The 69,735-nt window shown below is 43.8% G+C and overlaps 1 protein-coding gene across 2 annotated transcripts; it reads right to left on the bottom strand.

The window, feature by feature from the left end:
* Positions 1–18,182: 18,182 nt before the first annotated feature.
* EIF2AK3 (eukaryotic translation initiation factor 2 alpha kinase 3) lies at positions 18,183–69,161 on the bottom strand. Of its 2 annotated transcripts, none has more exons than XM_056857293.1 (16): positions 69,036–69,161; positions 66,243–66,437; positions 60,938–61,068; positions 59,657–59,891; positions 55,610–55,772; positions 51,925–52,062; positions 48,155–48,277; positions 47,380–47,600; positions 45,964–46,076; positions 42,591–42,713; positions 40,625–40,774; positions 35,518–36,298; positions 31,402–31,569; positions 27,387–27,488; positions 24,717–24,779; positions 18,183–18,347 (listed from the first exon to the last, which is right to left on the bottom strand). In XM_056857293.1, the coding sequence occupies exons 2-16, from the start codon at positions 66,420–66,422 to the stop codon at positions 18,183–18,185; spliced, it is 2,856 nt and encodes a 951-aa protein (XP_056713271.1). In that variant the 5' UTR covers positions 66,423–66,437; positions 69,036–69,161. The 2 variants fall into 2 exon arrangements, with proteins under 2 accessions (XP_056713271.1, XP_056713272.1); XM_056857294.1 differs by having other exon boundaries at positions 45,964–46,073.
* Between the last annotated feature and the right edge of the window lie 574 nt (positions 69,162–69,735).

Raw genomic sequence — 69,735 nt, 5'->3', positions numbered from 1 at the left:
AGAGCATCCTGCACAATGCCGGTGCTTCCTGGGTAAAACTGGAAGTGATGTCATCGCACAACACATGCTGCGCGCATGCAGAACGCCCCTCCCACCCAGCCTCTACAAAACCCCCCCCCACCGGTGGTGATGGGGGACCTGGCAACCCTGTTCTTCAAAGAAACAATATCCCCTTACAGTGGACTAGCTCCAGCCCATTGCATTGGCTCCCGCAGTTCTTTCAGGGGGATCCAGACTACATTTTCCACTAACAGAAGGGGAGGTGTAATTTCTGCCAATTCCACCTGCTTTCTCCTGTCCCCCAAGAGCAGCATTTGGGGGGATCAATGAGCTACAGTGGGGGTGGGGAGCAGGATTCTATTCCGCTGATGAAAGCAACTTTTACTGGTAGAAAATTTAGTCTGGATACAACCCATCGGATCCCAGCTAGGGATGCCAGCCTCCAGGTGGGACCTGGGGACCCCTCGGAATTACAGCTCACTTCCAGACTACAGAGATCAGTTCCCCTGCAGAAAATGGATGCTTTGGAGGGTGGACTCTGTGGTATTGTACCCCACTGAGGTCCCTGTCCTCCCCAGGCTCCACCCCCAAATCTCCAGGAGTTCCCCAACCTGTATCTGGCGACCCCACCCACCCTTCCCCTACCAATGGCTGTGGGGGGACGACGACCTGGCAACCCTAGTCCTAGCCTATGATTCCTTCTGCCCTTTGTTTCCGCCAGATACTTAAGATTTTATACAAATACAAAAATGCAGTTGAGGTGCGGTTTTAATAATTCTGACAAAAAGGACCTCCAAGGAATATATATTGATTTCTACTCAGAAATACTGTTTTGTACATATGTTAATAACTGCACAGAGATATATGTTACGCAAAATATTTTGATAGCAACATATACAAACATCATTTTTGTAGAACTGAAAATTGTACTGAGCTACTGCTGTTTGTTAAAGATTCGTTTTTAAGTGGGGAAAAATTATTATTACATCTTACCCCAGGACTGTTAGTCTCCATAGAAAAATTAAATGCTGTCTTTTTTTTTAATTGCTAACTTCTGTTAACACACAAGGAAGAAATGCACAAACTCATCTACAGCCTTGGAGCAAAGAAACCCTCATCTTTGTTTTATAATTATATTTTTAAAAATATATATTCATTTACTCTGATTTGCTAGCTATTGGTTCCTACTTTATCACTCCAATAAAGCCAAAAATTGGATCTATTTTAAGAGTAATCCTCCAAAGATATTCATGCACATTTACTTTTAATATGTAAGTAATCTTATTGGAAAACTAAACCTGAAATTTCATATGGTTAAAAGTTAAGCATCTGCGTAAGCTGGAGTGGATTTGGAGACCGTAATAAGCTTAAATGTGAAGTTTTTGGACAAGTTTTGTCCTCCAAATTCTGTGTGATGCCTAACAGTACTTTCATTTTGAAGCAAACCAAACTGGAAATTTGCTTATGGTCTCTCCTCAGAGCAGACATAAAAGCTCAGTGCCTAGAGCTGCCAGCCCCCACATGGGGACTGGCGCTCTCCTGGAATTATAACTGATCTCCAGGTGACAGAGATCAGTTCCACTGGAGAAAATGACTGTATTGGACAGTGAACTGTATGGCATTATACTACGGTTGCCAGCTCCATGTTGGGAAATATCTGGAGATTTTGGAGGTGGAGCCTGCAGAGGGTGGGGTTTGGGGAGGGGACTTCAATGGAATATAATCCACCTTCCAAAGCGGCCGTTTTCTCCAAGTTAACTGATCTCTGTTGCCTGGAGATCAGTTGTAATAGTGAGAGATCGCCAGCCACCACCTGGAGATTGGCAACACTACATTATACCCTGAGCCCCTCCTCCCAAACACTACCCTCCTCAGGATTCACCCTCAAATCTCTAGGAATTACCCAACAAGGAGTTGGCAACCCTATCAATGCCCTCTAGGGTTGCCAGCTCTGGATTGGGAAATAGCTGGAGATTTTGGAGGTGGAGCCGGAGGAGGGTGGAGTTTGGGGAGAGGAGGGACCTCAGCAGAGTATAATGCCATAGAGTCCATCTTCCAAAGCAGCCATTTTCTCCAGGTGAACTGAAGTCTATTGCTAGGGTTGCCAACCTCCAGGTACTACCTGGAGATCTCCCACTATTACAACTGATCTCCAGCTGATAGAGATCAGTTCACTTGGAGAAAATGGCTGCTTTGGCCATTGGATTCTATGGCATTGAAGTCCCTCCCCTCCCCAAACCCCACCCTCCTCAGGCTCTGCCCCAAAAACGTCCCACCGGTGGCAAAGATGGACCTGGCAACTCTATTGCCTGGAGATCAGTTGTAATAGTGGGAGATCTCCAGCCATCACCTGGAGGTTGGCAAACCTAATGCCCTCCTTTGAGTCCAGGGCTAATTTTAGGCCTAACATTTTCAGGAGTTGGCTGTGAGCCAGCCGCAAGTCCCATACGTCAGATTGCGCAGAGACCACAAAGAAAAACTGTATTTTTGTCTTGCCTGGACCCAGTACTTTGTCTCAGCAGTCTTAAAATTAAAAATTGCTCTAAGTGGCAGAAGCATTCTGAGGGTCTCACTCTGTGACTGACAGAAAGCGCAGAAAGCTCCCCCCCCTCCCATGTTTAGATGATTAAACTAACATTAACCAGTCTTTACCGCTTCCTTAAAAGACAATTATCACCTTGTGATTGCAACCAATTGAATTAGGAGTGAATATTGTAGGCCCAGTCGAGTGAAAATTAAGCAGTTTATGCCCCACTGATTTCCATGGAAATCTATGCTCTAGCTGGCTGGATTGTGCTTTTGGTGTGTTCCACGGTTTTCAAGCCAAGAGGGTTTTTAAATATATGGTCACACAGGCCTTCCTTTGAAGAAATAAAAAAAGAAATCAAAAGAGAAAGAAGCTGTAAGTAAATTATAATCTTGTTCTATTAATTCCCTCCCTTACATTTTCAGCCACACAAAGATTAATTTTAAATAAAGAGGGGTTACATTTCCCCCCTCAGGTGTACAGCACAATTTTTCATCATTTATCCCTGGCCCCCCAAAGAGAAGCTGCTCAAGATGAGTCAAGGGTCACTAAAGCATTCTTACTAAGAAGTAATCAGTAGGACTTCCTTCAAGTAATCATGTTTAGCACCATGCTGTTCTCAACAATATTTGCAGCTGGTTTCATAGAGAAGGATTTGTTCCTCTATACTGTTGTGGCAGCAACTGTTAAATTATTCTGTTTTAATTGTCAAATCATTCCTAGGTGCAAACCATCGTTTGCAAATAGAAAGCCAAAGCCAATTAGGATAAGATCCTAAGCACATCTACTTACCACCTAAACAGAAACATTCAGGAAGCATGAGCTGAAGAACTAAAAGGCACCCTACGGGAAGTCTTATGTCAAGATGCCAGATCAGGATAACCACTTTCACAAATGCAGGCAAATAAAAATAAAACCATGAAGTACATCTTTCTAAATGGTTGTTCGGTGGCCCCAGAGTTGTGAGCATCCCAGGATGGAGATCCAACTCGCAAGGGTCTGCCTCAACTCTGCAATGTCTGGAACGTTCTTCTAACCATTTCAGAGAGATGCTTCAGTAATCCCAAGTGCAGGATCCCATCATTTATTTCTGGTCAGCTTTTTTATTAAAATAGCCATTTTATTAAAATTTATTAAAATGGCTTCCAGGCCCGCTTGTTAGAAGTGCCTCAACAGAACAGTTTCCCTCTCCTTTGCTCCGTTGGACCAAATGAGTCCAAAGTTCTTGTACTTCCTGCCTGATATTTAAACCCTTTGAACATCTAGAGATGACTGCTTTTTGGCTGAGACTGAATATTAGGGACAGCTTTTCCAGCAAATGCTAAGTATTGAACTTTCAACCGAAGCACTGTGACCTTGTATATAACAACTTTTCGGTCTGAAATTGCAAGAACTCAAGTTTTGATAATACATGTGCTCTGAAAAGTGACCGAACAATTTTGAACTCCTGTCTTCTAACAATCCCTTTGGTCTAAGTCTCTTTGTCAAAACAGGCTTCCTGTTGCATGTTGTCTTAGTTATCTTGACAGACGGAAGTTCAGGAGGGACCACGCTGACCGAATGCCCAATCCAATGCCTCCCAGCTGTCCATGTACTGCTCAGGGTATTCTTTCCTAAGGAAGTTGCCAGCAAGGGGCCCCTCTAGAATCAGTGAAAGAGTAATTGGCCAAATGGGATTTGTCCACGGGGAAGGGCAGACTGCTGGTCAAGTCAGTTTCCCCGGGACAGAATGGGCTGCCTCTTAAAAACCACCTGTGCCCGTGTGGACCTTTCCCACGTCCCCCTCCCCTCCGAACAGTATCGCTGAAAGGCTGGTGCTCAGAGACATGGGAGTTCCATGGACAAAATACCTTGGGACACACAAGGGATGGGCTGCTCTGGTGAGGAGGAATTGGCCAACATCACTCTTCCTTGCTCTTCTGCCACTAGAGTTTCTGTGGGGTGCAGCCTGGCTCAGTGGTAGAGCCTCTGCTTGTAGGGTTGCCAGTTCCAGGCTGGGAAATACTTGGAGATTTTGAGGGTAGATCCTGAAGAAGGTGGGGTTTGAGGGAGGGGAGGGACTTCAATGCCATGGAGCCCAATTGCCAAAGCGGCCATTTTCTCCAGGTGAGATGATCTCTATTGGCTGATGATCAGTTGTAATAGCAGGGGATCTCCAGCTAGTACCTGGAGGTTGGCAACCCTATCTGCTTGGCATGCAGAAGGTCCCGGGTTCAATCCCTGGCCTCTCCATTTAAAAGTTCCAGGAGGTAGGTGATGGGAAAGACCTCAGCCTGAGACCCTGGAGAGCTGCTGCCAGCCTGAGTAGACAATACCAAGGTTGCTGGACCAAAGGTCTGATTTGGTATAAGGCAGCTTCGTATGTTTATGTGCTGATGCAAGAGGTTCCATCAGTGCAAGGGGGGAAGCAGGGGGCATATTGCCTGATTACCCTCTCCCCTTTACTCAGCAGCTTCTTTAGCCCCATCATTGAAGGGCTGTCATATGGAGGATGGTGCTGAGTTGTTTTCAGTCGCCCCAGAAGGTCAGACCAGAACCAACGGGTTGAAATTAAATCAAAAGAGTTTCCATCTAGACATTAAGAAGAATTTTCTAACAGTACCTCAGTGGAACAGGCTTCCTCGGGAGGTGGTAAGTGCTCCTTCCCTGGAGGTTTTTAAGCAAAGGCTAGATGGCCATCTGTCAGCAATGCTGGTTCTGTGACCGTAGGCAGATCATGAGAGGGAAGGTATCTTGGCCACCTTCTGGGCATGGAGTAGGGGTCACTGGGGGTGTGTGGGGGAGGTGGTTGTGAATTTCCTGCATTGTGCAGGGGGTTGGGCTAGATGACCCTGGTGGTCCCTTCCAACTCTATGATTCTATGATTCATTGCAACGGGGCTGCCATGATTCAGAATATCAGCTTTTCAGCAGTTGCAGGAGGTTGTTGAGAGAGAGGCGGGAAAGACCCGTACGGGGGGGGGGGGGTGTTCACTATTTGTAGGATCTGGCCCAGTGAAGCTTGAATGAAAATGTGCTCAGGAAGCTGATGAGTCCACGCGTGGGCTTCTTTTTGTGAGAACAATGCTTCCACCATCTTCTTTGAGTTGGGGGGTCTCACAGTATTTTTGTTAGTCATACTAAATTTCCCCTTTTCACAACTGGACGTGTCATAGCTTGGTTTGGAGCAGGTTTGGCAGCATCCACAGGTATGTTATGCGGGACTCATAACACCTGTCCTTCTGTTTGTTTTTACTAGGAAGCATATCATAACTTGATTTCTTTCCTCCGATGTTTCTTATTTTCCACCATTGATAACTGTTTGCTGTATCGCTCCATGACTCAAAGCAACGGCTGCACTGTTGTGTACATCACAGGATTATATTTCCACGGTGAACCCTTGAACTTGGGTCAGGGTTTGCAGGGGTCAAGAATCCAAGGATGATCATGGAACCAAGAAGGGCTTTTACATAACAGCTTTCCCCAGGCAATGAAATCAACATTGCTGCAATACAGGGTCAGGATGGGTGGGCGATTTTTTTGTAAATATACCCAGGATTATAAATCTATTAGGAATTAAGTGCAACGGTGCTGGATCCCTTATAGATTTCTCACTGGGTAACCTTCTTTTGTTTAAAAGGTTTCAATAGAGGTAACGTTGTAAAAAGTTTAATAAGGTTTGTCAAATACAATTTTTACTGGAAGCTAAAAGAGTGGATTTTTAAAAAAATGTGTGATCTGGCATTAGATCTGCTGGAAGGAACAAACGCTGTGCAAAGTTCTGAATTGGCATCAGGACGTGGACTTGAATCCAGTGGAGAGTGCCTTTGCAGACAGAAGGATTTCCATCCCTGGAGCATGACCTTCTTGTCTTCATGCTCTAGGCCCAAATGCCTCCCCCCGCCCAAAAAAAATACTGTGTTTGTGGATGCAATGATATAAGAGGCAAGAATGTCCTGCTCTGGATAGACATCTTTCTGTCCACAGATATGCTCTGTGGGATTCAACCTATGATCTCTCCAATCTGGAATCATTAGTCTGACATTAAGTTTCTCCCTAAAATTTTGTTACAGGAATTGCTCCCCCTGCCGCATTTGACCAATAAAGCCTATTGAAACACTTTGGTAAATGCTTCAGCCAAACATATTTTAATTTCATTGCTTTTGGAGAGCTTGTTTTCATACATGTCTGGCTATCCTCTTGGTTTAACAGAAAACTAAGGTTTGTAATTATACAGTGGAGTATTGCTGTTTCAGTTATTTTTTAATGTCCTGATGCTCAAGGAGTTTGCAATAAATATACTGAGACTGATCTGTTGTTTTGCATGCGAGATCAGCCCCAAAACGTGGCGTTTTTGTAAAGTGAGTGATGTAACGGAGTCCTTGGATGATGGGATGACACCTTTGGGGGATGCTGCTGAACAGCAAGGTGGTACCACCTGAGCGCAGCAGCAGGGGACAGAAGACAGCATGCTATGGCCTTTGTTGGTGAACCGTGCCTTGAGAGGCTTTTGTGGCTGAACTGTTTACCTGTTCCTGTATTCATGCCTGCAATAAAAGAAATGAAAAGTGGAAAATACCTGCCTCCCTGCGATGTCTTTACATATGAAGGACTTCTTCACATGTAAGAAAGCTTATCACTTCTTCAGGGGTGCCCTGTGTGTCCCCGGAGTAGGTGTTAATTAATTTACATACCTCCACAATTAAAACTGGTTACTTTTCAGCACTGAGTGCCAGCTTAAAAAACTAATGTGTACTACTAAAGACCAACAAGATTTCCAGGGTTTAAATCTGTGAGAGTCAAGGCTCCAGATTTCCAGGGTATGAGCTTTCAAGAGTCAGAGTTCCCTTTGTCAGATATTGAAGAGAGCTTGGATTCTCAAAAGATGGTGGAGTAGTAGGTAGACAAGGGAAACATCTGAACAGCAGGATGAGTGCCTGCTTCAGCTAAGGATGCCAGCCTCCAGGTGAGACCTGGGGATCCCCTGGAATTTCAGCTCATCTCCAGACTACAGAGGTCGGTTGCCCTGGAGAAAATGGATGTTTTGGAGGGTGGACTCTATGGCATTGTACCCCACTGAGGTCCCTGTCCTCCCCAGCCTTCACCCCCAAATCTCCAGGACTTTCCCAACCTGAATCTGGCAACTCTAACTCCCCACCCCACCCCCTGTTGGTGGCCAGAGAAGACCTAGAAACCCTAGCTTTGGCATTTATACCTTAAAAATCTCTTTCACTGAAAAGTGAACTCATCAGATAAAACTCCTTAAAATGTCAAAGAAATGCTATTGCACATTGTACAAAAGGAAATGCAGTTGTGTGCCTATGAAGACAGACATCCTCCTCTCCCTGTTAGGAATGTAAGAAATACTGAATATGGTTAAGGGACCAGCAATATTGCGGGTGCTTTAAGCTTGGGGAAAACGGGATTGAAGAATAAAAAATAAATAAATATTTTGCCTTACAAAGATATGGAGAGAAGCAGAAGATCCAGTTAATGGGTCTTTGGAAACAGTCACTCACCAGGCAAATTTTAGCATTTCTCAGTATGCTACCTTACATCGCTGGGTCAGCAAAAGGATTTGCACCTGTACAAATATGGAACACAGGTGCATCTGTTTATGCCATCCGTTTAGCTAATCCAGCCACAGCTATAGATTTCCTAATGTGACTCTTCAGTCAATTTAAAGTGAAAGGCAGACTCAGTAACCATTAATGAATAGCTGGCTGTTTCTTCCTTTGAGATGAAAACCAGGGGATAAATAATTCAGTCTGGAAACGGATCAGCCATCAATGACGACTTAGAAAAATGAGGATTTGTGCTTTGGTCTCTGAGGCATTTACTTGGATGGGAATCTGAGATTGCTCTACAATGCTCCTGTCAGAACTACAACCATTTCCAGGCATACAGAGAGCTTTTTTACTGGTGTTCTGAAGGAAAAAGAAAAACCCTTTAAATGTCCAATAAACATTTTCTCATGGCAATTTTCTTTTGCTCATCTTGGACTCATCAAATGAGAACCTTAACCATCATGTACAATAACATATTTCAGAAGGCCATGTGAGAAACTGATTAATTTGCTGGTGGTCCCCAGCCCAAAGAGCAGGGTTGCCAGCTCCAGGTTGGCAAATACCTGGAGATCTTTGGGGTGGAGCCTGAGGAGGGCTGGGTTTGGGGAGGGACGTAAATGCCATAGAGTCCAATTGCCAAAGCAGCCATTTTCTCCAAGGGAACTGATTTCTATCAGCTGGAGATCAGTTGTAATAGCAGGAGATCTCCAGCTACTACCTGGAGGTTGGCAACTCTACCAAATAATGTCCGGCTGGTCTCAACCTGTCTGGTGGGATAGTAGGGTTGCCAATCTCCAGGTACTTGGAGAATGAGCGGCACGAAGGCTCAACAATATGTTACAGTGTCTTCAACAATAAACACTGTATCAAATCAATTTCAATTATTTAATGGGCATTAATGCATGCCCCAGTAATAGTACATATAACCAACAAAAAAATGTTAACATTCACATTCAAAAGAAATCAATACCAGCTTAATACCAGCTTAAACAAAATAATTACACCAAGAAAAATGCATGTACTGCCCTCATACAGGAGGAACTATAGAACTAATAACTATAACTATATACAAGAGCGAATTGCAATTCAATCACTATGCAATAAATAGTCTGAGGGCGAACCTCAAAAGTCCATTGCATAAAGCGCCCAAACCTGACCCCAAGGGGATTGTAGATTGAAACGTTCCGGAGGAGCCGTGCAGGTAAGTGCAGGAAGACCCCAAGAAGGATCGAGGTCACGAGAAAATCATAGAAGAGGACGTGTAACCAGTCAAAACATGTTTCGGTGGCTTCCTCAGCTAGTTATGGTTTGATTATCCGGAGGCGCTCAAATCAGACTGAGCTGCGTGCGTCCACTGTGTTATTTTCAAGCTGCAATAAAGTATATTTGTACATGCAGAATTTATACAATATAACATCTGCAGAACCATTTTATCCTGAATATTCAATAAAGATTTGATTTCAACGTCTAGTAAACAAAATACAAGCACCCGCTTACCCAGGATCATGTGTTGAAATTCCCGTGGGGATGTACGTCACGCAATATTCCTCTCTCTAGTGATAATGAATAGCTCTCCTGACGTTTGGCTAAAAAACACTCCCAGCTTATTTAGTGGTTACACCTGAAAGAGTAGTCTCCTGGGATTGTGTTTGGCTGTCAGAATAATTTAAAGAGACAGTGAGTTGTTAAAGAGATTTGTGAGTTGTGCAAAAAAACATCTATACAAAGCAGGAAAGTTCAAATTCATTGTTTAATCCTTTTGGCATTAAGGTTTGGCCAGGGCTGAAGATCAGTTGTAATAGCAGGAGATCTCCAGCTAGTACCTGGAGGTTGGCAACCCTAGTATGGACGTATATTACTGTTTGCTACTGATTTTACGGGGCTGGTTTTAACCTTTGTTTTAACTGTTTTATTGTTTTGTGATGTAATTTTGGTTTATGTGAGTTATCCTGAGCCTGGCTTTTGCTGGGGAGGGCTGGTTATAAATTTAATTAAATAAATAAATAAATAATTGTGCTCTGATAAGGGTCCAGAAGTCCTATTATGAAGGGTTGAACCACACATGGAAGGAAGAACATATGCTTGGAAAGTAGATCAATTCAGTTCTACCATTTCAAAGGGAACAAAAAGGTAAATAGAAGCCCTTGTTGTTGTTTAATAGGCAGTTTCACCGGCACAGTGAACACGCAGAGTTCAGCAACACGACATACGTGTGCACAGCTGTGTCTGATCCCCACTCACAAAATTAAAATTATGTGTCAAAAAAAGCCTGAATTCTGCAACATGTGTAAATTATGTTAACAGAAAAAATGTGTGGAGGATGTTGCCCTGATGTGTCATGAAGGTGGACTTTGGGGCAGAAGTCCAGAGCCCCAGTTCATGTAAATGCAGGCTCTTTCACATTTGAAGAATACAGTTGTGATGAAATACTTCATCCTAAGTACATGTTTACTATTCTGCAAGGTGAATGTCAAATTTGCACTCTGTGTATTTATTTATTGCATTTCTACCCCACCCCTTCCCCAGTCAAAGGCCGGGCTCAGAGGCTACACTAAAGCTACCTTTCCAGGTAATCAAAAGGTCAACCAAACTTTTTTTCATGCATAAGTTCCTTCTGAATTCCACTCTGCAAAGGTAAGCAGGCTGGTGGAAACACGAGACTTGCTCCTTGCCTGGGGGAGCTACCAAAATGTTCCCATCATGATGAAGGTTACCAAACTCTTTGGGAGTTTTGCTGGTGGAAATTTCCCACAAGGTAGCAGGGGAGGGGTCTCATAGACTATATTAAAAAAAAAACCCTGCTCTTTGGGTGGGGGAGGCAGACACTTGGGATCAGAGGAGAGGAAAGTTTTGGAATGCTGGAGAACCAATAGGGGGGCATTAAGCTGGCAGAGAAAGGTAAAGATATGAACAGAGCCTGAGCAGAATATGTTAAAACCTTCAGAGTATGCTGGCCACCTTTTCCCCATGGTACCGGTAAATTATGGACAGAGGAAGAAAGGATAGCATTATTGCCTGTTTTAATTTCCTGTGCTCTGATGTTTTAAGTCCATTGTTTCTCAATTATATGCTTTTTCTTTTTGTAACCTATGACTGCTTATACCACTAAAGATTGGTCTCTGCACTCACATATAAAGTTGGTTCTTGCTTATGAAGATTCCAAGTCAAGGTGGGGAGACACCTACTTGGGCGCAATTAATCCTAACAATTGGGATCCCCTACCTCCATGGAGGTTTGGTATAGGAAAGCGATTCTCCATTTGTAGTGGAGTCCCTTGAGAGACAGAAGTAGAAGGTTGGTGGTCCCAGTTACCAGGCAAATGCACCAACTCATGACCTGGTGGTGGCAGTGAAAAAGAATGCTAGATATGTTGGGGGTGGCAAAATAAAACTCAAGCGGTGAATTTAGCAACTTGAGCCCTGGATCAATTGAATAAATTCCACATCCCCTGTGGTATAATAAGATATCTGTGTGGACCGTTTACCACATTTGGATGTAGCAATAGGACAGAACAAGCAGAGACCACAGAGTGAATGTCCAAAGATCTGGAAACTGAGGGAGGGGAAGTGACTTGAACCCACAGCTCGAAGCCAAGAGTTGTGTTTTATTTTTGAGTCTACCAATACCAAGAAAGGGAAAGAGAAAATGGCAGGCCAGTATCTGAAGATGAATAAAACAGAATTGGTTGAACAACACAAGCAGAGAGTATCAGTGTGGAGGAACAGATAATTTCCTTATTCAGCAATACATCCAGTCAAGATCAGAGCCTACAGGGCTGGAGTTGAGTGAGCGGAAGATTAGGGAAGAAGTACTGGAAGCGCAAAGAGAATGGGGAGCCCAGGAAGGAGAGAGGTTTTAAGTGCAGGAAAAAGTCCAAGGAGAGAAGACAGGGAATAGAAAATAATACGGGAGGAACAGAGAAAACACAGCTTAGAGTTGTGCTTGAAGAGAGAGATGAACATAAAAGTCACCTCAAGAGACTTTGCCCCCTTTCCCTCCCAGAGCAGACCCCTTTATCTGCTTTTGAGAGGGCTGCACTGAAGAGTGAGTGTATTGCGGGGGGTGGGGAGTTGCCCAAGGATGAAGATATGAAGTATCTACCTAGTCCGATAAAGGGGGAATTAACAGTGATGTAGCAAAGCATATGGGGGGGGGGATTTACATATGGATTTAAAGAGGGACCTGGCAACCCTAGCTCCCACCCTCCTTGCACTGGGCCTGGGATCAGGGTGGCCCTGGTGAGGGGGGCATCCCCAGGCCATCGGCCCACTGGGACTTTACCTGGTGCCCTTAATAGCCAGGAGAAACAGGGAAAATATAGTGTCAGAAAGGGCACAGTGTCATAGCAATGTCCCCAGCAAGAAAAAGGTAATCAAACCTTCTGCTTAATGGCTTGGTACAATAGCCCGAAGTGGAGAAATGATTTCATCTCTTAACGGCTTTATAATAATTACAAAACAATGGCATATAGGCTCCAGTCTTTGCACCACAAGGACAAAAAGGATCCAGAAATTTGCTTGTAACAACCCTCCGAGATTGTGGATGGCAAAACTTTACGGTGTGCTAATGTAAACGCTCCCCTATACCTTGGTGGAGTTAAAACATTTGCATGTGTGTAAAGTGCTGTCCTGTCACAGCTTACAGCCACCCAGTAGGGTTTTCAAGGCAAGAGACTTACAGAAGTGGTTTGCCATTGCCTTCCTCTCCATAGTGACCCTGGACTTCCTTGGTGTTCTCCCATGCAAGTGCTGGCCAGGACCGACCCTGCTTAGATTCTGAGATCAGGCTAAATTTGGCCATCTAGGTCAGGGCAACATTTACATAATGCACACATTCCTTAGATCTAAAGTTAAAAGTTAACAAGCTCTACATGCCATCTCATGCCTAGTCTGGAAATCTGAATCACACATCTTTTGTTTGACTAAAGCCCATAACTTCTCCAACAATGCAAAGACAGAAAATTCGGCACAGCTAATTCAATGGGTATAACTTCCAGTTGCTCATTTACGCATCTTCAAATACTAACGAGGCACAGCCTGTGGATCCATCTCTGACCATCATCAGCCAAAAATATATGACCACAACCCTCAATGTTAATGAACATAGCACCACCTAGAGACTCAGAACTGTCACTGTTATACATTTAGAAAAGCCCAGAATAGTTCAGACAAATCAAGTCTGAATCCTCTCTATTTGGTTGAATCCAGAAATACTTTTTGGGCATTCTTGCTCAGTTTCTCTCCTACTCCTAAGTATGGTCTTCTCAGCATATAAGGCTCCATTGGGTCTGAACATGGAGTTTGTTTTGTATAATTCAGGTTAGGTCCCTTTAATAGTGGAATAGCTGAGTTAGTTCGCTTCACCTGTTAAGTGATTTAATACATGCATCTTAGCTTATTGGTTCACCTGTGCCTGGAACAAGTGGTATTGAAACCTCTGCAGTCTCCTTCCTTCCTTCATTTTTTCATCCAGTTCATATTGGAGATTCTAGTAAGTAGCTTTATTTAACAGTGGCTTTGTAAGGTGTCATTTGTTTTGGCCATGCATTTGTGTTTGTTTTGTATTTACAGATATCTTAACAACATATACAGTAGTTTCATGCATATCTCTCACCAATGGAGATTCACTTACCATCAAAATGGCAAGCTGAAGAAGGAACGAAATGCGTAATTATCTAGAATTCACGTTCTTGCTGGATCCTGCTTCACTGGACCCTGCAAGGATTTCCCACTGCTGTTTTTTTTTTTACCTTAGATGGTGTTTCTTGCTCAACTGTGTCACGTTTGTGCCTTTCTGGCTACTACATGCTAGAATCTTGGACTTATGAACTTTTCATTGATTTCTGTCTCAGTGGTGTTGTAACAGATATATTGTCTCCGGGGTTAACTCTTGGGTTGTCAGCATTGTTATATGTTTAGGATTGTAATTTGTAGGATTTCTTCTTGTGTTGCATTATGTGCGTATAGCTTAGCTTATTGCTACAGATGCCTTATCCAGTCATCCATTAGAAGCAGGAAGTCATACACAGTATGAATGGAGTAAAAGTTCCAGTCGGAACAATCAACATAGGTATTGTCGAAGGCTTTCACGGTCAGAGTTCATTGGTTCTTGTAGGTTATCCGGGTTGTGTGACCGTGGTCTTGGTATTTTTTCCTGACGTTTCGCCAGCACATGCCTGCCACAGCTGCTGGCGAGACGTCAGGAAAGAAAATACCAAGACCACGGTCACACAACCCGGATAACCTACAAGAACCAATCAACATAGGATTGCCATGACCCAAGAAGCAGACGCGAAATGGGATAAAAAACCGGAAACCCATTGTTGGTGGCCTCTATGGACATTTCTATTGTTGTGTTATGTACCACAAATATTGAAAAGCCACTTTATTGTGAAAAAATTGTAAATTGTGATACTTGTTAACAATTGTACAGCGGCAAGGTGCTTCCCTGCTACCTGGCTACACACTGTATTTTACAAGTGCCAAGGACCTAGATAAAGATTGCACTATTCTGAAATAGGCTTAACAGCTTTTTTATGCCAGAAGTGCTCAATTTATTTGATTTCACAGTCTCCTTTGGGGCACTAGTTATTTCTGTTTGACTACCAAACCTCCAGGTAATAGCAGAAGATCTCCTGCTATTACAACTGATCTCCAGCCGATAGAAATCAGTTTGGCTGGAAAAAATGGCCTCTTTGGCAATTGGACTGTATGGCATTGAAGCCCCTCCACTCCCCAAACCCCACCCTCCTCAGGCTCCACCCCAAAAATCTCCCTCCGATGGCGAAGAGGGACCTGGCAACCCTATGGCACTGGGCTGGCTTTGGGCTGCAGGCGCTGGACATAGGGTTGCCAGGTGCCTGGTGGTGGTTGGCAAACCCCTGGTAATTTGCCCCTCTGCCCACCGACCACCTGAGGGTTGGAGGGCAAACGTGCGCAGGCGCATTGGCACACGCAAGAGCAGGCATGCCACACTCCTGCCCCAAAAGCTCCCGCCGGAGGAGAGGGGGGACGTGGGAGCCCTAGCTGGATGGGAGGCAGCAAAGGGTTGTGCACAGCCCGGGTGGGAAAGAAGGAAAGGAAGGCTGTGTCTCTTGGGAGACTCCTGGAGATGAGGGGGGGGGGCGAGTGGAGAGGGCAGGGACCTCTGAGAGGTCTCATGCCACGGAGCCCCCACCCCCCGTAAAGCCGTTCCCTCTGGGGGAACTGATCTCCGTGGCTTGGAGGGGTCTGCAGGCTCCACCTGAAGGTTGGCAGCCCTACAGCCTGTGGCTGAGCGAGGGACAGAGACCCAAACCCCGGCCTCACCCAAAGGAAACTGCTGGGCTCCACCACCACCTTCATCTTCCCGGGGGCGGTGGAGCCCGTGAGAGATGGGGAGGGGGCAGCGGGTGAGGCCTGCCCGCTCCCATAGCTGCAGGAGTGGCACCATTCCCTGGAGCCGGAAGCTGCTTGCACTGCCCCCCCAGGCCTCCGCCTGTTCCTTGACCATCTTCACACACCCTGGAAGTCAGGCCCCGAGATCCTTTTCGGCTTGCCTCGAGGTGTTGGAACCGAGGGTGGCGAAGGGCCTGGCCACAGACGGGCCTCCTTTGGCTCTTGGCCACGTAGCCTGGGAGGAGGAAGAGGGTGACGAGGCGGCAGCCCCGGCCTCCTCTGCCCGCTGGCAATGTGGGCCAGTGCGAACAGTAGTGCTGCACGGGGGTGGGGGGAGCGGCTCAGGCAGCGGCTTGGGGGCCTGGTCCTCAGGGATGCTCTAGGCCAGGGGCGGGGAACCTTTTTTCCACCAAGGGCCATTTGGGAATGTATAACATCATTCATGGGCCATACAAAATTATCAACTTAAAAATTAGCCGACCAAGCCCCAAGCAGGCAGCTGCCCCAGATGACACCCCCTGGTATGGGCAAGCAGGCAGGCATCCAACTGGTGGGGCACTCGCCCCCCTGGTGGCACAGGATGGTCTGTTGCACCAGCCGGGTGTAGCCGTACAGCTGCACGCCGGAGTTGCTCCTGCTCCACATGGTTGGGGCTGGATTCTACAGCCAGCTCCTGCTACCTCAGCCTGCAGGGATGAACTGAGAACACACTGGCTAAGAACTTCCCTGCTGCGAATTCTGGACCTGCCCCCTTTAACCCCTCCATTGGCGTTACTTCCGCCCCCAGCCCTCTTGTAGTACAGAGGGAATACGTTTCTCCATGGCCCGGGTGGGAAAGGGTTAAAACAGTTTCTTGGGTGGTCCTAGCAGCTCCATAGCTAACGACTCTTCTGCAAGGGGGGGAAAAGGTTCCTTTTCTCGGCAAAGCAAACTCACATCCGCCTTGAATAGAGGCTATTCCTGTCCGCCGGAGGTGGCAGCTCACCAGTCTTAGATCCTTCTGAGCTAGAGATCTCCCAGGACCCACGAAGGGCCAGACCAAATGATTCTGAGGTCCTTAAATGGCCCCAGGGCCTGATGTTCCCCACTCCTGCTCTATGAGATCCAAGTCACTAGATCTCTATCTGGAATTGGAGAATTAAGCATTCTCCAATGAAATGTAAAAATTTTCTAGTGAAAACTGAATGGAGAATATGAACTCAACATTCTTCGTCTGAGACTGTAAAAAACTGTATAACCCCTCTGTCTGAGACAGATTTGTAATCCAGTGTAGAATTTAGCCCTTCAGATCCTTCTGCCTGGAACTGAATTTGTAATCCTTGTATTTGTTGCAATCATGTTCACTTAACTTTTAGAAAAGAACAAGCTTCACAGGTCCCATCTGTGGTGCCAGGTCACACATCACCCTTCTGTGGTCATGATTAAGAGCTCAGACACAGCAGAAACTTGATTATCTGAATAAATAATTACATTTTCTGACAGAGTTAACTGGGCTCAAGAAAATGTGATTCTAAAATGTATTATACTGGAATGGCAGCATAATTTTCAGGCATAAATGAACCACAGTTCAACCCTCTCCATATTTGTTCCCCATCAAAGATCTCTTCCCTCTCTTTATCGAGAAGTCCAAGTAACCTTGATTCTTAGCATTGTGGCACTGAGCCATTCCATAGACTTGTTTTTCACTTTGCTAAAAGAATTCGAAACAGACTAAAACTCAGAAAGTATCCACAAAGCTGAAAAGACTATCAGATGCTAAATATCCAGGAAGATGGGCACCTGTCTGTCACAAGAGGATGCTTGTCAGGGATTCAGGCTAGAAAGCCTATCCCTGGGAGCATGTTCTCTGTACATACATATGCACACACAAAACAAGTAAGTGCAACTTTCCTGTATATTATTTGAGTTATCATGCAGTTTTTGGACAAGACAACCACATTTAAATATACAAAGTTTTTATTCATTTAAGACTTGAAAGAAGTCACAGTAATTAAATGCACTTGACAATTGTTCTAAGTGCATACTGTACACCACCAACCCAAATGGATTGATTTTATATTTGCATAAATAAAATATTTACATTGAAAGATAAAAGGCAGTAAGTGATCAACATACCTTATTAAATAAATGCATGGGACTAAATTTACTATAAATCTACAAGATTTCATACCAAATTAGGCATATGTTTCAGTATTTATAAGTTTTTGAACAATCAGGAATAGAAATCATATCAATTTTTACTGGCAAACCTGGCAATCTTTAAGCAAAATTTCTTAGTAAACTCAACTGAATATAGAAACAACCCCCAGTTTGATCTGGCTGTTAGTAATAAAACTAACATTTGTAAGATATCTCCTGCCCTTGTAAAAAGAGGCTTTTTAAAAAAAAAATTGCTTGCTTTAAGATGAGTTTAAAGTAACCAGGACTTGTAGCAGGCTCCACATGATATGTTCTTAAAAATGTACATAAAAAATTCCAATTTCTTAAAGCATATTTACATGATCCAAACACAGGAGAGTGCATTAGAAATCAAGTAGGTCAACTTAACAGTTAATAATGGAATGTGTTATTTGATTCCAGAAGACTGCAAACATTAAATGTATGTCTTCTGCAAATGATGATTTAGTGTATAAACTTAACTCGAGAGATGTTGTTTGATTCTGGATACTTCTGCTCAACAACTAGAACAAGGCCTGTTCAGTGCATTTATATCTGTGCCCAATTATTTCCTTGGCTATCTTGAATGCTTAGTACCGGAAGAACTTATTGTCCGTGATCGTTGTCTTAGCACTGGTTTTGCTGGCAATTCCAAGTCTTCAAATAAAGCACTGTCTATAACATCTGCAGCTTCTGGTCTGTCCGTGGGCCTTGGGGAGAGCATGTGCTTCACCATTACATGCTAAATGGAAAACAATGTTTTCAATACCTGAACATCATATACATGAAGTTGTCAATAGTATATTTCATTTAATATTTTAAATAATCCAAACTGGGAAAAATAGTAATAGTTGGAAGTATTCAAACAAACAGGCATCTTACTGGTATATTTCAAGTGGTCATCTGTGCAATAACACACATACCAGCACAAAGCAACTCCAGAAAGATGGTCAAGAAAGCTAGCTACCTTAAATTATTGCAAGTAATCTTGGCCAGAACAAACTGCACCCTAAGGGTACTAAAGGAACTTTTGATGTATTCTCAGAACCAGTGAGGGGCCCACTGGCTGCCCGTCAGTTACCAAGTTAAAGTCAGGGAATTAGCGATCACATACACAGCCCTCCATGGCCTCTCATATCTCCCCCTATGCTTCACCACAACAGCTTTGCTTATCTGAGCAGGGGCTTCTGTAAATGCCACCATGCAAATGAGCAAAACAAACAAACAAAAACAGGGTTGCACTTACCTGTAATTGATGTTGAGGTCTTCTGTGCAGGCACACATTGGGACTGCGCATGTGCAGGCTTGTTACTAGAGGTTTTTCTACAGCTCTACCAACAGGGGACACAGTGCGTTGGCTCTGTTATGTCCATTGCCGCTCAGTCACATGTTCTGACACTTCCCCTTAGTTCCTGCTGAGCTGCCAGAGCATTTCACCCATACCAAGGCATGAAGAAGAGCTCGTAGTGGGGTAGGAGGGAAAGAATGAGTGCCTGCACAGAAGACCCCCATGGAGATCGGTTACAGGCAAATGCAACCCTGTTTTCATTTTGGATCTTCTGTGCAGTCCTCCATTGGGATTTTACCAAGCTCCTTACCATGGTGGTGGGTCAAAGATCTCCTTAGGAACTGTGCCTCCCTTTCTTGCTTGGAGATCTAGGGTGTAGTGCTTGATAAAGGTGTCAGTCAAGGGCCACATAATGGCTCTGCATATCTCCAGCAATGGGACCCTGTTGAGGGTTGCTGAAGACGCCGGCCATCTAGTCAAGTGGGCCTTCAAAGCTAATGGGCAAAGACCACCAGCCAATTCATAGTACTTTTTTATAGTAAGGACCAACCACCTGGACAGTGTTTGTGATGTTGCCTTCTTCCTCTAGTTCATTCTAGAGAGACACACAAACAAGGTAGAGTCCTTTCTGAAATAAAGCCCATCTCACATCTAGCATATGTAATGTTCTCTCACATCTCATGTAGGTTTTGGGGGAAAGGATGTAGTATCTTATCTCCTTTTTTAACAAAGTTACTACCTTGCTGGATCAGGGGAATGCTGTAGAAAATACCAAGACCACGGTTACACAGCCTGGATAATCTACAAGAACCGCTGTAAGACATAGTTTGTCTAGATTTCAGTAAGGCTTTTGATAAGGTTCCACATAGTATACTAGCTGACAAATTGGGAAAATGTGGTTTAGATCCAATTACTGTTAGGTGGATCTGTAACTGGTTGACAGATTGAACCCAAAGAGTGCTAGTTAATAGTTCCTCATCCACTTGGAGAGAAGTGACTAGTGGAGTTCCTCGGGGATCTGTGCTGGGCCCTGTGTTGTTCAACATCTTTATAAATGATTTGGATGAAGGAATAGAGGGGATGCTTATTAAATTTGAAGAGGATACTAAATTGGGAGGGGTTGCAAATATGGTAGAAGACAGAGCCAAGATACAGGATGATCTTGACAGGCTGGAGAATTGGGCTAAAACTAATAAAATGCACTTCAACAAAGACAAATGTAAAGTTCTGCATTTAGGTAGTAAAAATCAAATGCATAATTATAGGATGGGGGAGACTTGTCTGAGCAGTAGTGTGTGTGAAAAGGATCTTGGGGTCTTATTAGACCAAACACTGAACATGAGTCAGCAGTGTGATGCGGTAGCTAAAAAGACAAATGCAGTCTTGGACTGCATCAACAGAAGTATAGTGTCCAGATCATGCGAAGTGATGGTATTGCTCTGGTTAGACCTCACCTTGAGTATTGTGTTCAGTTTTGGGCACCACAATTTTAAAAAGATGTAGACAAGCTGGAATGTGTCCAGAGGAGGGCAACAAAGATGGTGAGGGGTCTGGAGACCAAGTCCTATGAGGAAAGGTTGAAGGAGCTGGGTATGTTTAGCCTGAAGAGGAGAAGACTAAGAGGGGATATGATAACCATCTTCAAGTACTTGAAGGGCTGTCATATAGAGGATGGTGCCGAGTTGTTTTCTGCTACCCCAGAGGGCTGGACCTGAACCAACTAGTTGAAATTAAATCAAAAGAGTTTCTGTCTAGACATCAGGAAGAATTTTCTAACAGTTAGAGCAGTTCCTCAGTGGAACAGGCTTCCTCAGGAGGTGGTGAACTCTCCTTCCCTGGAGGTTTTTAAGAGGAGGTTAGATGGCCATCTGTCAGCAATGCTGATTCTATGACCTTAGGCAGATGATGAGAGGGAAAGCATCTTGGCCATCTTCTGGTCACTGTGTGTATCAGGGGGAGGTAGTTGTGAGATTCCTGCATTGTGCAGGGGGTTGGATTAGATGACCCTGGTGGTCCCTTCCAACTCTATGATTCTATGATCAACTCCTGTGACAAATGAAATGTTGAAATTACCTTTGGCATGAACTGGGCACTAAGCCTCAGAATCACCCTTTCAGGGAAAATCTTCAAGGGGGGGATCGACGACGAGTGCTGTGATCTTATGCTAAAGTGACAGCGATGAGAAAACAGACGTTATGATGTAATGTAAACGTAGTGATGTAGTGGCCAACGGCTTAAGGGGTTTAAGCATTAGCTTAGCCAGGATCAACAACAACGACCATTGGGGAACTATGGGAGACCTAGGTGGGTATGAATTGAATAAGCTTTTTAGAAAGCTTGAGAACTTGTGTTAGAACACCCTCTACGGAAGACCAAAATGGTGGCCATATGGACCTTAAAAGACACAAAATTCAACCCTGTTGACTTAAGGGATACTAGATAATAAAAAAAATGACTGATAAAGGGGTCACTGCAGGGGCACACACTTTCTTTTCACACCACTTTGCGAAATGAGTCCACTTCATTTTGTACAACCTTCTTGTAGATGGTTTACGGGGCTGGAGCAAAATCTCCTGGACTTTTCAGTCAGCTTTCACATTCACAGCTGTTGCAAACAGGTCAATCTCTGCATTCCCCCACAACTTGAAGATCTGTTATGGAGCATTCGTGAACCAGAGGAAAGGAAACTCCCCAGATATACGAATGGGGTGGATCAAGCACTAGGTGTGCGATTGCCCAGTGTAAGCTAGATGTCACCTCTTAGCAGAGGTGCCAGGTCCCAGGTCCACCCTGTTTGTTTAGGTAGAACATCGTTGCCACATTGTCCATCTGGACCAGCACCGAGTGTCCACGAAGCAAAGTGACTAAGGCAGTTTTTATCAGCTCTAAGATGTTAATGTGCAGCCTGGTCACCCTGCTAGACCATCTGCCCTGCACTCCTCATCTCACCCTGTCACACCAAGGAAGCATCAGTGGTTAGGATGACCTCATACTCCTGTATCTCACAAGGGGGGCCCTCCCACAGGTTTTTCGCCAAAGACCACCATCTACAGTGGAAGAATTAGAGCCAGAAAAGCAATCACTCCCGGAGAGTCTGAGTACAAGGGCCCAAGATCTTGTCCCTAGGATGAAGTTTAGCCGTGGAGACCTCTATATCCAAAGAGCAAGCCATTCTGAGCATCTTCTCCCTGTACATCTTTAGGTCTTTCATTGGTGGTACAGTGGACATGATGCTGATCCCCTCATCTGGGCTCGAATCCAAGGTGATGCCAGATCCGACTTCAGATCAAATAGGCCAATTCGAAGAGTGGAGATGGGGGCCCTCTAGAGACTATAGCTGGAGGCATTTGACGACCATGACTGCTGTGCGGTAATGTAAACGGTGGGTGACCTTAATATTCTCCCCACTGTGCCAGATAAGCTGGGGACATGTACCAAGGTTGATGACAGGGAAGCCAGTGGTCGGACTGGCGGGCTTGGACTGACATGGCTGAATCGGAACCAAAGTCTGGAATCGAAGCTCCTTCTCCGTTGAAGACAGCCTCTCCCTCCAAGAAGTGATGAGGTGAGACAAGGTGTGGTGACAGGGTTCTAGGAGGAGGTAAGGCTTTCTCCGTGGAGTCAACGGGGGAGACTATCACTGGACCCGAAGGTTGAGGCCGCTGTGACTTCGACCTGCGTTTCTCTTTCTTCTTTTCCTTGGACCTCAACCTCTCCAGCAGAGGTTCTGAGGAGTATTGTGGTGGTGGAGAAGAGGGCTTCATCGACGGCTTCCTCATTTCTGAGCCATGTAGCTACCTTTCAGATTTGACTGAGACCGGTGACAGTTTTGGAAGAGCCTTCAGGCCCAACATTGGATGCGGTGGATCGGAAGCTTGAAGGGCCTCCCTCTCACAGATGCTTTGCTTTTGGAGGCTCTACCACTCCTCACCTTTGGTGTAAATTTCTGGCATGCTTTGCATGTGGCCACGTTGTGATCCTCCCCGAGACAGAACAGACATAAGGCATGTACATCAGTCTGTGGGAGCTTAGCACCATAGTTGGTGCATTTTTTAAACAGACTTTTTGGGGCCATTCGGATCCAAAACCCAGCATCGCTGCACTTACAGGGGTGGATAGGGAAAACTGATGACCATTTTCACACAGGGACTTGAAGTCAAACTGTTCCAGAGGAAAGACGACGCGAAGACCAAGAGGTAGCTGCTCCAATTGCAGCGAAGAAGGAACTGAGGGGAAAGGGCACAGCAGCATCGAGACATGTGACCATTTGGGCAGGTACGGATGTAACAAACCCAACACACTGCACCCCCTAGTAGTAGAGCTGTAGAAAAACCTCCAGTAACAGGCCTGCACATGCACCGTCCCAATGAGGGACTGTACAGAAGGCCAAAAATGAACCTAACTGCCTGTACACATTCACTGCATCTTGTGGAATGGCCTGCCTGAGCAGGATTGGAAGGCTCCCATTCTCCTGGCATTCCACAGGGCAGTTTTAGACAGTTTTAGACAGTTTTAGACAGGTAACAGGGATATACTATAAAGAAATGGTTTAGAAAGATGCTTTAATTAAAGGACAGGGACTGCAAACAGTACATACTACTGGTTGTTGCATGTGCGATCCTACTATATACTTTCTGCATCATTTAACATGTCATGTTAATATTTCTGCTTTGATTCAGCTCTGTTTTCAGATTTCTGCTTCATTTCAGATTTCTGCAATTCTAATCCCATCCTGTTGACCATTGTTAACTTACACTGTGCAATCTGCCCTGAGTGATAAAGGTGGACAATAAAGAATGTAAATAAATAAATTTCCCATTGATACCACTTCACAAAGCTTTTACTGTTGTATACATGGATTTTAGGGCACTTTTAAACAAACGGTCAGAAAACAATGAACAATGCTGGATGTGAACACAAATATCAGAGATCCAATGAATTTTTTATTGTGGAAAAACTCAATATATGCCAAATGTCTGGAATGCAGGCTTAGACTGCAATAGTGTCATGCAAAATGTGCTTTTTATAATTGTTGATGTATATTGTTATAATTGTTGATGTATACTGTAAGTCACCTCGAAAGGTAGAAAGGCAGCTGATAAATGCTTTCCATAAATAAATAATAAGTAGGGTTGGGAGGAAGAAATGGAACTTCTGCCACTTCCCCCACTGCGGTATGAGCCAGAAGTGCTGCAGGCAGGCAGGCAAGGGAGGAGGAGGGGGCCACCACTTTCCCCTCCCCCTCCCCAAGCCATGGAGATTGCAGAAATGCTGGAGGTAAGCAGGGAAGAGCAGAAATCCACAAGCGGGGGGCTCGAGAATGATAGGATCAGATCCACCCTTGCAAGTCTCCTGTGTGTCCGCTTCACTCTACCTGATTGTGAGTTAAGATTAGGTACACATGAGCAGTCTAAAGTATGGAGGGAGGGAACCTGTGACAGGCTTTCCAGGCAGGGGTATTTTGGCTGGGAAAGGTTCCCAACCAGAGATACGCAGGGGTGCCTAATCATTTAAACATATGCATCAATGAAAACATTTTTATTTGTCCTCAATGTTAACTGAGAGCAGTTTCAGTTGTAGAGAGATGTTACTGAGACTGTATTACTGCCGAATTGATTTATTGTATTACTAACTCCAGAAGAATTTGCTGTCTATATTTTTATGTTATTTTATCCTACTGTTTTATTAACGTTACTGTGCTTTGTTTCAGTGTACTTCAGGGTTGCTGTGACTTACAGCACACTTTATAGAGTAGAAGCAGCCAAATAACTAAACAATTCAATTAAAACATGAGTCTAGATTGAAAATATGAACATATATTACCTCTTGTGCATATTTCTGAATGAACAGTGGTGGAAACATCAAGCTCCTTACTTCACTCAGTGTCTGTAACAACATTAAAAAGGTGCCAGTAATGATATTTAAAGTTGACATTTGAAATTAGTTACCATATATTATATACAATTGAGCCTCCACATTCAACTTCTACAGATACACAGGCAAAGCCTGTCTCTCCTACAAACCTTCAGTTATAACATATAATCTTATTATACAAATTACTCCAAATTCCTAGTCCTACCAGTGCCTACATGACTATTATGGACAGATCCCTATATTTTTATGACAGAAAAAGCCAATCCTCTTCAGTTTGCAGTAGAACACAAGATTTGATTTCACAGGATCACAGAACCATAGAGTTGGAAGGGGCCATACAGGCCATCTAGTCCAACCCTTTGCTCAATGCAGGATCAGCCTAAAGCATCCCTGACAAATGTTCATCCAGCTGCCAAATGAAGACTGCCAAAGAGGGGGAACTCACCACCTCCTTAGGAAGCCAATTCCTTTACTGTCCAACTCATACTATTAATTTCCACACCCCTAATATTCAACCAATACAATATCTTTCTGCCCATAATTAAAACCCATTATTGCAAGTCCTATCCTCTAAGGAGTCGCAATAAGTCAGCAGTGAATTGATGGCACACACACTTCCTCTGCTGCCAACAGGAACAGCTCCCTGCCTTCTTCTAAGTGACAGCCTTTCAAATATTTCAGGAGAGCAATAATGCCCCCCCCCCGGGATCTTTCTTGTCACTCTCCTCTGCACCCAATACATTCTGTCCACATCCTTTTTGAAGCGAGGCCTCCAGAACTGCACACAGTACTCCAGGTGCGGCCTGACCAATGCAGTGTACAGCAGGACTATGACAATTTGCAATTTGGAAGTTATGCCTCTGTTGATACACTGCAAGACTGCATTAGCCATTTCTGCCATTGCATCACATTGACTGCTCTTATTTAGCTTACAGTCCACCTGTACCCCAAGATCTTGTTCACACACATGTATCTGCCCACCCAGGATGTGTGCTTCTCAGTTTTGTTAACCAGATACACTTATCCTTGTTGAATTGCATCTTGTTCACATCCACCCACTTTTCCAGTGTGTTCAGACATCTATCTTTGGGGTGTTCGCTACTCCTCACAATTTGGGGTCATCTGCAAATTTAATGAGTAGACCCTCCACACCCTCATCCAGATCATTTCACTTCAAGAAGGATGTGGACAGAATGGAGCAGGTGCAGAGAGCGACGAGGATGATCAGGGGCCTGTAGACCAAGCCCTACGAGGAAAGGCTGAGGGATTTGGGAATGTTAAGTCTGGAAAAGCGGAGGTAGGGGGCATGATTGTTCTATAAGTATTTAAAAGGCTGTCAGAGAAGGTCAGGGAGCTGTTCCTGTTGACAGCAGAGGATAGGACTTGTGACAATGGGTATAAATTACGGGCAAAAAGGTACTGGCTGGGTATTAGGAAAAAGCTTTTTTTACAGTAAGAGTAGTTCAGCAATGGCATCAGCTGCCTAGGGAAGTGGTGAGCCCCCCCACAACTGGCAGTCTTCAAGCAGCGGCCGGATGAACAAATGTCAGGGAAGCTGTAGGCTGATCTTGCATTGAGCAGGGGATTGGACTAGATGGCCTGTACACCCCTTCCAAGTCTGTGATTCTCTCATTACCAATCATCTTGCTCATCATTACCATTATAAGAAGACTATATCTTTCCCCCCCAAATCCAAAATCAACACACAAATACCTGCAATCCCAAGTAACTTCTTTTTTTAAGTTGCAAGCAGTGGTCTTTTACTCGACCCCATCCCCCAGTCCCAAAGCTGATAAAGTAAGTCTGGTGCCCTCGCTTTTGTCGGCAGCAAGGTCACACCCACCCCTCTCACAAAGGGGCACGTGGCAAGCCCTCCACAGCTACACCCACATTTTGGAACAGCTTGTGAAATGTGCTATGGAAAGCTCCTACACTCACTCACTCTTCCACACAAGGTGCACAACGGAATTATCGCAACACACCATTAGCAAAAATGAATATTTCTGATCAGCAGTGAACGGTGATAAATGTTGCAGGAGTTGCAGTTTTCACTTGCTGTGTGTTATTTTATGTGTTTCAATCAAGTGTTTAACTGCATATATTTATATTTTGTAAGCCGACCAGGGCATTATGGAAAGGTGGGGTATAAACACTCTCCACACCAGACTTGATTCCATTCTTCAAGGGGGGGAAATGAAACGAGAGGTGTCCTCATAAGTCTGCTCCCCCAACAGTACTGGGTGAGTTGAAGACAAATGCTTTCCCCCATTTGAATGTAGGCCAACATCTGAAAATCACTGCTAAGCAGACTCTGGTATTTCCAGTCCAGGGAGAAGGGATTTTTTTGCAGCTCTTCTGCACCCAGTGACAAAGCGCACTCCTCATCAGGGGCAGCATTTTGTCATCCACCTGCAGCTCTCAACTTTGGGTTTGGCCTTTCCTTAGCAGCAACTTTAGAAAGGTCTGGCTGCCCAGCCTCCAGACTATCTTCAGGGGCAACAGCTGCTCCATCCCTGCCACAGCAGCTGACACACTGGAGTAAATCCAGCTGTTTTGCTAAGCAAATACCTTGGAAATAAAAAGGCAGAAAGAATGCAATTCTAGCAACAGCATACCTACCTTGACTCTCTCCATTTGGGTGGTAAATGGGTAAAGGAGTTCAAACAAGATCAGGCCCAAAGAAAATATATCCACTTTGTGTGAATACGTTTTTCCATAAACCTGGAAAATTCAACAAGAAAGCAAAGATCAAATCCATTTTCAGCAACAACTGAATCTTTTCACTCTCATTTCTGTCAGAAAATCATAATATCGATATAAAACAAAAGGATCAACCATAATATCAAAACAAAAAAAGTGTTCTTAAATTGATTTTAATGAATTATATGCAGGCTTACAGTACGAAACATGGGACCTGCTCAGATATATTTTTTAAAAAATGAAATTTGATACATGTCTGAGATACTGCAATGCTAGAAACGTCTGAAAATGAACTTTTCTGTGTCTTGCTTGGAACACTGCATGTACCTGACCCCAGCAAAGCCCAACAGAGTACACCAAGCTATGCATGAGATAAAATAAGAAAGTGTGGGAAGCTTCCTTTTCACTGGCTGAACTGGACACTGCCCTCCCCCCATTTACACACTTGAATCAGATTCAGAAAGATGGAGGAAAAATTTGCAGTAGCAGAAAGTATTATTATAGATAAAATTCTCATCTGGTGAATGCTTCTCTCATAAACAGCAGATTTACCATCAAGCTATATCATACTCTGGGCAACTAGATTTTGATTTAAAATAATAATAAAATGCAGCAGGAAACCACTCTTGGCTTGGGGTTTTATTGTTTTTCATCTATCAATTTTTGTAAGAATTCAATTACTAGCTGATTGTCTCCTGAAATGTAAAGCATAGCACAATAATTTAACAAATTTGGTAGCTATTTTAGATGACGTAGTTAGGAAAACATCAGGTTTACAGTACAGTGCTGAACTCTGAGGCAGAAGTGCTTTGGATAATACCTAGGCCCTGTAATATAAACCCACAGAGGGGCTATAAAGGCCATCTAGTCCAACTCCCTACTCAATGCAGGATCAACTTAAAAGTATCCCTGAAAAGTGTTCGTCTAGCCACTGCTTGACAACTGCCACAGAGGGGGAGCTCAACACCTTCCTAGGCAGCCGATTCCCCTGTGGAAGTACTATCACTGTAAAAAAAAAGAAGAAAAAAAGAAGTCCTATTGTCCAGCTGGTACCTTTCCGCTTGTAATTTATAACCATTACTGTGATTCCTATCCTCTGCTGCCAACAGGAACAGCTCCCTGCCCTCATCTAAGTGACAGCCTTTCGAATTCTTAAAGACAGCAATCATGTCCCCCCCCCTCAATCTCCAATCAAGGGTGGGGCGTGTCTGGTCTAGCATTGGTCAATTACACTGGTTGTATATCAACTGTGTATAAGAATTTTATAACTGATATGTTTATATGTAGCCTGTATTCCAGGCCCTGCGTTTTTAACAATTGTATAGTGTACACCTAGCAATAAATTTAACTGTTTTGTTATAGTTTGTGTGTAGTTTGTAGCTGAACCTGTGAAGCTCTTTCTTCAATCCTCTACCATGTTTCTGTCTGGTTGGAATAGTGATGGCTCGAGCTTGAAAGAGCTCTTATTTAGGAAAGCCCACCCTTCACAATGTATCTGAGGTATGCTGGCATATCTGGAGTTATGCTGGCAGGTAGCCCTACTGGCAGTGCAGAGGTGCCACTCGAGCATAACTGAGGGCTTAGAAGCAGGAGGCCCAAGGGGAGTGCCCAAGGGGGAGTGGCCGGCCCCTAAGCCTGTCCAGTCTCAGGTCTTCCCCAGCACAAAGTTAAGCCAGCACAGAAAGTGGTGTATGCCACAGGCGACCATGCAAAGGAGAAGCCCACGTGCCCCCCCTCGCCCCTGCCCCCAAGTCCCAGTGCAGCTTTGGGTGCTGACAAAGCCTACAGCCCATCACAGTCCCCTCGCCCCAGCATTACCTAAGCCCCAGCCAAGACACCCATGGCTCAGCGGACAGGCAAGCGGGGCAATGCTCCATAGGGCACGCTTAGAGGACAGAACCTTGTCCTCTGGTGGTAGGAAATGCACAGAGAGAGCCCCCCAGCTAATAAGTATCCTGCTGCATTTTACACTAGTTGAAGTTTCTCAATAGTCTTCAAGGTCAGCCTCATGTGGAGTGTGCTACAATACTCGAACATACTGTTGCATGGATCAGTGTTGCCAGGTTTACTGGGTCCAAGAAGGGGATCCAGAACTAGAAGGCACTTTTTGCCTCCCCCCTCAACTTATTTATCAGGTCTAAAATCATCCTTAAGCTCTTAACTAAACCAAAAAATGACAAATTTGCCCCAACAAGTGTGAGCAGCAGGAGTGTGCATTCGGATAATCCGAGCCAGGGGAAAAAGGCTCCATTGCATCGGAGCTCAAAAAAAGCTGTACAACCCCCCCTCATTACCCCCCCGCCAGAATTTCCAGCTTTTTTTGGCTTCCCAGAATTTCCCACAGGGTTCTGTGGAGGCAAAATACCTCCCATGGAAGCCTATAGGGAATCTACGGGGCTGTTTTTTAAAGTTAGAGGCACCAATTTTGCATTATAGCAGCTGGCAACTCTCCTTGCAAGAACCCCCAAGTTTGGTAAAGATTGGGACATGAGTTACAATTTTATTGGCCCCCATTTTTCCTCCATTTGGGTGCCAATAAAATTGGACCCCCCATGAACTTAAGAAGCACATCTCTATTACACCCTGTCAAAGAGCTCCAACCAGCCTCCACCAGCTGGAGCTGCTTTGGTTTAGTCAAAAGTTTCCCAAAAAGACAAAACATTAAACTCCAGGTCTCCACCCCCAGTTTAATGAGTAGCTGCCACCAACTCTGGACCAAAAGTTAAGCCTCCAGGCACGGGGTCCAGAGTAACCCCTGCCAAGCTTCAAAAGTTAAGTGCAACGCTTACCCTGCAAGGTAGAGGCCTGCCAGGGAAAGATTACACTTCCAAAATGTCTTAGGTTCTTTTGGTAGGTGGTTTTTACACTCAAACAAGGCACTTAGAATTTAGGCTTGGAATCCCAAAATCAAAAGACACAGTCCATTTAAAGGCTAACAATTTATTTATCAAAGTTATGCTGGTTTACAGGAAAGAAAAAGTCATGAAGTTTCAAGCAAGAAAATAACAAACTATTTAGCATAGCTAACTAATATATTCAAAAGCCTTTTTTGATTCAAATGGATTGGCAAAGGTTTCTTGCATCAGATTTATAGTTACCAAGTTCCAAAGATGCTTCCAGCATTCAAGAGTTTCAAAAGGTTGTCCAAAGGTTTCTCCAAGCAGGTCAGCTTGACCAGAGTTTCCCCCTCAAGGGCCAAAATCAAATGGGTTGTGATGCTGCCAGCACAGCTCTCCTGCTGTACCCCAAAGCATGCATGATTTGCTCAGGACTGGTCTGTCCTTATATCCGTTTTCTCAAAAGGATGAGCTCATAGAAGCCAATTGAGAAAACGAAAGCAATTACTTGTTAATTAATCGCTTGGTCAGAAATGCTGACTCACTAAGAGGTGTTCAGGCGATGAAGTCTGCAGAACCCCCGGCACCTGAACATCGTCATGATGGCTGACCGATTAGTTACTATGGCAATGCACGGCCTTGCATTCCAGAAAGGGGAGAGAAGGCACCAGCTGGAGCTTACCTTACTCCCTCTACAGAAGCAGTTTTCAAAAGGAAACTTATTTTGCTGGTCTAAAATCCCAACACAGAATTCATAGGCTCCTAGGCCTGAACCCAAAAGAAATCCTGCAATCCAAGAAATTGAGGGACCTCAACTTCTTGACACACCCCCAGGGAAAAATGAGTTTTTAGCGTATAAGTAACATTTTTAGAATATTTAAAGGTGATCATATGTTTTCTCAGTATTTGTACAAATACAATCTGAGGTAAGTAAGCTGTTTTATCACTTATTGGGCTGAATTTGTAAGTCAATGACTTGCTTAAGGTCACCCAGGCTGGTTATTCTGCCAGCCTCCACATCACAATCCAGGCTTTTAAACCATGAGTGGAATTATGAAAACTATGTTGACTGAGAAAGACTGAGATACAGAACTCACCTGTTCTGGGCTCATGTAAAGCTTGGTCCCAACTTGCCCAGTGTGATGGGCATACGGTGGCAGTGGTCTTACAACAGGTTGTTCCTCCTCATCTTGATCTGTTGCTGTTACTAAACCAAAATCCCCAACTTTTACCACATCATCCATTGTGAAAAATATGTTGGAAGGCTGGAAAAATACAAAGAGGATTATTTAGCATGCCTACATCATCCAGACTCATTAAAGATCTTAAAGGCTGTCTACAGTTCTCAATTTTTCATAAGTGTGCATGACTGAAATCTTTGTCTTTCTCTAAACGTAAAATATGTATGTGTAGATCTTACAGCCACCATGAGGGATTGTGTAACATGTGACAGGATAAAAAAATGTCAAAAATATAAGGGAGTAGTGTCTCACTTGCAGTGTGTGTCCCTGTGTCAACAAGGTAATAGATCAAGTTGCAGTGAGCTGGATGGAGGCGGGCGACCCCTTTTGTTACACAGCAGCCACATGACAGGAAGGGAAGGGAAAACGTGTTCTCTCATCCTGCTGTACAGGACTTGGCCCATGACTGCAACTCCTTCTCAGCTTCATGGGGACAAATACAGATTGGGTGAAGAGAGTGGTTCTTCTTGTAGAAATGTATGTTTAACACTACATTTGTGATTTATAAGGGCCCCAAAGCAGTTCACAATGAGAAGGCATTACTGTAGCTAGAAAACTAATTATGAATCTTTATTCTGGGAATTCAATGTGCGTTAAATTAGACCATTTGGGCTCTGTATCTAACCTGATTTCTGTCCAGAGAGGAATGCAGCAGGATTGTGTACTTGTACATTTGTTTAATCTATTTTTTAATGATTCTGTACCCGATTAACAGGATATTCTTGTCCATGTGTGGTGTCTGAAAGGTTGTTCAGTTCCCACTTTACCTTATGTGGATGATCTAGTACTGCTTTCAAGGTCTCAGATTGGCCTGAAGAGAGCTAAAAAAGCTTTTATGACCTACTGCAGCACTGAACTTTCAGATATCAATTATGACAAATCTAAAATTATAAGTTTTGCAAAATCTAAAAAGTTACCAATCAAAAGGCAGATATTTGACACACACTTGATGCAAGCAGTCAACAAATTTAGATATTTGGGGATTGGCTTCAGGTCAGATTTATTTTGCTCTAAGAATATCCTGTACGTTAAGCATAAAATTGACCTGTCATGGTTAGCACTTAAAGACAAAAGTAGTCCCCTGTGCAAGCACCGAGTCAATACTGACATCATATCACAACAGACTATGTTTACGGGGTGGTTTGCCATTGTCTTCCCCAGTCATCCACACTTTACCCCCAGCAAGCTAGGTGCTAATTTTGCCAACCTCAGAAGGATGGGAGGCTGAGTCAACCTTGAGCCAGCTACCTGAACCCAACTTCTGTTGGGATCGAACTCAGATCGTGAGCAGATATGCAGATGATACTACATTACTGGCAGAAAACAGTGAAGACTTGAAATGACTACCGATGAAGGTTAAAGCAGAAAGGGCCACAGCAGGATTACAGCTGAGCTTCAAGAAGACAACAGTTACGACTACTGAGGAATTACACAACTTTTTTTTTAAACTGATCGTTCATATAGCGTCTTCTATTTTTTTTTAACTCTTTTAAGTTTATTTTATAACAATAACAAACTAAAAATACAACAGTAGGTTAAACATTGTACAGTTGAGATATGTTTCAATACTCGGTTCCAATATATGTTCCAATATTATACATCAGTGCTTTTTACAGAAACCGTACCACTTTGCAGAACTGAATAAATGCAAATCATACGATAGTTTTGTTGGCATAGTTGACTTCGTGATGCCCCCTTTCCCACATATTCTAGAAAAGGCAGCCATCTATTTAAAACGTTTGAGTTGTGAAGATACCTTATCTAAAATGAAAAGGTTCCACAGCTTCTCATACCATTGCCCAGTAGAAGGCATCTTTGCTTTTTTCCAGTACGAGGCAATCAGAAATTCTGCTGCCAGTAGTAGTATTGAAATCAGTTCCCTTTTTTGGGTAGAGAGTTGTTGTATATCAAATTTTTCTAGTAGGACAATTAAGGCATCATGAGGGACTTTGTATTGCATGATTAATTCTATCTCTCGCAAGATTTTGTTCCAAAATCTTTTGGGCATGTCCACCAGCAGTGTAGAAAATTAGCTGAGTAGCCAAAGCCTTTCCAGCATAAACCTGAGTGCCCTGGTGTGATATGATATTGGTGAGAGGGCGTGAGGTACCAATTTACAATGAAGAGATGGAAATAGATAAATATTTTCTATTCCTTGGCTCCATCATCAACCAAAAGGGAGACTCTGCATCCAAGCCATCAGAAGGAGATTGAGACTGGGAAGAGCAGCCATGAAGGAGCCAGAAAAGATCCTTATGAGTAAGGATGTGTTGCTGGCATCCAAGATCAAAATAGCTCATTACTTTCTATAGGTGTGAAAGTGAAACAGGAAGAAGTTGGGTTTTATGCCTCGCTTTTTTCTACCTTTAAAGAATCTCAACGTGGCTTACAATTGCCTTCCCTTTCCCTCCTCACAACAAACACCTTGTGAGGTAGGTGGGGCTGAGAGTTCTGAAAGAACTATGTGGCCCAAGGTCACCCAGCAGGCTGCATGTGGAGGAGTGGAGAATCAAACCCAGTACTCAAGATTAGAGTCCGCCACTCCTAACCACTACATTATGCTGTAAGTTGATTTATTTGAAATGTGGTTGTTGGAGGAAAGTTTGATGGATACCATGAACAACCAAAAAGACTTGATCAAATTAAAGCTGAACTCTCCCTAGAAGCTAAAATCACCAAGCTGGGGCCATCGTACTTTGGTCACATTATGAGAAGACAAGACTCGCTGGAAAAGATAATCTTGGAAAAACTAAAGGCAGCAGGAGAAGAGACGAAATGGATTGACTAAATCAAGGAAGCCCCAGCCCTCCGTTTGCAAGACTTGAACAAAGCTGTTAGCCATAGGACATTTTGGTGGTCTTTAATTCATATTGTCACCATAAGTTGGAAGCAAGTTGGAGGATCTGTTTGGCACAAGTATTGACTTGGGAGAAGTCAACTGAAGGGTGCCCACTCTCTTTGCCTTTGAAGGGGTTTGGGATGGAGGAGGGGGAGGTGAATGTATATCACTAGCTTCTTCCCTTATCACAGGCCTTGACAAATCCCAAATGCAAGGCCATCACGGCGACTAGAGGTGCTGCAGAGGCAGTATGCTCACTCAGAAATTTCTCTGCCACATGGCTTCTGCCTCAGTGAGGGGGAGGAAAAAGAATGTGGCAAATCTAACAGTATAAGAAATTACTCCAATGGGGTGGGTTCTCTAATTTGCACACCTAGCACTGTCAGAAGGAAGAATGGGGGAAAGTACCTTGTTGCTGCTACCTACTCTGCCTTTCACTCGAAATTTGGAAAAAATCCTGCCTCCCTGTTTCGGGCGACACACTGGTGACTGGTGGGATGGTTCTGTCTTACAGGAAGCGGCTTTCCAGCCCTGACTTCTTGGTCCCACTGGTGGAACCTCTCTCTGAATTAGGGAGGCCAGTTCTCCTGGGAGAACTCCTACCAGGTTTGCCCACCGCCGCTCAACTGGAGTGGGGGGGGGGAGAATGCTGGTGGAAATGGAGGAAATCAATGTCACTTTCAATGCAGTAATGTCATTGCAATGCTCTAGCATTCACCCAAAACTAAGTCTCCCACCAGTTGTCAGCCTTGGGCTGGCAACACTTCTCTGAATACTTCTTACTTATAAAGGCAGAATGGTGATTCATTATACTTATGTCCAAACAGCCATGTCCTGCAGAAACTGTAGGCCTTAAGAGAAAAGGAACCAACTAATATACTGCAAAACAGCTGTCAGTATGGATTCTAGACATCCACACACTAACCCCCATGTGGCAGAATCAACATACATGATGTTTAATGCCTTCTACTGGGAAGCATCCGGATCCTTCAGAATGTGATACTTACTCAAGAACTCAAGAGAAGGAACACAACTGAGAACTCCCAACTTTTCCAAGTATGCATACTCACATGATGACAGCTTATACCAGAAAGCTAAAAGATCATAGGTACAGTATAGATTTTAATACATACCTTGAGGTCTCGGTGCATTAATCCTTTACTATGCAGAAATTGAACAGCTTCTGCTATCTGCAAAAATATCAACAGGCACTCTACCCTTTCCCGCTCCTCTATTGTACATCTTCTGTTCATCCAGTCCTTAAGGTTTTCCTTTCTACAGAGCTGCATCTGGATATAAAGGTACACTTTTGGAGACGTAGGTTTGATACCCTGTGCAGAGTTTTTAGAGCTGTTCATGTTGCTTAAGGTTGCTGGTCTTCGTACAGAAAAAGGCGGAGGGCTTTCTGATGAAAACATCCTATGATCAGATCCTTTTCTGCTTATTAGTTTATCCTCACAGGAACTATAAGCAAATGAATAATCAGTTTTGCCCCCTTCTTTATTGGAAGGATTATCACAACCGGAATCCTCAAAGACAATTGACGACGAAGTTCTCTCCCTCACCCTCACTGTCGGTGTGACTGGAGGGCAGAGTGCAAAGGAGTGTCCTGGCTCATTGTCATCAATGGGACCATCCTCTATATCACAGTCAGAGAGGAAGCTGCCTTGCACGTTTATCATGGGATCTGCTGAATGGCTCGAGTCTCCGTTATCAACGGCAGCAAATTCTAGTGTGGGGAAATGGCTCTCTGATGATTCCGACTGGTCACCAGGCATCTCAACAGAAAGCAAAGTCTTCTTTTCTGGTGATGCAGTAATAACTGCTATGTGTTCCTTGGCAGATAATGGGTCAGTTCTGATTTTAAATGATGGCGCTTCCATTGGACTGGGAGAACTGAGGGGCCAGCCAGTACTTCAAAAAATAATAAAAAAAAAGTGGGGGGGGGAGAGAGAGAGAAAACATACTTTACTGGGATCGATCTTTATGTTTGGTTTTCACGATTATTTGTCTTTCAAAGTGTATACATTCCTTTTGTACCATTTTAATGGGCTACATTTTTAAGTTTCCTGTGAGACTGCACTGCTAACAAAATAGCTAATCCCAAATCCCTTGACTGACACTGGACTGAACAGAGGTCTGCAGGGCAGCACAGAATGCGTTTTTTCCAATTTCTAGCCTTTCTCAACAAGAGTGAAAAATATCACTTAAGAAAAGCCAAAAGTCTAATGAAACATAGCTTACTCTATACCAGGGGTCGGCAAACTCATTAGTCAAAAGAGCCAAATATCAACAGTACAACGATTGAGATTTCTTTTGAGAGCCAAATTTCTTAAACTTCAACTATTTAGGTAGGTACACTGTTTATTAACTTAATAAACTTTAATTAAAGTTTTAAGTCTTAATTAAACTATAGGTACACTGAATAAAACTTGATATCATGCTTAATAATGATCTTTTTTATTGATAAAAATTAAATTGTAAGTCCCTGCCACTTCCCCCTCCCTATTCGGAGTCCTCGTCTGGAGGCCTGGTCTACTGCCATAAAAGCCTATTGGTAGACCTGGCCTCCGGCTGAGTCCCACTGGGAGGCCAGGTCTACCCATTGGCTTTCTTGGCAGTAGACCTGGCCTCTGGAGGCCCATAGAAGCCAATTGGTGGACCTGGCCTCTGAAGGGGGACTTTTTCCCCTCCTCGGAGTCCAGGTCTACCGAAAGCCAGTGAGTAGACATGGCCTCTGAGGAGGGAAAAAAGTAAGTAAGGTATCCATAAAATTAAATCATGACAATGACTGACAAACACTTAATGTGAACAATGTGAGCAAACTTCTAGATTCACAGACGCAGTAAGCACATGAGAACATAAGAAAGGCCGTGCTGGATCAGACCAAGGCCCTTCAAGTCCAGCAGTCTGTTCCCACAGTGGCCAACCAGGTGCCTCCAGGAAGCCCACCAGCAAGACCAGTGCAGCATCATTGTCCTGCCAGCGTTCCATAGCACCTGATATAATAGGCCTGCTCCTCTGATCCTGGAGAGAATAGGCCTGCATCATGACTAGTATCCATTTTGATTAGTAGCCATGGATAGCCCTCTCCTCCAAGAACAGGTCCACTCCCCTCTTAAAGCCCTCCAGGTTGGCAGCCATCACCACCTCCTGGGGCAGGGAGTCCCACCATTTAACCACGCGTTGTGTGAAGAAATACTTCCTTTTATCAGTTTTGAATCTCCCACCCTCCAGCTTCAGCAGATGACCCCGAGTTGTAGCATTACGTGTGTCCCGGGTCGGGGGCCCCATCCCGTGCCCCGGGGCTTTCCCGTCACCCTCCACTTACCAGACAAGCCCCTGCGCTGGCTCCAAAGTGTGCCTCTTCCCGGCTTACAGGGACCTGCAGGCCCAGAAGACGATGGGGGAATGGAGTCAGCGCCGCAGAAGACGGGGCGCCACGGCCCAGCGCCGGTGCCAGGGATGCGCCACCAAAGGAAGTCCGCCCCGCCCAACAGCTGATAGGCGGGGAGGCCCGGGCCAGGAACCGCCCAGCCGCCCGCCCAGCAATCGCGTGGCTAGAGGGGATGGGAGGCTTTAGCCTCCCAACCATTGAGGGCAAGGGAAAGGGGGACCCGGCCATTCTCCACGGCGGGGGGGGGGGAGAGACAGCACGCCCGCTCGCCTGCTCTCTCTTGCTCGCTCTCTCTCAGGCGCGCCGGCTCCGCAGCCCGGCTGCCGGTGCGAGCGGGCGCAAGAGCTCCGAACCAAGTTCGGAGATTTGCACTCAAGGGGCCAAAGAGCCGCAGTTTGCTGACCCCTACTCTATACAAAAGTGAATTTAAGCTCCCCAGTAGTAACTTTGACCGCTGAAGAGGAAACACAGCAAAAAAACTTTCAGAAAATGCTTGTGTTAGAATTTGGGGAATCTCAGAGGGAAGGTAGTTCCACATGTCCAAGGAACACATGTCACTTAGGAGCCATTTTGTATGTAACCATTCCCAAAACGTTGACTAAACATTACAGAACCTGTGCAGTGCTATGCTGTAGAGGTTAAGGGGGCATTTATTTTCCCTACAAATTGTGCAGTTTACCCTGAAAACACCCTTAATGACACTCATTTTCACAAGTACTACATTATTTTCCCATAAGTATTAGGAAAATCCTCCAGTCTAGTGGCAGTCACACCATCAGCTTTCTGCTTGTGCCAAGCACAATTCAGAATCCTCCAGAGCTAAGAGTTTAGGTGCCAGTGTGCAGGCTTAGAGGGTTGGAGCTGCACTTTCACATTCAGGACTTCCATACAACATGTTGGTAACAGGCACTGGGCAAGCTGCGTAACTGCACAGGAGACCACTTGAAGAACACCAGTTACACGGAAACAATCTCTTTGTCTTCTCTATACAGTCATACTATGGGCATACAATCAGAAAGCTGATCTTACCTGAAGACAGGAAAAGATGAGATCATGAACTTTGCTGAGCCATGGGTATGAATTCATTCTACTGCAAATGCCTGAGGCATAATGCTTTATAGATCTGGAAGGTTGTGTCCAAGTAGTTGTTTTGCATAGTCCCTGGGAGAAGTACACCCCTGCTAAACATTGTGGATGTAACCACTGCCCTAGGCAGGTGAGTTTTAGATCCTAGTAAGAAGCTGTTTAACCCCTCTTAGACACATAGGGGGGGTGGGTTGTGTGCATCAGCAAAGCTGAGAGCGATACCATATGGAGTTTAGCCTCTGTCTCAAGGTCACTTCCTAGCCTACGTTCAATGTTTTCAGCTATTCTTCAATTCTGACTTGATTTTCCTCCAAGGATAGTTCCCCTACGTGGGGGTGCCAAAGAAGAAACTGAGAGAGAGGGGGAAGCTCCTCCCATAGCAAGTGACAGTTTGGGCAGCAGCTGGCATTAGAGAGTTATGGGGAGGGGCTTCCTCCTCTGGAGGCTAAATGCTAGAAGAATCAAGCAGGTGGCAGGTCTGCGCGCAAGCACAGTCCCAATGTGGGGCTGCACTGAAGACCGAAAATGAAGAATTGGTTTTCATACGCTGACTTTCTCTCCCTTTTAAGGAGAATCAAACCAGATTACAATCTCCTTCCCTTCCTCTTCCCACAACAGGCACCTTGTGAAATAGGTGGGTAGGGTTACCAGCTCTGGGTTGGGAAATACCTGGAGAGTTTGGGGGTGGAGCCTGAGGAGGGTGGGGTTTGGGGAGGGAAGGGACTTTGATGCAATAGAGTCCAATTGCCAAAGCGGCCATTTTTTCCAGGTGAACTCTATCGGCTAGAGATCAGTTGTAACAGCAGGAGATCTCCAGCTACTACCTGGAGGTTGGAAAGAAAATAGGCACCACTGTACTGGTATCAAAGGATTAGGAAATTAGTACAGGAGCGAGAAACTAGTTAACAAAAGTGCAAAAAGGATTTTATAAGCTACTTAACAAAAGTGCAAAAAGGACTGTGAGAGAACTGTGACTAGCCCAAGCTCACCCAGCTGGCTTCATGTGGAGGAGTGGGGAAACCAACCCGGTTCACCACATTAGAGTCCGCCGCTCATGTGGAGGAGTGGGGAAGCCAATCCAGTTCTCCAGATTAGAGTCCACCGCTCCTAACCACTACACCATAACCTGAAGAAACCTATTCAGAGAGACCCGCCAAAGTCTCATATGTATGGACAGTGCAGGAGGAATTGAACAAGGGAGCCAGTGGAGATTAACAACTAAGGAGAACTATGCTGGAGGGACACAGGGGCAGAAACCTGGTATGATGCCAAGGCCAGAGAGAGAGTCTTCAACCAGGAGACCAAGCCCTTGTTTTGAAACCATGGTGAAAGCACAAGCTGGAAGTGGAATGAGGTGGAATAAAGATGGGATGGGCTCTTGCTTAGATGAGAAGGTTTGGAGAAAAAGCAGGAGGGCACCAAGGAGCCCACCGATGGGAGCCACAGCACCCACAGCCAGCGTGAAGGCAGTGTGGGGAAAGTGGCATCAGTGAGTAACAACAGCATTGTTAAAGTTTCTGGGGATATTCACCACTGCTGCTACATGAGCTCTCTTCTACTGTTACGCTTGTCCATTTGACACTACTTCTAGAAAAGCATATAATTCCAGCAAGTTACCCTTGTATAAACTCTGGAGTAGTTGCAGTAATCTTATGATAGACTACGTGATTTCCTGGCTAGAGATTCTGAAATTGAATACTATACCTCCAGAATTTTTTAAGTAAGCACAGTCCTTTTCCATGAACTAACAGGTATACCTTTCATCTTTTAGCCACAATTCATCCATCCGTTCCTGCCAACTCTCTGGCGGTGTTTCTAGCCAAGCATTGAAATACCGAACAATACCAGGGTGTTCAAGTTTTGCTAATGCTTTGACTTCACGCATCACTTTTTCACGAGCCAACTCTCTAGAATTTGAAAAATAACAAAGAAAAAGTCACACACTTCATTTTGGGACAAATTGGGCCTCTGACGACCCGACATGGTATTTCAGCGTATAAAAGAGAAAGAACTGCCTTAAGTATCACATACTACTGTAGAAATTTTTAAAGGGGACTGTACAGTCTTGCACAGGATTACAGAATCATAGAGCTGGAAGGGTCCTACAGGCCATCCAGTCCAACCCCCTGCTCAATATAGAATCAGCCTAATGCAACCCTGACAAGAGTTCATCCAGCCGCTGCTTGAAGAATGCCAGAGGGGGAGCTCACTACCTCCCTAGGCAGCCGATTCCACTGCTGAACAACCCTTACTGTAAATTTCCCCCCCTACTATCAAGCTGGTACTTTTCTACCTGCAATGTATACCCATTATTGCAAGTCCTGTCCTCTGCTGCTAACAGGAACAGCTCCCTGCCCTTCTCTAAATGGCAGTGTTTCAAATACTGAAAGAGAACTGTTGTTCGTCCAAGGTCTTCTGTGCAGGCACACATGTGGGTCTGCACAGAAGCCTGTAGACAAACTCAGAGTAGCCTTCCTCACTGCCCTTGAAAATTTTAGACTGCTATGCTTTAGGTGTGGAGAGCTTTAAAAAGTTTAGGGTCCTGAACAGCAAAGGAGGAAGCTTTTCCTAAGAAAAAAAGCCAGTGCATCCTCTGGGTTGTTGGTTGGTGGGGTCATCCTCTGACAACTCCCCTTCTTCCTTGTCTGAATCCCCAGTGGAAGCATCGGAGTAAAACATGCAGTCCTCCCTATTCAAGGCCACTGACTTTTTCCTTGCCAATTTAGAATAGGAAAGCATTTGACTGTTCAGCTCTCAGTTCAGCTTAACTTTTGTTTTGTGAGCTTCACGGGTGGGAGAGGGGGAGCTCTGTCTAGGGTGCTCGCCGGGCCCCTTTGCTGCCTCTGCTCCTTTCCCCCCATCTGCTGGGAAAAGAAATTCTTCATCCATGCTTGAAAACCAAACAGAACAGAGAGAGCCCCCTCCCCTCACAATTTCTACAGAACCAGCAGGAGTAGCTCTTTCTCAGTCTCAACAGATTCCACCTGCTTGCCAAGGGCAGGTGCCCCCTGCCATTCTTGGGTCTCAGAAGAATGCACTTGAATTCTGGCACCAAAACGGAGCCTGACATTGCTTTCCTTCATGCAGCCAGTTAGCTTCTCCCTCCTCCTGGGTGGCACTTTGGTGGTGTGAGGAAGCACAAGGCAGATGCTTGCTGCAGGGCCTCATCCCAACTGTCTCCCTCTTGCCTGAAGAGGATACACAATCAGAGGCATCCAAAGCCCAGTAAGCTGAAGCTGGCTGGGAGTGGCAGGTGAGCAAGTGGTTGAGGCAAGCGATGTGGGGGGCGGGAGGCACACTAGAAAGACAGCCCGATAGCTCCATGGGGAATAGAACATCCACAGAGCTCCTTCTTTGTGTGCTCTCACAGTGGAGGCAGGAAGAGAAACTGGGGATGGTGGCCACTCCCTCCCACTTAGAGACAGGAAGATCGACCTACTTCCTGCCTCCAGGGATGATGGGAAGGAGAGCACCCAAATGTTTCGGAATGTTCTGTCCTCAATCAAAAACTATTTATTTCATATAATTCACACTTATTGTTTTGCGGTTAGTTTCCATGTTGTAATTTTAAAAGTTCTGATTTATATGTAAAGCAACTTATCAACACAATAATTGCACACAGTATGCCACAATAACATTTCAAAAATGCATGACATATATTAACTAGATTATATCCAACAATACTGAAGTCCCTTGTTCAAATTTAGAAAGACCTTTACATACCTATTTGGTAGACGTATTCTTTTGATAGCATAGTTGCAGTCATCTACTTTGTTTTTAGCTTCAAAAACTACCCCAAATCCTCCATGACCTAGACATTGGATTGGCTCAAAATCTGTTAAACATCTGTATAAAGGGGAGGGGGGAGAGAGAATCAAAACTTGATCAACTGCTACCATCTAAATTACTACAAACATTCTTTGCTCGTGTGAATCCACAACAACACATATAGCCCAAATTCTCTTAAAATAAGAGCAGCAGCACTGCATCAAAATAACAGTCTACCCGGGCCAGCATTTTGTTCCGTACAATAGCCACCCAGATGCATCCAGTGGTGTGAATGTCCCCATTCTTATTCAAGCGGTTATTTTCTCTGAACATTTAGCTTCATTTTAGTTCATAACCATTTGTGGCTCTATCTTCTATGAATTTGTTGAACTGCATTTTAAAGCCAATGTAACTACTACAACCCGAGAGTGAATATCACAAGTTAATTTTTAGGTGAGTATAGAAGTACTGTCCTAAATGTACTGCCCATAAACTTCTCTGGATGCTGGCCATGAGGTCAATCATTACGGGAGAGCAAATTCTCTCTATATTCTCTACCCCATACTCCCTTTGTCATCACTTCTCTACGCTAAAAAGCCCCAAACGCCTTGGGCTTTCCTTGTAGTGAAGGTTTCTTGGGCATCAGAAGAATGCACTTAAATTTTGGCCCTAAAATGGAGCTTGACATTGCTTGTTATTGCGGCAACCCTTTCCTGCACACTTTCCAGTGCTATATTATCCTGTTTGAGGTACAGTGACTGATACTGGACATAGTACTCAAAATGTAAGCACGCCACAGATCTATGCAAGGGCATTACAAACCGGGAGTCCAACCATTAAAAATCTGGGAACAGTTCCAATTTAGTAGCATTTCAATAGTATTTTTAGCTCTCTCAATCAGTCACTAACTTTTAAAAAGTAACTTGGTAATTCTTTCAGTAATTTTGAACCAGTTTAAAACAGGTAGGAAAGGGAACTTGAAATTTGAAATGGGGGTAGGATCATGCATTACAGTTTTTAAGCTGATTATTTTATTAATCAATGTGTAAGTTTGTCTGAGGCATTCTCGGATGGCTGGGTCTAAATTTTTCCTTCCTGCTGTTCTTGATCCCAGGACCAAAACATTGCATATTGCTTGCCTGAATTATACCAACACAATGTCACAGTTCCTTTTCTTCTAGAGACCTTGTTGTTATTTTTAAAACATTACTTTGCTTCTGCACTACGATCCTGGCAACTTAAAAAAAAAATTAAACACATACTATGCAATGATTCTATTTTATGAGGTAAGGTTCCTCTTAGATAGTGGCCAGAAGTAAAAACTGTCTAACACCCAGGGAGCCCTTGGGCAAAGTAGCAGAAAAAAGTATTTTATTAAGCAGTTTAAAAAAAAATTAAGCACCATCTTACCTTACCTTTCAAACTGATTTCCTTTCATCGCCTTCCTTTTAAAAATCTCCGTAGCTCCTTAGGATTATATCTTTCCTTTCAAGAAGCCCCACAAGCTTTTTTTTTAAAGCAAGTCAGGTTGCTTCCATGTAATTGCTGATCCCTGAGTGGCAATCTGTGCATTCCTCCTGAAGGGCTTTGCACCTTCACAGAGCATCAACGTGGAAATTTCTACCTCACTGAGCTCAGTTGCAAAGGGGATAGGAGGGAAAGCACAGACAGGCATCCTGAGTAGATCCAGAGAAAAACATTCCCCGCAGGCAGACAACCAGCACCTGCCTTGCAGCAGAAGCAATAACACTTGCTCTTGCTTGAGGTGGCCCCAGCAACGTAGAGGAGTTGAGTGTCAATTTGTGCGCCACTCAATAGCCACTTGAGTGCCGTGGTCACCTGTGACAAGGATGGCAATGGGAGTGACGCTGCACCCAATGCCTTTTTACTACAGGCAAATAAAGAACAAGAGCACGATGGCCAATAGTACTACTGTAACAAGAAACTATAATAATACATGAGTGCGCAGATAACAACGAATATATGCACAGTCTGCAAGTCCCAGCGATATAACATCAAGGTAAGTACCAAGGAATAACAGTATCTGCTAACTACTTCGATATAAAGGAGGAATGATCTTACTCCTGAACTGACAGTTGTCGGTAAATCCTCAGCACTGGAATGCGAAAAGGGAAGAATCCTACAGGATCCAAGAATAGGATCACCATGCTCCAAGGCTGGTCATTTTCACTCAAGCAGGGACACGACTGATGAAGATTTATATGCAAAGGGACTTTGTGTACCGGACTCCCTTTTCACATTCCAGTGCTGAGGATTTACGACGTCAGTTCAGTGGTAAGATCACTCCTCCTTTATGTCGAAGTAGTTAGGGGATATTGTTATTCTTTGGTACTTACCTTGATGCTATAATCCTGGGACTTGCAGACTGTGTGTATATTTGTTGTTATCTGTGCACACATGTATTATTAGAGTTTCTTGTTACAGTAGTACTATTAGCCATCGTGCTTTTGTTCTTTATTTGCATAATCTCTTTCCTACAGGCAGCAGGAGAGGCCACTCAGGGTGCTGGATGCCATGTCACCCTGGTTGCCGATGTAGCAAATGAGGTTCATGTTGTCAGTGGCCAGCTGAACCACTGTGCCTCACAGCCTGGAGAGAGGAAGGCACAAAATGATGTGTACACAGCCACTCTAGGTGTTTTATGCGGAGCTTCTTCACTTGCTACTACCAAGGCTGGCTGCGTACGTCCACACCTGTTGATGGGATCAGATGAGGAGTGGAAGGTGTCAACTCAGGATTTTGTGCCAAAGTCCTAGACTGCCTAAAACCTAGGTTTTTCCTCCAGGAACACATGACTATCCACCCCAGTATCACTGATGCTGACAAGCACCATGAAAACTGGCTCCATATACCACCTACTAGCCACTCTCAGCCACTTTCAGTCAGCAGCCTGAAGTAATGCAGTCCAAAATCATTTTTACAGAAAAACATTTTACGAGTAAGTTTTATGACGGCATGAACCATGTTAATAATCTCTATTGGAAGGGGCACTTTCTAGATGTGATGATTTATCTCTAACAGGGAAAATTAACACCACGTTCTGATTCTAGGGTCACAAAGAACACCCATTCAGGCATACGTCAGGGGTTTTAAGCTACAGCTGCCCTGCTTGCTTAATAAGAAGCTGCGACTGGGAGCACAAGGAGCTGCTTTTGGAGAGAGTGATGCTACAAAGCCCATTCCAAGTCTACAATCTGCCCGTTGTCGTGTTTTATGAGAACTAAAGCTGGCTCAATATTCATCCTCTGGCTCTTAACAGCTAGGGCACCGTGGGGTGTAGATTACTGCAAACAAAAACTCTTCTTACCTTGACACATATCCTGAATTCTTGAAATCAGACCAGTTGTTATTTTTGGTCTGTCCAGCAACAGGCTCATATTTGTTATCAGTCTGACACTGTGTCTCAGACTCCTTCCGCTGCTGATAGACAAGAACAGATCATTCACAACTAGCTAACACTGTGACCAGCTTATATTGAGAATTACAGGAGACCGACATATTATACTGGCATGTCAGTATACTGGCTACTGGCATGTCAGGGCTTTTCCAGACCAGTGAAAGCACCCTCCAATGATATTTTACACTATGATAACTAGTCCCTATTCAAAGTAATACGGTATATGTAGACCACAAGGATGAGCTACATGGCTTCCAGAGAGCTCAAAATTTAAAAAAAAGATACATAGTAAAAGCAGAGATGCATGACGTGCCAGTATGTTGCTTCTGGTGAAAAGTGGGGTTTATTGGTCTTGCTCTCCCCACCCCTTTTCTGCAGCTAGATGAGCTCTCCTGGAGTGACAGAGCAAGAAGGGATTTCTCACAAATATTAGTATTTAACAGAACTGTAAGAAGTCGTAACATGTCACTGAGAGAGGGAGCCATGCCTCCATTCTCCTGGATTTGGAATGGCATTCACAATATACCCAGGAACCACAATTTCCTAGGCAATAACTGGATCATTAGAAAAGGCTAAAACTGAACAGCACAAATCAAACCTTGAGAAAAGAAGGGGGGCGGATTTCTGGCACCCAGCCAATATGTCCTCCCTAGCAGGGCAAAGCCAAGCACCACTGCACCCCTCCTGGCCAGTGGCACCCAGCCTTGAAGCCATTCAGCTGGCCAGGAGCACAGCAAACTCCAGCTTCACCCAATATCATCCTGAGCATGTTGCAGCCCGCAAGGAAGATCACAGGAACAGTAGTGCCAGGTTGGCACAGGGTGGGCATCGTCATGTTCCTCCTCTAGCCCCTCTCTCCCTCCCCCCAGCTTCCTTTGCCCTTTGCGGGGAGCAGCAAAAGGAAAATGTAAAAGAGGGGTGGGGGGTGACAACACAGCCTTTCTTCATCTGAGCTATTCCATGGCCCTCCCTACCATCTGTGTACCCTCTCAAGCTCACTTTCTTATCATGGATGCATTCACAAGTGTGAGTGTTCATAAATCAGGCATTTGGAAGTCACGGACTTACTGTATATGAAAATAAATCAAAATCCATGTTCTTTAACTAATTCTACAGTGGAATATGAAAAATTAGTGAAAATCGTGCACAAGTATTACTACACACATAGAGAGCAATCTTAAAGTCTACTCACTTTTATTCAATGGGACTTGCTCCCAGGAAAGTGTTCTTAAAATTACAGTCACAATGATGCTCTTCAAAACAAAACCCAAGCAACTCTAGAATGATATACTTAAGACTCCATATTCTCTAGAGCAATATACTTACTCGGTTGTGAACACGTGGATGGAAAAGTCGGTACACAATAAACGTTGTGGCCACAATGCACAATATGATGGTGCTAACAATTTCCTTCCACCAGTGCAGAAGAAGAACTGGATCTTTTTTTCTGGTGTTTTTGTAGTTCATGTTGTCAGAAAACCTGACAGTAATCTGAGTGCTTCGTTTGTTCCTCTCCCTCTTGTAGTAGGGCAAATAGTAGCCATTATCTTTGTTTGAGGAAAAGAATGAATATTACTGTCTACAAACCAAAGAAGTTTGCTTTTTAAAGCTGTTAAATAGAGAAAGCCCCAGGTAGCATTCAAAGAACTTCTCCCAGCTTTAGACACACACAACAGAAACCGCTTCCCTCCCCTTTCAGACGAATCAATTTGGAAAGCTTTCCCTTTTAATACCGTGTTGCATGGGGACTGAGGACTGCAATTAAGAGAACTGCCCAGCAGCCCCTGATAAGTGCATGGAACCACGCAGAAGCTTGTTTGGATTCTGGCTATGGTTCCTAGTGGGAAAGACATGGCAGCTTATTTGGTTACCCACGGGTCTAATTGAGAAAATTAATTATGTGGGTTTGCTATAAGCCAAGCAAATTCTTCCAGTACTCAGAAGACAGCCTCTTCTTCCAGTACTCAGAAGACAATTTACCTATGAGCTAATAGAGATTTAAAAGTACCTTTGTGTAAGTGAAAAAACCCTAGCTTCTGATAGCACATTCCAAGTTCCCATAAAGTAATGGCTGAAACCTTAAAGTGCAGCTTATTCATACCATAGGGATACTGCAGGACTGAAAGGGCACCATTACTGTACTCCTCATGGGAAAACTTATCATTGCTGAGACATTTATCAAATTCATCAGATCCCACCAACACAGGAGTCCGAGAAGGAGAATCTAGAAAGGAAAAACAAAATAATGATGTTGGAGATGTTAAAACAATTAATTAATAAACTTCACTAGTCTTAGCAAGGGCAGTGTTCTGTAGTGGTTTGAATAACAGCCTAGGATTTGGGAGACTCAGGTTAGAATCTCCACTCCGCCACAGAAGCTTGTTGGGTGACCATGGGCCAGTCACTATCTTTCAGCCTAGTCTACCTTGCAAGGTGGTTGTTGTGAGGGTAAAATGTAAGAGGGAAGAATGTTGTAAGCTGCTTTGGGTCCCCATTGCAGAGAAAGGTGGGGTATAAATGTAGCACATAAATACAGCTGAAGATGGGGGAGCAGAAAAAAGGTAGGTTGGCTGGTGGGTGGGAAGGAGAGAAGGAAACGGGCTGCCAGCAGAAGAGAAAAAGGAAATACTGCGGGGAGGGGGATACAAAGAAAAAAGAAGTAACCCCTGCAAGTCCTTGCAGGTTTCCTACTTGCCAATACTAATATGCTGAAGACCATATCTATGCACAACGAGGGCTAGAAAACATTCAAAACTTTGATGCCCTTTTTATCTGTGGCCACCTGGAAAACAGTCCCTTTCCAGACAAACCACTGGAACGAGATATAAAGAGGGGGAAACAGACCCTACCAGGGTCTGACCACTGATCTTATTCCAACTTATCAACACTGTGAAATGGTGGCTAATTCAAATATTCTTCTGTGTTCTCCTCAATATAAAAAAAACAACACCCACAGCTCCTCTCTAAGGCATCATTACTTATAATAAATATATTTGTTATTTCCCACACTACAGTTTTATGGACATCACCCAAAATATTTTGATTTTACTATAGATTTTTTTCGTCTTCTTGGATGCATACCATAATGCGGTGTGTCAGTGAAGCTGACAGCAATATCGTAAGGGGTTAGACTCTGTCTGTTTTTTGTTTTGATTTTTAACTGAACTTTTAATATTAATAATGCTTAATAACACATTGCAACCATCTTTCTATTGCAAAAATCCATGTGTCCAACAAGTAGAAAAACATATTTATAATATTATCCAAGTCTCTAAACTGAACATAAATCTCAAAATGATAATGCCCAAGGCTGCACTGATTCCTTTGGTTTAAGATTAATAAAATGAATAACATTTGGCAATAATTATTGAATTTATATCCCACTCTATCCCAGCCAAGGCCGGGCTCAGAGTGGCTCACATCACCTAAAACATCAACAATAACAACACTTCAACAATAACATCAATACAAAAATTAAAACTATAATTCATAAAATCCTAACTCTAAAATCAGGTGGCGCATAATTTATAGCACACAGGATGGCAGCCAGCCCGGAGGGGACTGCTTTGGTCAGGGCCCCCAAAGCAGTCCAAGTAAAGTGAGGAGGGGTGGGGGAAGGGAGGCCAGCCACAGTGGAAAACTGTCGCTGCCCTCCACCGAAGGCCTGGCGGAACATCTCAGTCTTACAGGCCCTACAAAACTGCATTAAGTCCTGTAGGGCCCTAGTCTCACAAGATAGGGAGTCCCACCAGACCAGGGCAGACAAAGTTGGACAGTTTTCAAGCCAGGGACCACCAACGAGTTGTTATTTGCAGAGCGCAGCGCTCTTTGCACACCAGGAGAGACAGTCCCATAGATAACGATGGTCCCGGACTGTGTAGGGCTTTAAAGGTTAATACCAGAACATTGAATTTGATCCAGTGCTCCACCTGAAGTCAGTGCAGTTGCCAGAGCACTGGTTGGATGTGTGCTCTCAGAGGGGTTCCAGTAAGGACCCTTGCTGCTGCATTCTGGATCAGCTGAAGTTTCCGGAGCAGTCTCAAGGGTAGCCCTTTGTAGAGTGAGTTACAGTAGTCTAGCCTGGAGGTAACACTCGCATGGATCATTGCGGCTAGGTCAGGGTGGGAGAGGTATGGCACCAGCTTCCTCACATGGTGGAGATGGTAAAATGCCGCCTTGGCTATGGCTGTGACCTGGGCCTCCATCAGCCTCCATCGACAAGGAGACATCCAAAATCACACCCAGGCTCTTGATGGTGGATGCAGGTGTCAACTGCACACCTTTGAGAGCCGGGAGCTGGCAGACTGCCTCCGACCCTCGCCGACACAGCCACAGGACCTCTTTCTTTGATGGATTTTAACTTCAATGGGCTCTGTCTCGATCATTTCATCACGGCCTCCACGCACCTGGCCAGTGTGTCCGGGGCGGTATTTGCCTGGCCATCCATCAACATGTACAGCTGGGTGTCATCGGAGTACTGGTGACAACCCAGTCCAAAACTCCAGACCAGCTGGGCGAGGGGGCGCATATAGATGTTAAATAACAGGTGAGAGGATCGCCCCCTGCAGAATCCCAGTGTCGCAGTGATACCCTCTCCCCGAGCACTACCCTCTATCCCTGACCACGGAGGAAGGAGCGCAGCCGCAGTCTACCATGTCGAAGGCTGCTGAACGATCTAACAAAATCAACACCCCCAAACAGCCTCAATCCAGCTGTCAGCAAAGATAGTCCATGAGGGCAACGGAAGCCTTCTCCGCCCCTTGGCCAGGGCAGAAGCTGGAATAAAATGGGTCCAGGGCCCCACAACTGATATCTCAATAGTTGGAGGTGGACTGATTAGCAGGCAACATATTTTTTAATGTTTTATCTTTCTGCATTTTAACATATTATTTTTGTGTTTTATATTCTAAATTATGTTATTTGTATTGATTATGTGTTTTATTCTGTTGTAAACTGCCCTGAGCTCTGCTAGGGGAAGGGCAGCATACAAGTAAAATATTATTATTATTACAAGTGAATTACTCTGAGTGAAGTAGCTCTCAGTCTGTTTTAAAGCTACTGCCCATCTGCTGCACGGGTGTCCAGTTCTAGTACGGTAGATAAAAGGAAGATTTTCTGTTTCTCTACCACATAACCCTCAACCACCACCCCCTGCCTCTTCCTAAACTACAATGAACCATATTCCTTGGCCTTTCCTTCCGATGAAAGCGCTCCAACTCCTAGACCTTCCCTCTGTTCCTTCCTGTTTGGCCATCCCCATCTTATTTGTATTTATTGTGGGGGGGGGGCACCTGAATTTAGACTGTATAAGGCTTTTAAATGTTATAGCACTGTATTTTAACTTGACTGTTGTCCTTTTTGGTAGCTGCCCTGAGCCTGACTGTAGTTGGGAAAGGGCAGAGTACAAATGTAATTAAATAAAAAATAAAAATAAGTAGACCATTTTGGCTGCCCTTTTCTGTACCTTTTTAAGCACACCAATATACTGCTGCTTTTCTTTTCTTGTTTTGAGATACAGTAACCAAAACCGTATGCAAAATTTCAAATAAATGTGCACAACAGATCCTTGCAAGGCCATAATAATGCTGGCCGTTCTTTTTTCAAATCCTTTCCTAATACTCTCACAGAATTTCCCCATTTTACCCTTGTTCCAAAGTGAGCTTACACTTTCTTCAAGCCATCTACCACAATCCCAAAATGTGTTACCTGGCAAGTCACTTCCATCTTAGACTGTTATATTTAAACTTAGAAATATAATATGCTAATGTAACTTTCTAATCAGAGATCAGCGCAATTCCATTTCATATCAGAAGTTATGTGATTAACCTCCTGTTTGAAAAAGTTACATTAATGACAAGAACAGTCACTTACGGATCAAAGGTTTCCATTTGATCACAGGCAATGGGATAACAGCATTATCCTTTCTAGACTCTAAAGCCTTAGGGTTGGTTGGAAACTTTTCAGAAACTCTGACAGACGACTGTAGATATAGTTGGCCTCTGTACATTCCTGCATAATAAAGCAAAGGCCATATTAGGATTTACTTTGCTTTGTAATGTTATTTCAGAGACATCTTGTATTTCCAGAAGCATTTGGGATGACCTTCTAACACTATTGCAAAATGACCACTTAAAATATTTCTTAGTCTATGTGCTTAAATACGATGGAGGAAAGCAAACATATAAGCAAACTGTTAAATAAGTTCAAAAGATTCATTGCCTACGCCATGCAAAATCATCCGTAGATCTACTGAGTCATGTATCTGAGGCATGTATGTATTAAACACCAATTTTCACATATTTTAGCAAATATTTAACATTAGAAAACAAAATTCTCAGTATAAGCAGTTTCTATCAAATAAGTTTCACAAAATTAGGTCATTCGCTGGTGTGTGTTTTTTAACACAGAAATTGTAGCAGTGTGGGCCCCCCACCTTTTTTCCTTCCATGCCTGACAATACCAGGATGTAGGGGACTCAGCTTTAACTGGCGAAATCATGTCGGCTAGAAAACATAGAACCCATGTGCCCCTACCACCAGCCTGGATTTCAATCAGGGGCCCACAAGGCTGCTCTTTCTATTTTACAAACAGTGGGAAGATCCCATCACAGATCTCCCAAAGTCTTATCTAGTTAGGTTGTTACTAACAGTACTAGAAGTAACAGTACAAGCAGTAAATACACATTACATCATTCAAAACAATTAGCAAAAAATTAAATTCCTCCTTTGCTGGTAACATCATATACCAGGAAAATATTCCAATAATCACATTGCTGCAGCTTTCTCAGTTAAAACAGAAGTGCTTATTTGCAGCAACACCCAACATTACACATTTCTCATTCATTTAAACCAGGGTGGATAAAAACCAATGATATTTTTTTAAATCAAAAAAATTGATTTTTTAACTTTAAATTGGATTTTTTAAAATTAAATGCTTTTTGAGGAAAAATCTATCTAAAGATAGTTTTCTATTTAAGATTTGTTATAGTCCAAAGGCTATTCATCAGGAAATAAGGATTAGTTTTTAATTATGTAGCATGAGGCTTTATATTTATGCAGTGTTTAAATTTTTTGGTAAATGAATTCCATTAATCCATTCACAATGTCATGTTCTTCCAGAGGTTTCTGTAAGATTATTTGGGGCAGTTTTTCTAACAAGAAGATATTATCACAGATGATTGTTTTTGCAGTTCTCAAAAGTGTGAATTTGTGTCTGCAGAGATAACATGCCTCTTCTTCACAGCAAAAATGTTATAAACATAGAGTTGAGGGGAAAAACTTGATCTCATTGTTCCTTTGCAAAACTATATACACAGAATCAACCTCTTACCTCTTAAGGGCTAAGTTTCAAGAGGTTCAATGAATAGATTGTTTGGAATGGAATAGATCTGCACAAGTAGCTAAGTGTGAAGAGGGAGGGGCAGGTAGTAAAAATGAAAGTGCAACCTTGTGAGCAGAATACTCCACAAGTCTTGGGATCTTTGTGTAATAATTGTGCAAGTCAGTTGTGTGCCTGTGCAACTAAGACTTGAGATAAGTGCTGAAGGCACTTCAGGGTTGGCAACCTCTTCCCAACCCCACTGGGTTCCAACAACTGCACTAACCCTTAACTGTATAAAATAAGCACTTTAATGTAAAGCATATCCAAAGAGGTGGTGGTGGTGGTGGAAACAGTAACTGGGAGGGGCCATGGCTCAGTGGTAGAGCCTCTGCTTGGCGTGCAGAATGTCCCAGGTTCAATCCCTGGCATCTCCAGTTATAGGGAGTAGGCAAGTAGGTGACGTGAAAGACCTCTGCCTGAAACTCTGGAGAGTCGCTGCCAGTCTGAGCAGACAATACTGACTTTGATGGACCAAGGGTCTGATTCAGTACAAGGCAGCTTCATATGTTCATGTTGATCTGTAAGTCCTTGGCAAGGCCTTGAAGTGCTTGCCAGTCAACTAATAAGAGTTCACTGGTTCCAGGCCCTTCTTCCCAGGGCTCACCTGACCCTGTCCAAACAACAAAGTCTCTACCTGGAACTTCAGTCCTGCAGCAGGAATCCCTGAAGTTCTCTACTCCAGTCCTTGGTTCCCCTTTTCCAGCTTTCCACCAGCCTGTTTCTCCTCCTCGGCTGGTTCTTCCTGCCAGCCTGCTCCAGCCTAGGCCCACCAACCGTATCTCTCCTCTTCCCTCCTCCCCTCTGGAAAAAGGAAGGCTACCTTCTCCAGAGTCAGGGCTGCTGGGAGATATAGCCCCTTTGAAATTCCATTACATTTGTGTGTGTAGCCAGAGGTTTATCACAATATTCTCTCCCAGGAGGAGAAAACCTATAATGGCAGCAGGCCGTAAAACAGACCTAGTATGGGAATATTTTAATGAAGTTCCTCTTCCTCGCAATAATTTCACAATTATCTAAGTATTTCCAATAGTATAACCAAATCAGTAATTTTTATATAACTGTAAAAACTACTCTGAAAATTTATTATTCCAAAAATGTAACCATCTGGTTGTAAAAATTATTATACCAACAAGAATGAGTCTTTCTGTAAAAAACCATGATTTAAATCAAGTCTTACTAATGATTTAAATCGATTTGATTTCAATCAAATCCACCCTGATTTAAACCCAGCAAACTAGTGCTTTCTTCCTTGTAGCTCCCATTATGTGGAAAAGGTTCCCTGAGGAGGTGAAGGGGTGCCATCTTCAGAAATTTTCAGGAGATGCAGCGAGACCATTTTATTTGCCAAGGCTTTTTAATGTGGCATAGACTGCAAACATCTTTTTTGAGGATTAGGGTTTTTCTATGCTTTTAATTCTGATGATTGTAACAGTAAATTATAATATGCCTGGAGCCACAAGGAACTGGAGAATACATAGATTTAAATAAATAAGTAAATTCATATGATTGTATTAGCTTATGTCCTCAGGCAGAGATGGTCTTGAAGGGCAAAGTGACCACCTCATACTAAGTAAATGCACTTCTCAAATAAAGTCTCAGATTGTAGCACCTCAATAACACATAGATTAACCAGAGGTCTCTATGCCAGATTTATACTACAACCAGCAGTAAGGCTGGGTTGGGAGGAGGCCAGAAGACCCCATTTCCCAGGACACAGAAGTGTGACGTCACATTGCTGAGCCCTGGGCTCCTGGGAAGAAGAGCAGGATAACGAGTTAAGAGATCCAATCAAAAGATGTCCAGAGGTGCTCTACCATTATCCTTGCTGGGCCTGTGGAAGGTGACTCCCATGTGCCCGTCTAGCCCTATCCATGTGCCTCTTCACTTTCACTTCTCTGGGGAGTACTGTCATTTTTAAGAATGCAGGATTTACGTCAAGCAAGTGTTTGTCCCCATCCAAAGGACTGGTGCAGATGTAGCTGCAGACAACAGTATGTTGTGGGTTGGAGCCAGAATTCATCAGCATTTCAAGCATAAATTGGTGTTTATATGTCCACCATGCGGTTTATAGAGATGCCCAAGAAAGTACTTTCTTGCTGAATCCTACCTTGGCACCACCCACTGGAAAACAGAAAATCTACTATTGTTGGACAAGAAAACAATTATATCAACCTACCTAAATAGACACTGGACTCTGTAGCTCCTCGGGCAGCTTCCACAAGATCTTCTTCATCTTCTAAGATATCATTATTCGAGGTGTAACTTGTATCGTCAAAAAGACTAATTGGAATTACCTTGCCATCTTTAACCAGCCAGGCAGAAGCAACTGGAGTGCAAAACTGCAGAGAAAGCAATAGGTTACTTTCCCCCCTCCACTATGAATTAAACTCATTTACCTAAGACATTTTTACCCCATATCTCTTGGAAGACTATATTCAAGCCAGCTTTCAAAAAGGCATCAAAAAGGCCCTATTACATTGCTTGTTAGATGTCTCATCCGATTTATTGTATTGACTTACATTGAGTAACACTGTCAGAGCCTCAGTGAGAAAGGCAGACTGTAAACATAAACCATGAACTTCAGAGCAAACTCCTCCAATCTGTTCACCTCAACATTTCGGAATCCCACCAAACCTTGGTCCAAAATACCTGGAACACCTTGACAATCCTAAGCTCGGGAAAGCTTTTATGCAAGCCAGAACCAACACACTGCCCTCGGTGATTCTTCGTGGCAGATTCTTAAAAATACCCTATGCAGATAGAGTCTGTAGATGTGGGGCTGGATGCCTGGATTCCCTGTTCCACATACTCCTGGAATGCCATCTATACGACACTTCAAGAGACAACTTAATAAAACCTTTCATTCCGAATTCCTACTCAAACAACAGGAAAACACTTCAGAAACTATTAGCTGATCGGGATCCAGAAATTACAGAAAGGGTGGCGAAATTCCTGATGACAGCAATCAACCAATGGGAACTAGCTTTTAACATTCAAATTTTAATTTCAGCTTTTGTATATTCCTTTAAACATATGCCAATAAAGGTATTTGTATTTGTAAATAACATATATAAACCAAAACAAAATAGCAAATGATCATCTAAAGAGCACAACACAGCATCATACAATTAAGAAGATAAAACCAAACACATCAGATTAAAAGGTCAAGGTCATAAGTAAATCAAAATAAATCCTCCCCCCCCCCCATGTCGTGTTCCACCTCTAAATTCACAGCTTTCATTTAAAAAAACTCTTTCAAGCCCTTTATAGTGGGGAAATATAAGGGGAAATCTGCAAGCCAATTTTGTCCAGATTACATGAGATGAAGAGGAAAAGCTGCAAAATGGCTAGAGCTGATTCAATTATCTGACCACGTCTCTTATATGTTCTGCTCTGCCCATCACCTTTTCTCCCTGACCCCTCAGCTACTTCTTTGTTTCTGTCCTCTTCAATGGCCACAGATGCAAGTGGAAACACTGGGCAGAAAACTGGTGCAAGATATTTTGGGTTGCCTCCCATGGGAAATTTGCCTGAGGAATAGGTGAGACCATGAGGAGGGAACAGAAAAACTAATGCCCACTTCCACTCAGCCACACTTTAAGCATTAACTGCAAAGCACCTTGTCATTATTTGTCTGTCTAAAAGAATGCATGACTTTGTTTTGGGCTCAGTTCTGTTTAACATCAGTGACTTAGATGAGTAAGATCAGAATGTGCTCATCAAGTTTGCAGAAGATACTGAACTGGGTGGGGTAATTAATATATTGGAGGATACAAAAAGGATGCAGAACTTGGATAGGGTGGAAGATTGGGCCCAGACAAACAAAACAAATTTAATATGGAGTAGTGTAAAATGTTGCAGTTGGGTAATAAAAATCAGTTATATAAATATTAGATGGGTAAAACCTGGCTGGATAGTACCACCTGTGAAAAGGATGTGGGGGTTCTAGTAGACCATAAGCTTAATACTAACCAGCAGTGTGATGCAGCAATAAAAAAAAGGCTAATGTGATTTTAGGTTGCATTAACAGAAGTGTAGTGTTGAGGTCACACAAGGTATTGGGGTCACTGTACACTTCTTTGGTTAGACCTCACCTGGAGTATTGTGTTCAGTTTTGGGCATCACAGTCTAAGAAGGATGTCAATAAACTGGAATGAGTCTAGCATAGGGCAGCGAAACTGGCGAGAGGTTTGGAGACCATGGTGAGGGAGCTGAGAATTTCTACACGGGAGAAGAGGCACTTGCAAGATGACATGACTGCCACCTTCTGTTTTCAGTCATGTTGGATGATAGGACTTGGGCTAATGGATATAAACTACAGCAAAGGAAGGTTCATATAAATTTGAGGCAGAATTTCTTGGCGGTGAGGTGTGTTCAAGACTGGAACAGCCTTCCTCATGAGGTGGTGAATTCTTCATCACTGGAGGTATTAAAGTATCAATTGGATACCTACTTGTCAGGGATATTATAATTGTCGTTGCTGCATTGGCAAGGATTGGACTAAATGACCTTGGTGGTTTCTTCCAACACTTGAGATTAAATAAATAAATATGGCTTCTTCTAAGACTGATGCATATACTTGTGATAACTATTGCATATATATGTTGGAGATAAAAAGCAATAACTGGCGCTAAATGCTCAACTGCATTTTACATTTCCCCCCTATCAAACTGCAGTCAATTTATGGCGACCCCCACAAGGTTTTTAAGGCAAGAGACAGCCAAAAGTGAACTGCCATTGCCTCCCTTTGTGTAGCAACCCTGGACTTCCTAGGTGGTCTCCCATTCAAATACTAACCAGGACTGACCCTGCTTAGCGTCCAAGATCTGATGAGATCAGGCTAGCCTGGGCCATTCAGGTCATGGCATTTTATATCTTGCATACAGTTAATTTCCATGTTATTTTAATTCTTTCAGTTGCATAAGTAACCCATCTCTCCAAAGCCACATGATTGTGATTATACACAGATATGTGGTATAGGCAAGCCTAGTGGCGCATGGAAATACTTGTCAACAGAACTTTTTAATGTGACATTGGCAGGCCCCACCACCATAAAATTTCTGGCTATACATCTGAAGACAGTGGAACAGTTTTACCAGCCATTGAACAAGATAAACTTGGTGTCGAGCAGGGAGGAACTACAGGGAGGAAATTCCAAAGTGTAGCTGAAAAGCCTCTGGGTGTCCGATGCACTCCCATCTAGCCTCAGTCACAAAGCAGAGTCTTGGACGATGACCTCATCTGGAGGGCAAGTACACATGGTGGGAGGAGCTCCTGACTGTTCTCAGGTCAACTCCAGCACTTTAAGCTGTGGCCAGAAGCAAACCAGCAGCTACTGTAGAGCTTTTAAAACTGGCAAGGTATGGGCACTCATACTTACTAGCAGCCTCACTATCAAATTTTGGACCAGATGAAGCTTCCAGTTTTCATAGGCAACCCCACATAGACTACAGAAGTAGTCCAATCTGAGTACAATACAAGCGTAGAGTATTCCAGACAGCTTAAATGTCCTAAGTACCAGGGAGGAGATCTGCACCTCTGCCTTTCACTAGGTAGGAAGAAGTACCCAGCAACAGAGAACCTGCTCTTTAGGAGGGGAACACACACTCATTTAGAATCCGTACTATCAACAAAACTCAGTTTGCTTGGCCTTCAGTTTACTAGCCCTCAGCCAGCCTATTAAAATGCATTCATCATAGCATATTCTTTAGAATCAGGATTTTTTTCACCATAGATTGCTCATCAACTTAATAATAGAATTGAAAATAAGACAGATACAACTTAGAAAATATTTCACAATGTGCAAGTTGTTTTGGCAATGCTATATTACTTCTTAAGCAGGGGTCCCCAATCCTGTTCAGACTGTGGGCACTTCTGGAATTTTTGAGAATGGGGGAGTGGACACCACCACAAAATGGCTGCCACAGAATGCTACTGGATGCTAAGGTCAATCACAAAATATTGGGAGGCTGCAATATTAATCATGCTCTTACACTGGAGGCCAGCCGTTTCTGCTCCCTGAAGAAACAAAGGTCTCCAGGGGAGTCCTCCTTGGGCCCCTACTATGTCAACAAGGTGGAGGAAAGCCAGGATCAGCTGGCAGCTTTGGAGAAGAGGGAAGCAGAGGTAGGCCAGAAAACACTTTATCAGGCACCACGGCACCCATGGGCACCATGCTGGGGACCACTGTTCTAGAGTGTTAACACATTACCATTTTCAGTACCTGATATTCCCATTCCAGATGTCCTCCTTGCTTACTAAATGCCATAATCTTCCAGTCAGCAACCGAGACCTTTATCACAGTGTCCTTTGTTACAGCCTCCTGCTCTTCCACATCTGAAATGATTTTAGAATCTTCTTTGTTTAGACTTGATTTCATATTGCCTTCAATAAATCCCACTCGAGTTTCAACGTCTGGAATATAGCGCAGTTCAAAATGACCAACACTAAAATTCCACCTTTAAAAATTAAAAAAAACAAACCCACATATAACTTCAGTATAAAATATTTTGAACACAATCAACCCAGTTTGTCAACCTTCAAGAAAAGTCAACTTATATATAACTGCCTGAAGACGTTTTCTAAAGTACTTCTAGAATGCAAGAGTCGAGTGTGCATATAAGATCAGCACCCAGTACCAGAGACAGAGACCACAGACGACTTCTGGCATCATTGCCACCAACTGCCTGGAGATACTGTAGTGGGGGACCAAGGAATGTCTCTATTTGCTGCCCCTTGTGTGGCAAATCAAGAAATCAACTTCCATTAGCAGAAAGAAGAGCCAACTGGCAATTTTGTATGATGTTGCCTTAATAGTAATTCGTAAAATTTTGCTTAGTTAACCACCTACAGCATACTAATGGAAAGACAGTATGTGAATTTAATCAATAGATCACTGACAAAGAAATAACATTTAGCATCCAACATTTCACAACATACAGAAAAGCTGAAGTGATAGCTTTTGGAGGGAGGTGTCCACTGGGGTGCCACAGGTCTTGGTTCTGGCCCTGGCATAAAATTTATACAAATATTGAGGGGGTGGAGGGACTACTCACTAAATCTGAAGATGACACCAAATTGGGCAGGGTAGCTAACACTCCAGAAGGTAAAGATAGAATTCAACAAGATCTGTGCGCACTGGTAAACTGCGCGGAAAATTGCAACCATTGCCTGCCGCTACATCACGACCCTGGTATTTCTTGGAGGTCTCCCATCCAACTACTAGTCAAGCCTGGGGCTGAGTGTGCGTGGCCGGCCTAAGGTCATCCAGGAAGCTTCCATGGTGTGAGTAGGGATCTGAAGCTGGATTTCCCAGGCCCTGGTCCAGTACTTTAACCACTACACAATGGCTCTCCCAGAATTAATCTATATGATCAGTTTTCTGACTTTACATTCATCTAAGCATAGATAAACAAAGATTCAAAGAACACAAATTTAAATTGCATGCTTACAGCCACAAATGCTGTTTTTACATCTTATTTCAAGACACCAGTCTTATACATACTTCTCATTGCCACTGCGGGGCCCAACGGCTCGAACTGTTTTCTGAGTTCGATGCAGGAGAAGAATGTCTTCCTGTTGTACCTCATCATCTTCCCAGCGACGACAGCCCATTGCTGAACAGATGTACTTCACCTGGGGAATAAAGAGCCATCTCAGCTTTCACACGTCTCTTTAGTTTATCAGCGCAGCTTTCCAGATTATGCAGACACTTTTTTTAAATTTTACCCCATAAGTAGAGAGGGATTCTGTAAAGTGTTCCAGACTTTTTAGTATTAAGATAAAAAACACTAGACACGGATGGTTCCTACTTCCATGTTTGGTGGACATGTCCCAAATTACAAATGTTCTGGAAAAAGATCCACCGAGAATTACAGATAATAATAAAAATGAAGATAACACTAGACCCTAAATACTACTTGCTTAGTATGGTCCCATCAAATTTGCCCTTGAGATTTCATGATGTTTTTAAGTATGCTACAACGGCAGCCAGAATGGTTCTGGCAAGAACCTGGAAGCAAATACAAATACCCGAAATAGAAGATTGGAAAGAAAAATTGTTGGATTATGCCAGTATGGCCAAAATGACTTTTATGCTAAATCCAAATTTTAATGAACCTACAGAACAATTTGATGAAAAGTGGGAATCATTTTACACTTACATGACCTCCAGTTAATCAAATGAATGACGCATATTGACCAGCACGAAAATGAATAACATGCAATGCTTTATTCAATATGTTTCAACTATTTGCCAAGTAACTTTTGGGCTTCTATACGCTTTATACTATATACTTTTAATGTATAACAGTTTGATAGTTTGAATGATTTTTACATTTTTATAATCACTCTTTTTAGATATATTATACTGTATCTGATCAGTATTTAGGCTGGTTATATGTTACTGTATTCAATTGTACTCAACTGAGTTTATCCTCTAATTGAAATTGCTATATTGTTTTTGTATATCAAACGGTTTATCCTTCCCTTTTTTCCTTTTTGTATCCCTTCAATTATAAAAAATAAAAAAAGATTTAAAAAAAAGATAAAAAACACTGTAACAACACTGAACTTTGGTGTGTCCAGCACAGTTCACACTACTGTGCAATTGTATTTTTATTGTGAGCCACTTTTAAAGATGTGCTTGGAAAGCAGGATTTGTTAACCAGCCTCAGTCTTTGCAAAATCATGCAACTAGCCAACCTTTTTATATTCATTTTACAGATGGAAGGGTGAAGAGACAAAGGCTTACTTAAGACCTCCTAGTGAGAGATAATAACAAGGCGAGATCTGAACTGGGCACTTCCAGATCATATCACACACTGGCAACCACTACACTAAACCAGCCATCTTGGGATACTGGCTAAAAGGGCTGGATTAGGCTCTGGGAGATTTGGGTTCAAATCCCCATCGTGCCATTAAGCTTCCTGGGTGACCTTGGGCAAGTCACTGAGCCTAACCTGCCTCTCACAGGGTTGTGGTGACAGTAACATGGAGGAAAAGGAGACCAGCACAGGCCACCCTGAGCTCCTTGAAGGGAGAAACTGTACCAAAAGAATTTATACTAAATAAACTTAAAAGGGGCTTTTCTTTCTGTTATCTGCCTAGTGATTTTGGAAATTACAACCGCAGAATGGGAAGCTAGGCACAGTTTTCTTAGTTTCAGCACAGAAGACAGAAACTTCACTCACTCAAAAGGCAGGGCCACCCCCTAACCCCCATGCCATAAAGCATTAGGCCAACTCAGGTGTGGATCAGAGGCTAATCCCAAGGAAAGGAGTAAAAGAGTGGACCAACAAGGAAGTGAAAAGCCCGGAACCCCCTAATCTAGATATATATGGGCACCACACATGTCACATTCACCACACCCCACTCCTGCCTGACCTTCTCCCAGGTGCGATCAGCCTGCTAGCCTCACACTTGAAGATGGAGCTCATTGGGTGGGCATTTGGGCCCTCTGGGAGGATGAGGCGCATGAGAGGGAATACGGCGACTGCAATGGTGAGCGAGTACTTTGCGGAGCCCTACAGGTTGCAGTCCACGAATCCACTGAACTACTGGGCCACGAAGGTGTCTGTCGTGCCAGACCTCTCTCTTGTGGCCCAGAGGCTCCTCTCATACCCTCCGTCGAGTGTGCAGCGTGTGTTTTTTCCCAACTGGGTGACATTGTCAGCCCACATCGCTCACACATACTCCCCTGTAATGCTAAGCAGTTGGTCTTCCTCAAGGTGAACTTGCCACCATTCAACTTCCCAGTTCTGGACTTTGGGGTTGACTGGCGGTCCTCCCTCTAATCCCTGATGCCATTCTGAATATACCTGCACCCAAAAGCCTCCACCAAACTGCAGTAGCTGTGTGAGACAGGGGGATGTTGAAGGTGGTCACCGCAGCTGTTGGCTAGTCACTGCAAACCAAAACTGCATGCTGAGAATGAAGCACCAAAATTGTTCTTCATCTTGTCAGAGATAAAAGGGACGCAGTAGGATAGGGATCTGTGTGTCAAATAGAGACGGGCAGAACCCACAGGAGTGCCATAAATAATGAAACAAATCAAGATGCGTTTCTGCCTAACATTCTTGTTTGCATGAGTGGGAGGTGGGAAAAGGAGAGCCAGTGGTGAAAGGCAGCTGCAGCATCACAGGGTCAGCCTCTGAGGCTGTGATGGTATGCGGGACTACAGAGAAAGGAGAATCAGGGTCCCACAGAAACCCCTCCCTCTCACTTTCCAAGGCCTCCCTTCTTTGGGAAATTGAAGCTATCTTTGTAAGCCTGGCTTTGCTGGGCACCTGCGCATTGCATTGGCTTGTGGCTTTGTCTGGGCTGGCAAAAGTGCTCCCTCTTTTGATTATCTTGTGTTTTGTTTCTGTGGGTTTTTTTTACATTGGTTCTGTTAGGCTTCATTATGCATCGGATTGTGGTTCCGTTGCATTGGGTTGAACACATGAAGCTGCCTTCTACTGAATCAGACCCTTGGTCCATCAAAGTCAGTACTGTCTACTCAGACCAGCAGTGGCTCTTCAGGGTCTCAGGCGGAGGCCTTTCACATCACCTACTTGCCTAGTCCCTTTAACTGCCAGGGATTGAACCTGGGACCTTCTGCATGCCAAGCAGATGCTCTGTAGCTGAGCCACAGCTTCTTGGATGGTAGGCGTGACCTGTGGTTGCTTATATGTATGGCTCTTTGCTTTTCCTCAGACTGTTTTTTCCCCTCAGTTGGAAACGATGGCAGCCTGGGAAAATGTTTTGCTCCAATTATATTCAATGGGAGATCTTTGCAGGACTCTGGGGAGCTATTTTTCGAGGTAGAGGCACCAAATTTGCATTATAGCTGTTGCCGACTCTCCTTGCAGGAACCCCCAAGTTTGGTGAAATTTGGGTCGGGGTCGAATTTTATGGGCCCCAAAGGGGGTGCCCCGTCTTTCATTGGAAACAGTTGAAAACTCCATTGGATAGATGGGGGCACCCCCTTTCGGGGCCCATAAAATTGGACCCCCCAAACATGGGGATTGTTCTCAGGAGAATCACCTGCAGCTATGCTGCAAATTTGGTGCCTCTACCTTGAAAAACAGCCCCCCCCCACCGTGCCCAAAAATTCCCATAGACTTGAATGGACCCAAGAATTTGTGGATATAAAAAAAAACAACAAAAAACAAAGCGCTGGGGGAAAAACCCCATACCAGTATGGGTATTCAGCTTTTTTTGGCTTTTCTGAAAAATTTCAGGTCCAATAAACCCGAATCTGAAAAATGCCGGATAAAATGGTGCACACCTCTAATCCCAAGCTCTTAACCTCCTCTGAAAAAGCCAACTTCATTCCATCTAGGAGAAGTGGATCCAGCCCCTCTAGAATTTCAGCCTTCCTGACTAGCGTTGCCTTATTCTGTCTTAGCCACCTGATCACAACCTCAAAGCTCCAGTTCAGAACCAACATAGAGGACTGAATGAGATGAAGAGCTGGGAGTCATCTGCATATTGGTAAAACCCAACCCCAAAGCTCTGGACCATCTCATTCAGCAGCCTCATTATATACATTATGGGGAACGGGTGAGAGAGCAGAGCACTGTGGTACTCCACAAGACAAATCCCACCGGATTGATTCTGCACCTCCAATGGCAACTCTTTGTGTTCAGTCAGACAGAAAAGATGGAAACCTCCAAAGGGCTATGCCCTTAACACCAAATCCATATTCAACACATAAATAATGGAGTGAAGACCACTAAAATATCCAATAGCATCAATCTTTAAACAAAGATTGTCCACCAATGCAACTAAAGCTGTCTTGGTACCAAACCCAGGCCTGAAACCAGACTGAAAAAGGTCAAGGTCAGATGCAGGAAACCCAGAAGCTGATGTGCCACCATATTTATCACCTTCACTGGAAAAGGTAAATTGGAGACTGGACTGTTATTGGCCACCTCATCCGTAGCCAATGAAGGTTTTTTGATCAGCGGTCTAGTAACTGCCTCCTTCAAAGGTTTGGGGAGAGCCGCCTCACTCAGAGACAAATCAACAACTTTCACTAATAGCACTTGTGTAAGTATATTTTTTGGAAGTGTGAAGAAATCTGGAAAATTACCATACTTATGATGGACATGGTTGAAAAACCAGTTTTACATAAAATTTATTTACTTCATTTATTCTCTAGGGGCCCCCAAAGCAGTTTACACTGTTCTTCCTTCTCCCATTTTATCTTCACAACCCTGTGAGATAGATTAGGCTGGAAATGTGTAGCAGAGTAGGGACTCGGACCTGGGTCTCCAAGATCTTAATCCTTCACTTTAAGAACTACCCTACACACTAGCTCTATTGGGAGTCAGAAGGGGCATTTACTGCAGAGTACTGATACTTTCAGAATTAGCTATACTCTTCTACCACAGCTCCTTCCACCTGTACTCATGTGTTTTTATTACAAAGCAAACCAGACACTCTGCAGAGGACTCTAGCCTACAGAAGGTTACATCACAATTTTTTTAAATCTTTACTATCCACGGAATCCGTTGCATTTGCATCAGACGAAGACTCCAGTAAAGCATGTGCTAACTTTTCACCTGAATGCAATGTTTTTAAAACTACAACTCATTAAGATGAAACCTACCAAAGTGTCATCCTTAAATTTAGAAATCAATGTAAGATTTAAAATTTATGTGAAAATCAGAAAAGGCCTTGTTCCCCAGCTAAGAAAACTGGAAGAATAATTATGGTTGCTTTATTATTCCTTTTTAAAAAAATACTGGACCTCTGTCTGATATGGGGGTCTCAAATTCAAAAGCAACTTAGTTTCATATATAATGAAAAAGTCTTACTTTTACCTTTCCTGAGCATGAACTCAGCCCATATGTTGTCAGGGATTTTCCTCCAACCAAAACAACGTCATCTCCAAACCTGTAGGATGACTCAAGCAGAGACTCAACAGTGAAAGGGACAGCTTCCATGCTTTCTCTCTCACGATCCCACTGAAAAAGGTCTCCATCCAAGGAAGGAATTATCATCTTGTTCCCAAATACCTAGAAAAAAATCAAATTGGCAAGTATTGTTGAGCAGACGCAGATAGATGAGTTCCCCCTGTACCTACAACTGCCCAGGGCAGGGGACTCCCTTTGTACCTACAACCAGAGCAGGGGAGTTAGAGGGCCAGCTGCAGGCAGTGTAACCAGAGAGCCCCACAAAGCCGCTGGAGCAGTCTAGCACTCTTTCTACGCTCGTGTAGGATTGCTCTGAACCTTTGGCGCTTCTGTTCCAGTGGCTTGCCTTCCCAGGGAGAGCCATAAAATATACCAAGAGAAAGTAGAGATGAGTTTCCGCAGAGAGATGGTCATTTGCTCTCCCTGCCATGTTGTAAAACATTATCTGGGTATTGAGATGTGAGTGATGCGCACCATGGGATGATTGGGATTCACCTTCCCACATGCACATGGGGCAAGTTCCCTAAACCTGCATTGGCTGTGAGGTGTTTTGCCAACAAGGTAGAAAGAGGTAAAAGACTGGGAACGTCGGTTAGTCTTTGTTCAAATGCTGGACATCGGATTCTTATGCATGGAGCAGGTGGAGATCAGTATGTGCCTCTGTTCTACAAACATCTGGGGGTGTCAGAGGTAACTCTTCTGTGTTGTTACATTTAGCTTAGTGTTATGTTTTCTATTCTTTTTTTTCACTATAACCCTGGGTGTCCAATCTTTTGGCTTCCCTGGGCCACATTGGAAGAAGAATGGTCTTGGGCTGCACATAAATTACACTAACACTAATGATAGCTGATTCATGTTTTAAGCTTATGATTTTGTGTTGGGCCGCATTCATAGCTGTCCTTGGCTGCAGTTTGGACAAGCCTGTTATAACCAGTAGGCATGATAGCTCTTTTCACTGTCTTATGCTCGAGCTTAACTTGTAACAATAAAGCCTTTTCCTGTTTAAGACCAAACTGTGATTCAACTCCTCCTTACATGCCTTAGATCACTTGCTCAGATTCAAACACACATGCACAGGAAAAGGGCTAAAATAACTGGGAAGCTCTGCCCTTTGCACATCCTTTATTAGTGCTCCACAAACATCTAGAAACATCCTTTATTAGTGCTCCACAAGTCACTGGTTTCACAGGAAGCTGGATTCTTTACTGAGGGTGGTGGCACAAAGAAAAAGAACATGCTACACAGATGTAAGCACATTGTCCGGGGGGAGGGTTATAACAGGAAGTGGTTCTAATTGCAACACTGTTAAAGTGGTAGACATGCAACATGTAGTTGATAAGAGTGTCAGACTGGATGACCCCGGTTTGAATCCCCACTCATACCACAGAAGCTTGCTGGGTGACCGTGGGCCCATCACAGCCTCTCAACCCAGCCTACCTCATAGGGTTGCTGTGAGGATAAAAAGAAGGAGAGAATGATGTAAGCCAGGAGTGCTGAACTCATTTGTTACGAGGACCCCGGAAAAGCAGTCAATTCTTTGTTGTGGGGGTGGGGTACATGCCCGGCTGGCTTTACCTACTGCCACCCCTCCACCCCTTGCTCCTCCCCACCGCCTCCTGGCCCCATCCCCAGGTGCCCCCTCTCGCACAGTCTCCTTGGCCCCAACCCCTTTGCGCACCCACACCACTGAGCACTTCCCATTTATTTTCTGCATTTTCACGGTTTTTCTTGGTGGGCTGCTGCGCAGCAAACTGCTTAGGAGCTAGCCTGATTCCGCTGTTACAACCCCAGCCATGGCACAGCTCCCCCGCTCAGGGATGGGCTGTTAGGAACCTCATTTCTACAGCAGTACATGAGAAGAAATTTGCCCAGTCAATGTATAGGTAGTTGAAGTCACCCATTAGTCAAACATTTTCCACATTAATCACCTTCGCTATTTCTCCCTCTTGAGATCAGCCCCATGGTTTTGATCAGGTGGGCAATCGTACACTCCCACTTTTAAGTGACACTTGGGGCCCCCAGTATCTCCACTGACAGAAATTCCGTGGGGAAATTTATTCTCCAAACATTTTCTAGCTTGACTCTGTGCTGTCTTCGCTATACAGAGCAACACCATCCCTAACATGTACTGTCCAGAGCTTATATCCAGGAATAACAGTATCCCACTGTTTTAACCATTCCAGTAAGCTTCTCAAACAACCACTATACCTAAATTGTCATTTAGCTCCAAATGTTCCAGCTCTCCTATCTTGGCTCGGAGACTTCTAGCATCAGTATACAGGCGCAGGCACCTAATTTCTCTTGCTAAGGACCCCTGCCTCCTTTGGCCCATAGGTTTCCTCATACATTCCTTCTCAATCACCCATGTTCAGATGCTCTCCCCCACACCGAGTGAAAAGGCAGAGTTATAAACCAGAAGACAAACAAATAAAAAAAGGTTAATTTACCAGCTAATATGTTCAGAGCTGTTGCCTTCAGAATTAATGCTTTAAGATTAATCAAAGTAAGTTCTATTGAAACCAAGAAGACATTTATTCAGGTGTCTGTGGAATGGTGGTGTTAAAATTTATTTCTAAAATGTTTCCTTTTGCTCCTAGAACTAATCAACTTGCATTAGGGTAGTTTCATTTTTGTATTTGACATTCCAAAAGTACAAAAATGTACAAGTCAAAGTCAGGAGATTAGACGCAGTACTCTTACCTCTGGTTTACTGAGGCTAGATGAGACAAGAGATCCTGATCCCACATCCAGATCCCACTGTTTTCTGCCTCTGTTCTCTGGGTCTAGTGCAGCAATCCGTCCATCCAAAGTACTTATAATCACCAATGATCTACAGGTGAAAAATAGGTCCGTAAGTGAGAAGCAGAAGTAAACAAGATAATTCCAGGTTGGTCAGCACATTATGAAATGCTGAGATTTCTACATGGCAGTTCTATAACACCCAGATATACTTTAAATTGTTGGATCTCACGCCTCTCACCAACCACACACAAAAAGGACCCCAGCAACTTACAAAGATACACGCACAAGAATGAAATAGGGGCATTTCATGCCATATCTACAAACACGTGTTGAATGACAGCCATGGAATCTGGTGAAAATTTGTAGTCATTACATACATTGCAATATAAATACAAGGCCATGCCCCCACCCCAATTTGTTCAAGATCACATTTCCTGTACAACATTGTAACTCATTTTTGTCGCTGTATATAACAAAATATATCCTACCAACAACAGACACTGAGGCCTCATTTTGAAGCTCAAAACCTTCAGAAATGTTAAGAGTAATATGTTAAACTTAGCCACAACACAGCAATAGAAGATAAGCCTGTACAGGAAATGTTCAGGAATGTCCCTGATCATTATCTACTACATACAAGTACATCCAGTAAAAGGTT

Source organism: Euleptes europaea, chromosome 11 (assembly GCF_029931775.1).
Source record: "Euleptes europaea isolate rEulEur1 chromosome 11, rEulEur1.hap1, whole genome shotgun sequence".
Taxonomy (NCBI): domain Eukaryota; kingdom Metazoa; phylum Chordata; class Lepidosauria; order Squamata; family Sphaerodactylidae; genus Euleptes; species Euleptes europaea.
Note: the sequence above shows the minus strand (reverse complement) of the source record. Positions and strands in the feature narration are given on the sequence as shown.

Excerpts from the sequence above, each read along its gene's own strand:
- EIF2AK3 (XM_056857293.1), bottom strand. The coding sequence starts at position 66,422 with ATGATAATTCCTTCCTTGGATGGAGACCTTTTTCAGTGGGATCGTGAG. Across the intron at positions 61,069-66,242 it reads TGAGTTCATGCTCAGGAAAG|GTGAAGTACATCTGTTCAGC; the intron begins GTAAAAGTAAGA and ends TTTATTCCCCAG. Across the intron at positions 55,773-59,656 it reads ATCTGGAATGGGAATATCAG|TTTTGCACTCCAGTTGCTTC; the intron begins GTACTGAAAATG and ends CTTTCTCTGCAG.